Raw genomic sequence first — 71839 nt, forward strand, 5'->3', positions numbered from 1 at the left:
GAGAATTGAACTTTGGAAATCTCAGCATGGGCGCGTGCGTGCACTTGACGCGTCCGCATGGATTGAGAAGCTAGAAGTCGAAGCCAAGAGCCAAGCCACGAGCCGGCTTGCGTAGCGGCTAGGCCATGATCTTAATGGGCGCGCACGCGTACATTGCGCGTGCGCGCCGATGTTCGAATATGATTTTTTTAAGAGCCACGTGACTTGGGCGTGGAGGCAGTTGGGAATCCCATTTTGGAAAAGTGCCCTGGCGGGAAAAGCATTAAAAGACCAAAGGAACAAGGGTTAAGGGACTTTTTAGCTCATTTTCTAGATTCTAGATATTTTGGAAGATAGTTAGTTACACTTGTGGAGAAGGAGAGAGATCTCAAGCTCTCATTAGGGTTCATCTTCATCTAATTTCTGAATTTTCATTCACTCTTTGGTGAGATTCCTTGCAACTCTCAATTCATTTTGTTCATGTCATAGATCTTCTTCTCCAATCTCCATTAGTATTTGTAATTGCTCAATTCTCATAGATCTTAGATTCAATCTTGTAATTGTGGATTTAATCAATTTCCTTAGAATCTTGTTTCCATTGTTGCTCTTTGCTCATTGTTGTTAGTTCCTTGTGTTGAAATACTTTTAATTCTACTCTCTTCTCAATTTTACTATGACTTTCACTCTTGCTCACCAAATGTTTGATGAAATGCCAACCCTAGTTATGGAGTAAAAGCTTCTTACTTGGCATAGGGTTTGGGCCATTAGAAGAAGTTGAATAGTTGTGTCAATTGTTGAATTAGAATTAGGGATTGCTAATTGACTTGGAGCACACTAAAGCTAGATTTCCATAAGGTAAAGCTAGGACTTGTGACTCAAGTTGATTACTCTCATTTGACTTTCCTCTATGCCTAGGGGTTAACTAAATGAAGCAAGGCCTAATTGTTGTCATCATTGAAAGAACTATAAGGATAGAATCTCTAATGCCAACCCTAAGCCAAGTCTTTTAAGGATTGATTGTTTGTTTTCTATTTTGCTAAAACCTTCAAGGAATCATAACAAGGCTTTCTAATCAATAAGATGCACACTCTAGCAATCCCAAGGGAGGACGACTCGGGAGACTAGTACTCTCGGTTATAGATTGTAGGATTGTTTGGTGCGAAGTTTAAGTGTCGATTAGACTATACTCACGATCATATTCATCATTGAATTCTAAATCGACATGCTAAATTTCGTTTATCAAGGAGGCGGACCAATTCTTCATAAATGAGTATGATGTGATAATTAATGAATGAAAAATATACAGATCGGTGGGTAAAGCAAAGGAGAGGATAGAGGGTTCTGAGATTGCTCAATATGCTAGACTCCGTGATTACGCAAATGAGATACTGAAGACTAACCCGGGGTCCACAGTGAGGATACACACTAATCTACAACCTGATTCAAAACCTCTATTTCTCAAAATTTATGTATGTTTTGATGCTTGTAAAAAGGGTTTTCTTGGAGGATGAAAACTATTTATAAGATTAGATGAGACTTTTCTCAAAGGGTACTTTGGGGACCCGCTGCTTACAACCATAGGACAAGACGCAAATAACCACATATATTCTATTGTTTATGCCATTGTTGAATCCGAGAATAAAGCCAGGTGGAAATGATTTTTAGAGATATTGGAAAAGGACCTTAGAGATTTCAGGGCAAACGGGTTTAACTTCATCTCAAATATGCAAAAGATACTTAATATATTTAAGGATTTTAGTGAGTTAATATATTTTGGATATTGATATAGATTCTACGTATTTTAGCATGAGTAGTGAGTCATGTTAGTGACATGATCTGTTAACGATTAGGGAACCTGTTAGTGATTAGTGATTAGTGAATGTTGCTCTTGAATTAGTTTGTTAGTGATTATTTTGAGTTGGGAACCCTGTTAGTGATTAGTGATTAGTGAATGTTGTTCAAGAATTGGTTTGTTAGTGATTATTTTGGGTTGGTTTGTTAGTGAATGTTGTTCTGTTCTTAAATTAGTTTGTTTGTGCTTATTTTGATCTATTAGTGATTAGTGATTAGCAAACATTGTTTTTGAGTTACTTACATAGTGGTTATTTTCATTTGTTGGTTTTTGGTGAGGTAAGTTAGTATGGATAGATCATTCATATAAAACTAAAAGCAAATAATATTATTACATGGTATAATTAATTGAGTCATTTAAAACTGTACTATTTTAAATTTTTAGAGTTAATTTGCGTAAGTGAAAACGGTTCTTGAAAGGAATGTGTTGAGATAGTCATAGCAACAATGTATGAATTTTTGTGTTTGCATCAAGATCATATAATCAAATGAATAATCAGGAATTCTCAAGCGGTTAATGCTTCTTTTATGACACTCACCAATAATTTGATTTATCAACTTTGGATTCACCTTTTATAATTGTACACTTAATATTATTGAGTTACGCTGTTCTTGAATTATTTGGACATGTATTATTGATCTGTGTTGTTATTTATTTAGTGTTTCTAGTTTAATTAGAACGAAGTACTTGGATAATTATTATTGGTCTGTATTATTTTCAGAATTTGTAACTTTTTTTAATTGTTCTACATAGGGATAAGTACTTTTTCCGTCCCTAAAGTTTGAGGTCAAATCAATTTCGTCCCTAATTTTTTTTTGTTATTAAAATCATCCTCAATCTTTACAAGCACATTAAAATCGTTGTCCCCCCATCTACGAAAATTTTCGGTCACATTTACCTCTGAGGGTCCCTAACGCTTCATTTTCATTCCTGCGAAAGGCATTTACTATCTCATTTGTCATTACACACTTCAGAGGTGATGTTTCATGTTCAATGATGCCCTAGTAGTGGTCTGTCGCCACCGGAAGAGTATCGAAAATGCATTTGGACGTTGTTAGCAAGGGTGAGGAAGGAGGTCGGTCCGGCATTGTCATCGCTATTCAGGTATGTATGCAGCATTTGTTACGGTTTTGGTCGAGGTTGAACGTAATAATGTTTGAATAAATTCTTTTAGTTTCCTAAAAAATTGCGAGGGTTTGATTTACATTTTTTTGTCTCTTTAAGAAATGGAAAGCTTTACTCTAACTATCTACCATGGGGGTCGATTCGGATATGAAGATGGGACGTTGCGGTATATAGGGGGACAAAAGACACTCATTGAAGATGCTGAGAGTGATTGCTGGTCTGTATTTGAGGCATACGCAGAGCTAAGGTAGTTTGGGTACACAAAGGAGAATATTTCAGCTCTGTGGTATAAGGATCCAGCAAATAAATGGTTACAGAAGGCTCTGAAATTATTTGCTACGGATAAAGATGCACTTAAGATGTGTAGAATAACGAAGTTGAGGGGTCATGTTGAGGTGTTTGTGGTGCATGTGGTTGAGGATGCAGAAGAATTTCCTGAAGTTGGGTTTATTGATGTTGGAGGCCAAACAGAGGACAATCCCAGTAATCAGTTGGTGGTTTATGAGGGTGAACAAGGTCAACATGTGAAAAATGATTATGTGCAACAAGTTAATGAATGAGTTAACCTAGAAACAGATGTGGCTGCTGAAAATGAATGGGATGAGACAAATAACGATGATGACAACGATGATGAGGAGTTTATTCCATCTGATCTTGAGGTTGATAGTGCAGACGATGTTCATTTTACAGATAGTGAAGAAGAATATGATGATGAGAGTGGGTTTGAGGAAGATACAAGTGCCAAGGATAGTGAGAGGGTTGATAAAGGTAAAGGGGTTATGAATGATGATTTTAGTGATAAGGAAGGCTTCAATAGCGATGAAGTGGATTTGGAGTATGAGATTGGTGTTGGTTCAGATGATGAGGAAGGACAAGGGGAAGATAACTATGAGGGGAGGAGCTATCCAATTCATAAGGATGTTAAAGGCATGACTAGTTACAAGTGGGAGGTGAGAACAGTTTTTGCTTCAAGAGAGGAATTTAAAGACACTGTGACGTCGTATATAGTACAAACAAGAAGGGGACTCAGGTATGCCAAGCTTGACTTGGTTAGAGTGAGGCTGTTTGTCAACCTAGTTGTCCTTTTTGGTTATATGCTGCTAAGATGAGAGAGGAAGCAACTTGCCAGCTTTGGTCTATGAACCTTAAGCATACCTGTGGCCAATCGCATAGGGTTGGAATAATGTATACTTCGTGGCTGAGTAGAGCTTTTAAGAAGAAGGTGGAACATAATCCGAAGGTTAATATCAATGAATTGGTGAACAAGACACAAAGGAAGTGGAATCTGACAGTTACAACCTCAAGGGAAGCTAGGTCAAAGCAAGCTGCGTTAGATGACATATAGAGAGAGTACAAAAAGTAGTACAAAAGGATTGTTGATTACTGCTCGAAGTTGCTACGTGCTAATCCAGGATCATCAGTGATGCTCAAGGTACAGAGGTTCCCTGATTTTGAGATTGAGCAGCAACACCCATCCTTGAACAACTTCTACATATTTCAAAGAGTTTATGTATGCCTAGAGGCTTGCAAAAAAAAGCTTTGTGCATTGTAGGAAGTTCATTGGGCTAGATGGCTGCTTTCTGAAGACACCTCAAGAGCTTGGAAAAAACTTTAAGAATTTTTAGAGACTACTTAAGTTGTTAGCTTGTTAATGTAGAGTTAAGTTGATCATACTCTATGTTTGTGAGAATTCATTTTGGTTGCAACTTGTTACATACTCTTTATGCTTAATGTTGTGTAAAAGTGAATAGAGTTATTGTTGTTTTGTTCTAAGTCTAACTGTCATCTGGTTTAATGAATGGTTTAAGCTTATTACCCTTGGTTTGTTAATGAATAAAGTCACATAGTTGTGTTTTGATGTATCTGCTTGTGGTTTCATTCTGAAGTTGAGCAAGTACTGCATACTACATATTATGCATTATTAATCCAGTTCATAGTTTACCATTTATGTTGACACAATTCTTCAGTCATAATTCCAGGCAACCAGATCTAGTTTCATTACCAATTTTTTGTGAAATTACAAACACACACCATCACTTACATACACATAAACTAACCTACAAAAACTAATTTCATTAACACAAATTCTATCCAGCCACAGCAGCAGATTTTAATTACATAAAGTAGATTTCGACGCCTTAGTACAAACTAACTAAAATTGCCCTATTTTCTACCCTACTTTCATCAATCCATTTTAGAGCCAACAAACAAGATAAACCCTGCTTGTGATTCAACGAAACCTGCAGCAAAAAAGAAAAAAAAAAAACAGCCAACCCACCTAACCATGCCCAACACTGCAGCAACCTTCAACTTTCACTCAGATGCCTTCACGTTTGCTTTCAGGGCTACAACTTCCCTCTTCAACCTTGAAACATGCAGATCTTCGCTTTCAGCTTCTGGGTCTGCCTAACAGAAAAACGTACACTCATCTTTAACCTACATGATCCCACTATAGTCAGTACCCAGAAACAAAACGTTGGGATCATTTGAGAACAATAATACATGTATGCACCTCATAGTAAACGCAGCCCCAAAATCGGCAACATGGATTTTCTTTCGTCCCCGAAACTCGCAACACCGATCTCTCTCCATGTCCATAAAGAAGCCCCCTCTTTTGCGCAGACCCCCTGGTCCGAGATGACCTTGAGCTCTCTGACGCCATGGCTGCACTGGAACCCAAACCATAGCACACGCTTTCTGATTCTGGTTTGGGGGTGAGGTTTTTGATTAAAAAATACTTAATTTTCTTAATCATTAAATGGTTCAACTATCGGTAACAACCTCAGGGGTAAATGTGTTCGAAAATTTTCGTAGATGGGGGGAGGACAATTTTAATGTGTTTGTAAAGATTGAGGATGATTTTAATAACAAAAAAAGATTAGGGACGAAATTGATTTTGACCCTAGACCTTATGGACGAAAAAAGTACTTATCCCTTCTACATATTTGTATTAGTTCAAATTAAAAAAGTAATAATGACTTTATTGTTGGTAATGCCATTTGTTGTTAGGGATTAATACCTGTCCTAGCAAAAATGTATCCAGGGGTCAACCACAGATTTTGTGTCATACATATATGACAAAATTATAGAAAGAAGTGGAATGACTTACAAATAAAAATGTGTATGTGAGCATGTGCCAAGGCTACTATGACCCAAGATTTTGATGCTGCCATGGAAAGGTTTAAAAAAATCAATGCTCGGATTTGGAAATACTTAAACAAGATAAAACCCAAGCAATAAAGTAGAGCTCATTTCAGTGAATATCCAAAGGTGGACAACTACACGAATAATAATTGCGAGGTGTTTAATGGTAAGGTTAAGATGAGAGAAAAACCCATCATCACCATGCTTGAAGAAGTTAGATGCTAACTCATGAGAATTATAGGACGAAATAAAAAAGCACTAATTGGATACAACGGAAGGTTAACCCTACACAACAGAGTAGACTTGAGAGGAAGAAGAGAGAAAGCAATAAATGGAGGCCTCTCCTAACTGGAGACGATGCTGAAAATGTGTACGAAGTACAGTATTTACCTGTAAAAGTAAGTGTGGATTTAGACAAGGAAACATGTAGTTGTAGAATGTGGTAATTGACCAGCTTACTTTGCATGCATGTATGTGCTGCCTTAGTTTATCCGAACAGAAGACCTGAAGAGTTTGTCTATAATTGACTAACAATGGGTGCATACAATGCAATCTATCAATATTCAATACTTTTAGTTCCAAGCCAAAAGTTTTGGGAGAAGGTAGACATCTTACCTATTCTGTCACCTCGTTATAAAAAATCTATTGGGAGACCTACCCTCAAGAGACACAAGAGAAATGATGGTCCTACTAAGGTCCTGTATATTCCCTTTGATTCCTTTTATCTTTCATCTTGAATTTCATCCATCGTTAGATCAACATATTTGGATACAAATTATATTCTGACATTGAGACAGATGAAAGGGAACAGAAAAGTATTCATTATTGTAGTTGACTTTGATGATGTTGATGTGTATTGTATTATTTCAAAAGTAGCGGTTTGTTCCTGATTTTCTGACCTGTTGATCATTCTTAAAATTTGTAATGACAAAATTATCTACAAACAAACCAGAGATTTTCTTCATACATATGAAGACACTGAAGTTGCCAAGTGGATATTTGTAATGAGTACCTCTAAAAAACTTTATGCAGGAAAGGTAATAAGTCAAGACTAATTAACAGTTAAAAGATTTCAAAGTTTTCATAATTTCATTCCACCCAGCATACTGACACATTGTAGTAACCCATAGAGAAAAAAAGGGTTGTTCCATCATTCTTCCTTTCTGGCTGGCGGAGCTACCATAGCTGTCGGAAGATTGGAAGTCGAGAACTTTTGATTAAGATTTAGTTAGAGCATGTTTAGTTTACATCCAAAATTTATTTTGGATGCCAAAGATCAGTTACTTTTCCACCCTCCTTTATTTGTTGCTTTTAGTTTTAGTTCATTTGAAACTTTTTGTCTTATATTTGGGATATGGTGGTTCCTAACAAGTAATTTTTTGTGCTTCGATGGATACGAGGTTGCTGTTTTGGCATTGCAAACATGATTTTGATGAGTTTCTTTATCCTGTGTAAATAAGACGGGTTTTGAAACATTAAAAATGCAAATAGCTAAATAGGCTAAATCATAATGAAATGAGTATAGTTATCAAATTAAGAGTTAAGACTATTGTACTTGAGCAGTGATCATTATGTAATTTGATAAACCTTTACTTCTAGATTTATTCTGTTCTGTATATGCACGTGTGTGTTGAAACAATGACTTATGTGTTTACAAATATGTGCTGGTTAATAGAATGAAAGAAATATTATACTATTTCCTTCTTCTTCAAGTTCTGCTGCAGCATTTAATAACCCCTCATCTATTTGTATTTTATCCTAGTGTATGGTTTAACTAATTCTACAATACTTTTATTGTAGGATATATCATTTTTTACTCTGAAACAATTGGAGATTTGACATATTGTAAACAAATGTGAAGAGTTGTTGAAAATGATCTTAATTTCATATTGTGCAATTTCTTCAGGCTGAATTAGTTGTGGAAGATCATCCCACATGTTAAAAGACTTAAATTAGTTTTCTCATTTTATCAGGGATAGGTTTATTAATCTACTTGGTGATTTTATCTTGGCCACTTAGTTTATGTACATTGATGATATGTACACTGAGGAAACATGTCTAAAAAAGAAGTGTATCTGTGTTTGTTTATTGTCTTTCAAATACATGAATACAGACATAAATACACAAAGAGACATATACACAAAAATATACAATTTTTTTATTATGTTTGGTAATACTAAACAAGACACACCAGTATAAACTAAATATCAATCTTATCCCTATATTATCACCAATGGAATAAGGATAAGAGTAAATTATTAAGAATAAAAGAATAAATATTTGTATCTCATCAATGTGTTTCTGTGTTTCATCTTTTTTGAAAGACACCAAATACATATATTTTATGTATGTTTGTGTATCACGATGTCTTTTAAAAATCTATATCTCAACAAATAAATAATAAATATATACAACTATATTTATGTATTAATGTCTGTGTTCCATCAAACAAACGCACCATCAAACATAATGTTCACGAATATTATGTCTTGCTCTTGATTGATTTACACAACAGAGGCTAATTAATTTTTATTTTAGAGAAGATGTCAATCTGTAAAAAAGTAATATATGTGGGTGTAATGCTAAGAAATTAGTTTTTATTAGTTAATATTAATTTATTTTAAATATTAAATTTTAAATTATAAATCTTAAATTTTTATACTTAAATTTTAAATTTTAAATTTTTTAAAAAGTGAGAATTTTTATAATTAAAAAAAATTGATTAATATTGAATAACTAAAAATTAGTTTCTTTTGTACTAAATATAAGATTTGTTTGTGAATTGGTGTATAGAAATTAAATGATATCTTAGGATAAGAAGCGTGAATTGATTGTAAGCTCATCATAATTCCTAAATGATTTTTTGAAAATATAATACAAATTTTGGTAGATATTTTCTTATGTATTTATAAAATACTACGTAGAGATTTTTCAAAAGCTTTAAAATGTGAATTTGGGAAGACTATTTTTAAGAGATAAAGCGTTAAGTTCTGCATGAAATTTAAAAGGTATATTAATTAAAAAATATTACTTTTTCGACATCTTTTGTATATTTTTATATGATTAATAGTATATTACGCAAAACTAATTTTTTTTAGGTGAAAATCCAGATGCAGTCAATTTTATAAAAAGTTGATAATTAAGAACAATTAGATAAAAATTTAATCAAATAAATTAAATCATCTTTACGTAAAATCGACTTCACGATAGTTTCGAGTTTCTTTTATTTTCGGCACCCAAAAGATAAAGATCCAATTTTCACAATTAAATTATTTTGGTAGAATCTAAGGTCAGCCCACACGGCTCAAGCCCATAACAGTAAAAGCTCCTCACCCAATTATAAAATACTCCTAAACACCCAAACCCTAATCTGCTATCTCTGTCCGCCGAGCCCTGCGTTCACTTCACATTCGATTGAAAATGACAACCCGCTTGAAGAAGAATCGCAAGAAGCGCGGTCACGTGAGCGCTGGGCACGGTCGTATCGGAAAGCACCGCAAGCATCCTGGAGGTCGTGGTAACGCCGGTGGCATGCACCACCACCGAATCCTATTTGACAAATACCATCCCGGATACTTCGGTAAGGTAGGTATGCGCTACTTCAACAAGCATCGCAACAAGTTTTACTGTCCAACCGTCAACATTGACCAACTCTGGTCACTCGTCCCGCAAGAGGTGAAGGATAAGGCTTCCCAGGAGAAGAAGGCTCCGTTGATCGATGTCACGCAGAACGGTTACTTCAAGGTCTTGGGAAAAGGTGTGCTCCCTCACAACCAGCCTGTTGTCGTCAAGGCTAAGCTTATTTCCAAGCTCGCTGAGAAGAAGATCAAGGACAATGGCGGCGCCGTCCTTCTCACCGCATAAGTTTCTTTTTAATATTTTTTTTCGTTTTCTTGTGATCTGTTCGTTCTTTTTATCTGGGATCTGTTTTGAGACTGTTACACTGATTTCTTTGATTTAGATGTTAGTTTTAATTTTACTTACTGTTATGGATATTTTTTAGAATGCACACAGGAAAACCTGCTTGGTTCAATTCAATATAATTTTAGTTACCTTTTGGAAGGGGTTTCCTTAATTACACAATGCATAAACACTTTGCATCTCTCATCAGTTTTTAGGGTTGGGAGAGCCAAGGACATTCAAGGGTGCTTGGCCAGCAGATCCCCTAGCATGTGCTGACTCCGCTGCTACCATTGATTTCTTTATCTGTTGAACATATAACAAATAAACGAAATAATAATTGTAATAATAATAATAACAATTATTCATCTTACAGGTAAAAAATATAATTACTAGATTAAAGTGGAAGAAAAAAAAACACTTACAGCCGGTAAAAAATATAAGAGTTAAATCCCAGAGTTAATCTCTCAAATTAATAATTATTCAAATTCATTTTCGAAATTGTCCTCGATACGACACTAAAACTAGGTCATTTTATATTTATTTAGAAAAAAAAGGAAATCCAGCTTTTCCCTTTATTTTCCTCTTTCCTTCTCTTCCAAATTGTATCCAATTCACAAAATATTAAAAATTCAAATACAATAATTGAATTAAATTGGCTAAGCTTTTTGTGATGATCATGAAAAAAAAAAATAACACATACAAAATTCAGATGAATAAAACAAAATTCACTTCATCAGAAAATGGAGTTTGAAAATTAGAAACATTATAAAAGGCTGAAAAGGCAATAGAGCTTCACAGAAGAAAATCATAATTTATTTCCTCTCAGAAAAGGGTGATAATTCTTTTTATTTTTCATTATTTTTCTGCGAATTAACAAATTATTGTTTTGAATTGGGTTGAGGAAGGAAAAAAGGACCGGAAAAGAAAAGAGAAATTGGTAAAGGGTTGAGGAAGGAAAAAAGGACTCTGAGGCAAGGAGAAAAAGGAAAAGAGAAATTGGGAATAGGTTGGAGAAGAAAAAGGGGAGCTGTGAATGGAAAAAAAAAAAAAGGAAAATTGGGTAAGGGTTGAGGAAGCAAAAAAGGACTGTAGGGAAATTGGAAATGGAAAAAGAGAAGAAGGAGAAAGAAAAATAGGAAATGAAGAAAGGGAAGGAGAAGGAAAAAAGGACCTTAGGGAAATTAGAAATGGAGAAAGGGAAAGAAGAACCGAGAAAGAATAAAACAACAGTTGTTTTTAGTTTTCTCCAATAATAAGGATAGACGAAAATTATTTTAAGGACTATTGTGAGTTTTGAAGAATAATTTTGGAGATAAATTTAAATAATTATTAATTTCAAAGATTACTTTAAGGTTCGAATGTTAACTCAAAGATTATTTTGAGATTTAACTCAAAATATAATTTACTTGCAACTTGCTAAAGCATGATAAATACAAGTCTAGAATATGACATTCAAATGAATATGAATCATATATATATATATATATAAAGAGAGACCGACAAACTACATGTCTTATGTAGCTTTTAATTTTATCACCACCGAATTCAGAAAGTGTCATATTCCAAGTTTTTTCTACAAAGACGAAGACACGGAGTTAAATGTGAAATGTGCTGAAACCAAACTCGAGCAAGAAGAAATTTTCTAATCACTAACATAGATGTAAAAGTATGTCTTTTGCTTCCAAAGTTGTTGATTTTCGATGCTTAGTTAGGAGTGTACACCTTAACTTTTAGTATTTTATTATCGTACTAAAAGTTTAGACGTTATTTATCTCTGAACATTTTTATTTTATACCATCTTTATTTAATATTGAGCTTTCGTGAATACGAACCGAAACTTTAATTAAGAAGACGATAGGAGACTTTATTTTCAATCACTTAATCATAAAAGTATTTATATATAGTATTAAATACATAGACTTATTTAAAGATTCTCAAAACAAATCCTACCCCTCTAAAAAAAAAAAAAATAAACGATGAGGGGAAAATAAATTCTAACAACTCAACTCATGAACAGAATCTTCTGTACTCCTGTAACTCCGCACTAAACCTTCGCACCTATAGCTGAAAAGGGAGAAAATAAGGGGTAAAAACTGGGGAGTTCTTAGTAGGGTCAGTGTTAGAAGTTAAGTTCGTTTCATTATGTTTCCAGTCAATAACAACAATCAACAAAGTATAATCCAACTCAGTAATTAGGTTGCGTTTGTTTTTTAAAACAGGACAAGACAAGACACTGAAAATAGAATAGGACAAGACACTGAAGGAAATTTTGTGTTCTTGTATTCTATTTGGTGATAAATTAGAACAAATATGAAAATTCAATTTATTCTCATTTTTTATTTAAAAAAATGAGATAAAAAATATAATAATAAAAAATATAATCATGAAAAATTAATAAGAATAATAAAAGAAAAAAATGAAAAATAAGTTGTGTCCCTTGTTAGTGTCTCCGTGTCTTTCCTGTCAAGATGGACACAAAATACACTAATTCAGTGTTTCTGGACATATTGTCTCTATCTATGTCTCTTCTGCCAAACATGATTCTGTATTTCTGTGTCACTGTCTCAGTGTCCTATCTTTGTAAACAAACGTAGCCTTACAGAACATAGAATCCAATCACAAGAATACACAATCATAGAAAACACAATCACAAACAAATATGCGTAAAGAAGTATGATGCATGTTTAGTTCTATACAGGCCATGAGCTCATGTGTTGGTTTGTTGTCCGATTTTCGACACTGGTCATGATATAAGCATTTCGTATCGCCGTCCCAATCTTAACCAACGTCCCCTCCATGAGCGTTACGCATCGCCATCATCATCGGGGAACCTTCCTTTCGGTCTCTCCAGTGAGCGTTACGCATCGCTATCCCCACTGAGCTGTCCATATAGTATCAAGTGAGCGTTACGTATCGCCGTCCCTACTAGACACTTGGCACTAAGGCACAAATAGCACTCAACTCTGTTTTAATCTTTGCTCTCTGCTTTACTATGGCAGAGATCCCTTTAATTAATACCTTCTTTTCTATCTACTCTCCTATGGCAGACGTTCATCAAATTCTTTTAATCTTTATTCTCTACTCTCCTGTGGCAGATATTTCTTTTAGTTTCTTTTATTCTTTTATTCTTTTATTCTCTGTTATTTATTGAATTATATTTCGATTTAACTTAGCAAGCTTTGTCTGAGTTTGGCTTTCAGTGCTATAATCTCTGTAAGCAATCTCTGTCTTACAGGTGCGACCATCCCCTAGAGTGGCCGATATATCTCTGGAAAGCAAATTTCGGTGGACTTACCACCATATCTATGCTCATCTCATTTTTTTTGTTCTTTCTTTCTTTTTTTTCTATGCTTTGCCCTCCTTTGGCAGGGATTCTTTTAAATTTTTTTAATATTTGCTCTCTGCTCTCCTGTGGCAGAGGTTCTTTAATATTTTTTTTCTTTCTTTCCTTATCATTCCATAATATAATTTATCTCTGCATTATTTTCTCACCTTTCCCTAAGTGTCTTATTAAAAAAAGTTATAGAGTACTTTAATTAAGTCTGCATTTTCTAAAGCTTTTAAGACCACTCTGTTTGTTCTTCTCTGACTTATAATAATATTAATAATATCTTTATTAATTAATTTTATAATAAAATATTAACAATAATATAAATGGAGTAATTTAATGATAAATAAATAATATATATACATATTTTTCTTAAAACTTAGTTTATAAAATCTTATTTTTAAACTTTTATTAATTATTTTCTAAATCACGAATTTTTTAATATTCTATTAATCTTAATATTTTATAAAATTATATTCGAACCTTCACTTATTTTCATATTTATAAAAATAACCTGAACTTTTATAAAATACCCATTTTTACCCCATACTTTATTTATTATCCAAAATGCCCGAAAACTTATATAATTACAAATTGTATCTCGATTTTTATATACAAATACATTGTTACTTTTCAAAAATAAAATTTAAATATTAATCTTTCTCTTATACCAAAACCAAAACCCTTAGCCCTTCCCTTTTAAAATATTACTTGTATTTTTAATCCATTTTGAGTCTTTCGGTTACCGATTTTTCACAACTTTTAATTTAATCTCTCTGTCATCACACCTCGCCAATTTATACTTTATCCTTAATAATATTGCAGTCCAAAAATCATCAAAACACTCCAGCTGGCCGTTCATTCATAGTCGACCCAAAATCTCAAGCAAACAACAATAATTCAACATAAACGCAAACGATAATCAATCAAACCAACATTCATTAAACTCTACCTCCGTGTAGAAATCACAACAACGGAAACTCCATAGAAACTTTCTGAGCAAGTTGTTGAAGAGAAAAACGTCAGAAATTATCAGTGCCTCTTAGAACTTCAATTAACCGAACTCAAAGGAAAGGAGAGCTACGTCATCATTAGCTTCCACCAAACAAAAGTAACGCCAACGTGTAGATAAGAAAGGTATAAACACTTTTATCGAATTAGATTTTTTATTGGAGTTACATATCTCAAAAAATCAAGCTCAGAAATATTGGTGAGGGTCACGTGTCTATGGAGGTTTCCAATATGGTTTCACGCTCTCCCTCTCTATTTGTTCTTTTTTGGCTTCCGTGGTTTTTAATTGATCATGAAAGAAGTTTGATAATTATCTAACTTAATGATAATGATGTGTCATGCTTTATAATAATAATAATATTTATAAAAATTAATTTAAATTTTGTCTATTAAAATAGTTTTTAATCACAAATCATATTTATTGAATGTACACTTCAACAAATTTTATGGTAGGGACATGTATAAAAAAATAAAAATATGTGTAGTTCAAGTAATATTACCTGTTTAACTGTTGAAACCCTTTGAATAAGCATTGAGCTAAGAGTGAGAAATTGAAGAAAGAGTGCAATCAATGTACAATACTTGCCCATCTTTTTGGCGAGGATAAAGAAATTAGAATGAGAAAGTTAAAAGTTAAAAGCAAGGTTTTGAAAATCGGACCGGATCGATCAGTTTGACCGGTTTAACTACGAACCGACAATGTAAGCAGTCCGATCTTTCTTTAATAACTGCTGGAGAGAAAACCGTAAAAAAATCAGTGAATCGGCTAAAAACTGGCCGGTTGGATCGGACCGGTAATCGGCTGGTTCATCTAAAACAGTAAAACGGCGCCGTTTTTAATTCTTTAAAAAAAAAAAGAAACCCGACCCGGTTACCACTCGTGAACCCTCCTTCTTCCCCATTCATTCATCTCAGTCTCACACTCTCACTAACCCTAGCCCTCTGGAAGCATTCCCAAATCCCAGGCCAGTAGCCACCGCTGTCGCCGGGGTTCTCAGGTCGTCAGCGCCACCGCCGCCGCCTGGTCTCTTCCCCCATTCATTCATCTTAGTCTCACACTCTCACTAACCCTAGCCCTCTGAAGCATTCCCAAATCCCAGGCAAGTAGCCACCGCCGTCACCGGGTTCTCAGGTCGTCAGCGCCACCGCCGTCGCCTGGTCTCTTCCCCCATTCATTTATCTCAGTCTCACACTCTCACTAACCCTAGCCCTCCGAAACATTCCCAGCCCAGTAGCCTGCGGTTCTCAGGTCGTCAGCGCCACTGCCGTCCTTAGCACCGCGGCTTCGTCTTTGCTGGCCACTCACTTCGTCTTTGCTGGTCTTCGCTTTGTCAGCACCCAGGTGAGTGACTCCTCTATTTTATCTTCTCTGTTTCATCTTCTATGTTAGAAATTAGAATGTATGGTTTTGATTCCAGAACGCTTAATGTTGATGTTTTTGTGTTTTGCTGTTTTGTAATCGTTAATTTGTTACTCTGTTTTGGTGTTTTGTTAAGGCTCGAAAGTGGAAACTTACTCTATTTTGCAATATTGTTGAATGGCTGAATGCTATAGGCAAAATTGTGTTGTGTTGAATAGCTGAATGCTGTAGGCACTAGACAGAATTGTGTTGTGTTAAATGGCTGAATGATGTAGGCAGATATGGTCTTGTGTTGTGGTTAAGAATATGATGTTAATTTTCATTGTGTTTGGCTCTTACTTTAGGTTAAGAACATGGTTAATTTTCACGCTGTTAATTTTCATTGTTAATTTTCATTGTGTTATGGCTGTTATTAATTTCAGTTATGGAAAATAGTATTAATCAAGAAGCAACTGTTGATAACAATGTTTCTGTGAATAATAACATGCCTGTCGATCCTCCTATTTCGAATGATGATGCTGCTAATCCTAATTCCCATAGTGCTAACGATAGTCAGTCACAAGGTTCTTCTAACCTATGGAAAAAAATAGATTTAGCTTGGAAATATGTTGCTCTATAAACGGTGAATGGAAAACCACAATATCAATGTTTATTTTGTCTACAAGTTTTCAATGAAGGTGAAATTCACAGGATGAAGAAACATCTAGCAAAGATTACTGGAGACGTGAAAAAATGTCCTAAAGTTCCATATGATGTGAAAAAACAGATGGAAAGTTTGTTGAAAGAAATTCAGACCAACAAAAAGAAAAGAAAAGTAAGTTTTGGTGAAGAGGGTGGTGATGAGGTAGAGGATGCAATTGATGAGGCAATAGCTCAAGAAGAATAGAAACAGCAGCGTACTTCGAGTCAGCAAGGAGTTGGAGGTGATCCAAAGAAAAAAGCCAAAGTCATTCCTCCTATGTTTGTACCAAGAACAACTCCAGGAGCTCAACCAAGTATTAAAAGTGTTTTGCAAAACAAAGAGGCGATATACGAGGTTGATAAACGGTTTGCTCGGTGGCTTTTGGATTGTAAAATTCCGTTTAATGCTGTGATAACGCCATTTTTCTAGATATTATCAACTCAAGATGGGACAAGCATTTGAAGAAAGATCTTCATGCCGCAGCTTACTTCCTGAATCCTAAATTCTTTTTTAATGAAAATTATAAAGAAGCACCTGATGTCATGTGAGGTTTGCTTGATCTTGTTACCTTGTATTGCAAGTATAACAATTTGGATTCAGTTCAGGCAATGAAAGAAATACATTTATATAGAGATCGGAAGGAAAGTTTTGATAGACAAGAAGCTATTCGAGCTGCATCTGAACTTATGCTTGGTAAGAATATGGCTGAATATTTGTTTAATTAATAGTAACTTCTTTTAGGCTCCTATGTTCTTAATTGATATCTTCTAATATGTTATGGTTTTATAATTGGTAGATGAATGGTGGAGGTTATTCGGAGGCTCTGCTCAATGTTTACAAAAGATAGCTGTTCGCATTCTTAGCCAAGCATCTGCTTCTTTTGGGTGTGAGAGAAATTGGAGTCTTTTTTTACCAGATTCATACAAAAAGAAGAAATAGATTGGAGTATGATAGACTGAATGACATTGTTTATATTACCTATAATTTGCGTCTTAAATCCAGGTAATATATGTTTCATGAAATATCATATTGTTTCATTTGTAATCTTTATCATAACAAATTTGTAAATTATTAAATCTTCATATATTGTATTTAACTTTTTAGGAAGGAAAAAGAAAAAAGAAAGCAAAAGACACAATTTGATGCAATTAATTATGAAAGCATCAGTCAAGTTGACTTTTGGGTGACTGAAGAGATTGTAGAGAAAGAGCCTGATCTTCCTAGTAATGTGGATGACTTATTGCGTGAGTATAGTATATGTAGTTTCTAATGATTTATTAGAATGTTGTTAGTTTATAATATAATGATAACATGTGTATTTTATTAGGTGAAATTGATGCTGATTTATATCAAAATGGCGGTGGTAGTAGTGGTCTTTATGCTATGCTGCATCTCTTGATTCTTCTACTCAACAGGGTGGGAATGAAGGTGAAGATCATCCCACTGACGCAGATTTGCAACAAGTTGTTGCGGATTTTGATGATTGATAAACCATGATGTGAGATTTATATTTAGATATGTTTTTATTACTATTTAACTTGAGTTTGGATTTTGATAAGATCATGTGTATTTGGTTGATGATATTTTATGTAGTGTTTTAAATTTCGAAAATATTTTAAGATTTATATTAGATTATAATTATATTTTAAGATGTTTATTTATAATTTATTTATTATTCTATTTTAAAACGGTTTATTTGGTTGAACCACTAATTGAACCAATTAAATCAATAAATCAATAAACCAATACTCAGAACGGTCGGTTTGATGACCGATTCGGTTGAAAGGCATTTTTTACCATTTATTTATTTAAAAAAATAAAAGGGGAGAATTTTCTCTTTTATGTAGATGGGGATTGAAAGATCTGAAAAGTGAATGGAGGAGAAAGGAAAAGAGGAAAATGTCAAAAGTAAAAATGAAAGAGCGTATTAAAGACTAGGGTTTCATAATTGAACAAAGTAATTAATGTATTTTTTATTTATACATTTATTTTAAAATTAAATTAAGATAACTCTATTATAATTTAGAATTAAATACTAATAAATAAATATAATGATAATAGAATAACAATATTAGAACATTTAAAACTTATAATTTTAAATAAATCAAATTATATAGATAATATCAATTAAATTAAATTAAATAGTCTTGTCCTATTTATCAACTATACTACCAATTAATATATTAATATTAAATAATTAATATTATATTAAATTGTCCGAAGGGGTTTCTCCTTAATTGTGTAATACATAAACACTCTGCATCTCTCGTCAGTTTTTAGGGTTGGGAGAGCCAAGGACATTCAAGGGTGCCTTTGCCTGGCTACCCTTTGCGCCACCGGATGTTTGGCCAGCAGAGCCCCTAGCATGTGCTGACTCCGCTGCTACCATTGATTTCTTTATCTGTTGAACATATAACAAATAAACAAAATATAATTATAATAATAATAATCACAAATATTCATCTAACAGGTAAAAAATATAATTACTAGATTAAAGTGACAGAAAGAAAAAACACTTACAGCCGCTAGTCGCTCCTTGTGAATATCACTTGCAACCTGCAAAAGCACGATAAGTACAAGTCTAGAATATGACATTCAAAAGAATATATATATATATATATATATATATATATATATATATATATATATATATATATATATATATAAAAGAGATACTGACAAACTACCGGTCTTTTGTAGCTTTTAATTTCATCACCACCAAATCCAGGAAGTGTCATATTCCAAGTTTTCTCTACAAAGACGAAGATGTGGAGTTAAATGTGAAATGTGCTGAAACCAAACTCCGAGCAAGAAGAAATTTTCTAATCACTAACCTAGATGTAAAAGTATGTCTTTTGCTTCCAAAGTTGTTGACTTCCGATGCTTGGCTAGGGAGCAACCAGATTTTGTTATCTATTGAAAGGATAGAAAATCATTAGTCCAAACCATATAACTAGTATTAAGAAGAGGGAAATGAATCAAGATAAAAGAAACACGAATAAATCAAAGAACAATAAATAAATAAACAAATAAATCAACAATAACAGATAGGCTTAACTATTGAAGTTCACTGGACACAATTAAGTTAAAGGTAATTTACTCACAGACTCTAGAAAATTTTCTGCAATATCGACAAGAATGTCTGCGACATCAGGATCCAACTTCTCAGCTGGATCAACCTGCCAATAAAGTAGAAGTGTAAATAGAGGAAACAAAAGTAACACGTTCATGAAACTAGGGATTGAACAGCCAAACAGATTTATAGTAAAATTGTCAAAATTGAAGTGCCTTGTGCCATATTGCATTCCGTAATTCAAATTTTGACTTATCCACTGAACAAAATAGAGAAACATTGCAGACCTGACTGACTAGCTCATGGATGCTTCTTTTGCTGAGAACACTATTACAAGGTTCATCAGTATCCACAGTAGCTAATCTACTTTGAATTCCTGGTTGAGCAGCAGCGAATTGAGCAGACACATGAGTTGGTTTCTGATTTCCCGGGACTTGTAGCCTTGTAACCTGCTGCTGCTGAGGGACATGTGGAGCCCTTGATGGGGGAACTTGTTGCCCAAAATGCTCCTGTGATTGATTAGATGGCAAAGATGGCTGCGGCTGTGATGCTGTTGGTGTAGACTGCTGCTGCTGAGGAATGTGGGCCCTTTGCTGCAAGGACGCTGGTGGGTTCACTTGCTGTGGGTGCTGCCTATAAGAGGTTGGCAAAGGAGGCTTCCCCTGTGGTCCAGATGACAACCATGGCTGATTAAGTGACTGCATATTTTGAGGTACACTTGGAGATGGTGTTGCAGGTGTTCCCACTGATGAGGTTCTTATAAGTCCATGCCCTTGGAAGCTCTAAAGAAAACAAGACAAATTGCAAAATGACTGACCAACATTATTTTTCTGTATGTTTACATACAAAACTCAAGCATTGCAACAGAAGACATATGAAGTGAGAAATCCTCGTAAATAACATGAGTTGAAACAGCTAAAAGAGATATTCTTATTCTTAATATATAGCTATACGCACACTCACAAATCACCGTAGTACAATATCAATCAGTTGCTTATATTTTGAAACATAGCACACTCCTCAAAACCCATTGCCACTGTCTCTCCAACTAGAAAAAGCAAAAACTACCAAAACAAATAAGCGAAAATCATACAAGCATGCTCAAAGTCATAAAATTCACTTTTACAAAGCTGCAGAGGAATGTAGCGACAAAGCAAAGACTAACTTGCGAAGCAGTAGTTGGACTATTCTGTGCAGGGGGTGGTGGTCTGAGAGATGATTGAACAGGTCTCTGTTGATGTGCAGGTATCCCACCTGGCCGCATTTGTGATCCGGATCCAAGCGAACCCAACATTCCCATTCCTTGCATTGGTGGTCTCACCTAAACATTTCAAACAACTAGTGAAACAAAGAATAGGGCACATTTAGATCAACTTCTGAAATAGGGACAGGGGAAAAAAAAATCTTTTAATACAAGTAAAATGCAGGAGCACCAACTCAAGCAACTCTATATGCTCCCAGAAAAGCAAGAGCTCATTGTTTCCTAATTCTACTTTTGTGAAATTTATCCAACTAAACTCCCCAATCTATATCCAGTGACTATTTCCCATTCTAAGTTTGATTGTTTTTCTACAATGAGGTTGAATCAGTCCTTTTGAGCGTTTAACAACCAAATACATTAAACAGGGTTAATATGATACTATCTCTAATTATTGAGGACTATACTTAAGAGTTTTGATCTTGCTGGTGACTAGTGTACTCAAAGTTGTTTTATTCAACTACCAATCAATACTAACTACTAACTATCAACCAATCCTTTAACTATTCGCTTAATAACTAACAAGCTAACTATAACTAGCTATGTGCCTATAAAATCAATAGACCAACATTCATTTCACAAAGATTCTACACCAAAATTTCAGTCGGGGGGCAAAATTGGGGCCTATACCTGAGAAGATGCGTTATTGGAGGCAGATTCTCCGACACTAACTCCGGTTCGGCCCAAACCACCGAAATGCTGACCAAAGGAAGAGGAGAATGGCGGAGGGGAAGGGCTCTGGTGGTGTGCGGGTACACCGATCGCCATGCCGCCACGCGGAGCGGCAGAAACGGATGGAGAGGCGGAGGATGGCGAAGGAGGAGGAGCAGCGGCAGAGGAAGGAGGGAGTGACGAGAAGTGAGAGTGAGGCTGATGCTGCTGCGGTGGTTGCGGTTGCGGTGGCGGGTTGCGGCTGAAGGAAGGAGGAGGGTGGCGAGGTTGAAGAGGGGCTGGGGATGGTGCGAGGGGTTTGGAGGTTGTTGTTGGGATTTGTACGGAGGTAGGGTTTGGATTTGGGGGAGCTGAAGAAGAAGATGGAGGGAGAGACGAAGAAGAAGAAGAAGGAGAAGGTGAAGGTTGTGATTGTGGTGGTGGTGATGGTTGAGGAGGTTGTGGTGGCGAGGGTTCGGCAGCGGTGGGGGCGGTGGTTGTTGGTGCTGCAGTGGCCGGAGGTTCAGGATCCATGGTGGTTGATGCAGCTGCAGTTACTCGAAACTGAATTTAAGAAGAGAGACTATTGATACCCGACGAAATATGAATTATTAATTAATATTATTAATAAATGATCAAATAAACTAATTTAATTCTATTAATATTTATAAATTAAATTATTTTATTTATAGATATTAATATCTAAACTATGTTTGACATTATAGCAAGGTTCTAAAAACCGGACCGATTATCGAACTATTTTAATTATTAATTTATTGGTTTATTAATTCAATCGATTCAATTGTGGTTCAACCGGAAAAATTGTTTTATAATAAACACCTGATTCTATAAAAATTCAATGAATAAAGCAACTAGTTCTAAACACTCTTCTACCGCATTTTTTTACTTCAAAAGGGGATGATAAACAACTAATTCTATGAATAAACAAACTACAATGATATGCAATGCCAAAAATAGGCCAATGATAAAAATAACAAAGGTTTCCTTCTTAATTCTTATATACCTCAAAGAATTTTCTACAAAATAAAAATTGAACACAATACACAGCTTTAAAACAAAAACAAAACAACACTCAAAAATTAATCACCTCTTCGAAACAGCCTTAAAACAAAACAGAACAACATTCAGAGTATGAGCATTGACCAACAAAAATTGATTTCTGAAACAAAACAAAAACAGCAGAACAACATTCAGAGTTTGAACATTAATCACAAAATATTGATTTATGAAACAAAACAAAAACAGATGAACAACATTCAGAGTTTGAGCATTGATAACAAAAAATTAATTTCTGAAACAAAACAAACACAGCAAAACCAGCAGAACAACATTTAGAGTTTGAGCATTGATCACAACAAATTAATTTCTGAAACAAAACAAACAATCAACAAAACAATGAAAACAGAAAATTTTTTTCCTTCAGAAGAAGAAGAAAGAAATGAAAACATGAAGCATATAATAAATCAATGATCACCAATATCCAGCAAGAATCTCAAAGACAACAATAAATACACAACAACAATTTAGCAAATAAACAAGAACAAGACCTAAATAGAAAATCCAACAAATTAAATCACAGAAACCTAACAATTTAGCAAATTAAAACAACAGCAACCCAAAAATTTATCAGAAGAACACTAACGCAAGTGGAATCATCATCCTAATATGTTTTCTACAAAGATGCTATTTGTGCAGCTAAAATTTCCTAATTACTAAGATCCAATTATTCTAATTTCACATGCAATCAACCTACTAAGTTTCTAAAAGCTAGAAATGATAAAACCAACCCGAAATATAGTTAAAGCATTTCATCAAACATATTGAGTGCGGTAAACTTAAAATGAAATAAGAGAATTCAAAGCTTAATATCAATGTGATAGATAAGAGAACATAACTATTGTATACTTTAATTCAGTCTATAAAAAAAAAATCCAACCCACTACCAAATCAAGTAGTTACTTATTGTAATAGAAATAAGAAGTTGCAGAGTTTGAAGCAGAGTATTGGTGTTGTGTGAGTGTATTGTCTGGTGGCGGGTTTAGGGAACTCACGGCGGCGACAAAAGAGAGCAGTTCGACGGCTAGGTGGAGCGCGCGGGTTGGTCGCAGAGTTTGAAGCAGAGCAACGTGGCTTCCAGACGAACGCGAATGCGAACCCGAACGGCGAACGGCGAGTGAACGCGAACGGTGAACGCCGAGCAAACTTGAACAGCGAAGAACGCGAACGAAGACGACGGCTGAACGAAGACGCGAACGTGAACGGCAAACAAACGGCGGCGGAAGCGCGGCTGAACAGACAAAGACGACGCCGAACTCGAGGAAGCAGCTGCGATCGGTGACAGCGAACAGGGGTTGAAGACTTGGAGCACGAGGGAAGCTAGATAGACGGACGGACGGCGGTGGTGTAGCCTTACAGTGCTAGGGTTTTTTGGCTGAGTTTCTGTGAATGAAAGAAAGGGAGGGAGAAAGGGCGAAAGAAACGAAGGAGATTCAGAACCAAGAGTGAAAGTTAGCCAAATTTGGCAAAAACGACGCCGTTTCTTTTAAACCGGTCGGTTCGAATAAAACGACGACGTTTTGTTGATTTAAAAAAAAAACAAAACAGAAGCAGATTCATTCGTGAGCCAGCCCCTCACCCCCCCCTGGAGAACTCTCAAGCAAAGGAAAAAGTGGAAAATCCTAGCCCTTCATCGCCGCCGCAGTCCCCAGGTCCTCAGCGCCGCCGCTTCTTCCTCTTCCCCGTGTCCGGAACCCAGTAGCTCGGCACGTCGTCTTCACCTTCGCCTGCTTCTCGGTACGGAACCCAGGTTAGTAGCTTCTCGTCTTCATCTTCACTGAATGTTCGGTCTTCTTCTTGGTTTGAAGTTCTGAAATTGTTGTTCTTTGGTCTTCTTCTTCGGTCTTCTTCTTCAATTTTTGTTCCATTTTTCTTCAATTCTTCTTCCTCGGTCTTGGTTTGAAGTTTGGTTCTGAATGTTTTATAAATTGTAATTGCCTGTAGCTGATGGATCTGTTGCTGATGGCTGTAAGTTTTTTTTTCAAATTTACTGATGGCTTGATGGTTCTGTTAGTTTGTTAAGTTTTTTTTTTTCAAATTTACTGATGGCTTGATGGCTCTGTTAGTTTGTTACTTTGTTTTAGTGTGACTGTTTTCTAATTGCTCAATGGCTCTGATAGTGTTTTACTGGTTTACTAGTTGCTGATGGCTCCTAATTGTTTTGTTCAAATTTGCTAATGGCTTTGTTTTGTAGTTTCTGGTTTTGCTGGGTGAAGGTTTAGTGTTTTGGAATGTTTTATAATGTGCTAAAGTTTGTTATTGCTGGCTTTGTTTGTAATTGCTGGGTGAAGGTTCAGGGTTTTGTGATTATTGGTTAATGTTTTGGTTTGTTTGTTTTGTGATTATGTGCTAATGGCTTTGTTTTGTGATTATTGCTAGGTCTAGTGTGATTACTGATTAGGGATTACTTGCTGCTGTTGCAATTTCAGGTTTAGTGTGATTACTGAGTAGGGATTACTTTTTGCTATTTTGTAATGTAATAATGTTTGTTGCTGAATGATAATGCTAATTTCGCTGCTGGTTGGAGCAAAATTTGTCTGTTGGTGATAATGCTAATTTTTCTGCTGGTTGGAGCAAAATTTGTGAATCGATTAATGGAAAGGAAATCATTATTCAAATGCTGCTACTCATTGATTTTGTGCTGCTGCTGTGTTTTAATTTCTGAAGGTTTTGTTGAAATTTGGTTGTTGCTGCTAAGCATGGAAATCAAATAATTACTGAAAATTTTGTGCTAGTGCTCATTAATTTTGTGCTGCTGCTGTTTTTTCAATTTTTAAAATTTTTGTTGAAATTTTCTTGCTGTTGCAAAAAATAGAAATAAAATCATTATTGAAATTTTTTATTCTTCTTGTTCACATAGAAATGAACCCATTTACCGGTTTCCATAGCTCCAAGAACCCCACAAGAGTAAAGCACACTAACCATAGTAACCCCATCGGGTTCCACATTAGCCTTTTGCATCTCACTGAACTGAGCAAGCGCATCGCTGCATTGTTTCGCTTGACTATATCCTGAAATCATAGCACTCCATGCAACGACATCTCTACATTTCAATTGATCAAACAAGGTTCTTGCCTTGTCAACATGGCCACACTTTGCATAGATGTCAATGAGTGAAGTCATCAAAATGCTCTGTTTAGTCTCTTGTTAATGGTGGTTTTGATTGGGTTTATCCTTTGAGAGCTGCTGTTAGGTGGTATGCAATAAGTTCTTGCAGATTTTGATGATTGATAAATCTTTATGTTGGCATTTAACATTTGATATTTCTTTTTACTATTTAACTTGAGTTTGTATTTTGATAAGAACATATGAATTTGACTGAGGACATTTTATGTAGTGTTTTAAATTTGGAAAATATTTTAATATTTATATTAGACTATAATTATATTATAGGATGTTTATTTATAATTTATTTATTATTATATTCTAAAACAGTTCTTCCGGTTGAACCATCGGTTGGACCAGTAAACCAGTAAACCAGTAGCTAGAGCGGTTTGATAACCTGTCCGGTTTTCAAAACCGAATTTCCACCAGTTCAAAAATGAAAATCCATTATTCTACGACCAAAAAACAAAGTTGCATTATGCTCAACGGATTCTGCATCACTTCGCACTTCTCTATTATCTGTTCGCTGCCACCGCCTGAGCCTCTCCGCTTCTAGCTGCCAGCTGCCAATTTAGAGTGCTTCTCTTGGTTTTTTATTGTGTGTGGAGTTTTCTCTCCGCTGACGTCTCATTGTCTCCGTCGCAACCGTCGCCGCCTGATGCTTGTGTTTCTTCAATCTTCAACTTCTGCTCTGGTGCTGTGAGTCTGCGACGACGCCACTCTGCTTCGGCGTCAGCTCTCCTGCTTCCGCTCTCGCCAGTCGCCACCGCTGCTTTCGCCGTTCTGCTTCTGCTGCTTTTTCGGTGCGAATTTGTGAGTATACTCTGTTCTTCTGTGTGAATCTGTGGGCTTGATCTGGTGAAGCTTTAAAGGATGTTGGTAGATTTTGGTAGCTTGCAGTTTTTTATTGTTAATATGCTCTTGCATATTCAGTTAGAAGAAGCTTTAATGCTGTTACCTTCAATGGAGCTGGTTCTGTTGTTTTTCTTTTGTTTCTGGACCTAGGAGCCCTGTTATTGTTCCTTGTTCTTGCTTGCTATGCTCCCTTTGCTTTTGATCTTATTTATATCTGTAGGGGGAAACAATGCGGCTTTGTGATTTTTGTGCTAATTCATGTGATGTTCAACTTGATTGGATTGTTAACATTGCTGAGAAATACAAAAGGAAGAAGTGTGGGATTTTGGAATCTGAAAATCATTTTGGAACTTCCTTAGATAATGAATTGTTAATTTTACTCAATACTATGATTGTGAGTCTGGTGTGATTTCATGGACTGGGGCTTCTAACTTCATTTAGATTCTTCTGTTGGCTTATTCCAATGTTCTAGTTATGAAAACAGAAACAAAATCTGAGTAGAGTAATTCTGATGTATATATTTTATAAATGAAAGGGTTCATAACAATATGATTCTGCAATACTTTGTGACTTGCTACCCTTTTTTTACTAAAAGAAAAAAGTTATCTCTTAAATTTCTTGGACCAGAAAATTGGTTTTAATTTGATTATGATTCGATTTTATATAATCCAATCCATGCATAGCCTTCTATTGATCATTGCGTTGGTGTTCTTGCTGCCTCTGCTATAAATTGAATTTTGCAAATTGTTATTGTCTTTTGGCTGCTAATTTTTGTTGATGCTCAATTCCTATAAACCTGTACTTGCTCTAAACTATTTTTAGTTGAACTGTCGTTGTTCTTCTGCAGTTCTGCATCACTTTTTATTTGTTTTCTCTTCCTGTTAAATTCTTATTTTCCTTACAGGCTACTATTGTTGGACCTGAAATGAACTGGGGAACCTGTGGAAGATTATTTTGAAGAAGATTATTCAATGATTCGTCACCGCAAATTGCTCTCTTCCACTACAAATCTTTGCAAACTCACCCGCAATCTCTTTGTCCCTCGCTCCTCCATTTCCCCGGTACCTTTTAAGCAAAAGTTAATATCTTTTACATCTATAACCGCATTCACTTCGGTTCGGAGAATCGCAGGTTTCTGCAAAGATTTGAACTTTGTTGAGCAGCTTAGTTCAATCAGATGCTACTGCCATAATGGTGGTGGGCATAAGGAATGGACTGAGGAAATTGAGTACTTGGATGAATCGGGTAGTATACTTTACAAGGGTAAGGGTATAAGGTCCGTGGAGCCTGGGATCGATGATCATGTGATGGTGGGTGAGGTCAAGAAGCCCTTTGTAAATGCTGCGGCTGTGGCGAAAATAGTTGAGGTTGTGAAGAGGTGGAAATGGGGGCCAGAGTTGGAGACACAATTGGACAAGCTCCAGTTTGTGCCTAACATGACTCACATTGTTCAATCCTTGAAGATCATTAGTGATAGTGATGCATGTTTGAGTTTGTTTAGGTGGGCGAAGCGGGAACCTTGGTATTCATCTAGTGATGAGTGTTATGTTATCTTGTTTGATTCTCTTAACCAGCGTAGGGACTTTGATGGAATACAAATATTGTTTGATGAGATGGTTGGTGATTCTACCAGTAAGGGAGCTTCCTTGTCTGTTTCATGTAATCGGGTGATTCAATATTTGGCCAATGCTGAGAAGTTGGAGGTCTCATTTTGCTGCTTTAAGAAGATACAGGAGGCTGGTGGTGAGATTGATACCGAAACATACAATTCCCTTATTACTTTGTTTTTGGGTAAAGGTTTGCCTTATAAGGCATTTGAGATATATGAGAGCATGGAAAAGGCCAGTTGTTCATTGAATAGTTCAACTTATGAATTGATGATCCCAAATTTGGCAAAGTCAGGCCGTCTTGATGCTGCTTTCAAACTCTTCCAAGAAATGAAAGGAAGAGGTTTCCGGCCAGGCCTAAGCATCTTTTTGTCCCTTGTTGATTCAATGGGGAAGGCTGGGAGATTAGACGGTGCAAGGAAGGTTTACACAGAGATGCGAGGTTATGGGTACAAGCCACCACCTACTATATTTGTTTCTCTAATTGAATCTTATGTGAAGTCTGGAAAGTTAGAAACTGCTCTTAAGCTTTGGGATGAGATGAAGAAAACAGGGTACAGGCCTAACTTTGGGTTATACACTTTGATCATTGAATCCCATGCGAAATCAGGGAAGCTTGACATTGCTCTGTCTTCATTTTCAGACATGGAGAAAGCGGGCTTTCTGCCGACCCCATCTACTTATATTTGTCTATTGGAAATGCATGCTGCATCTGGACAAATAGATCATGCCATGAGGCTGTACAATTCAATGACAAATGCTGGTTTGAGGCCTCCTCTGAGCACTTACACTGTTCTTTTGACTCTACTTGCTAATAAGAAGCTGGTGGATGTGGCTGCCAAAATCCTACTTGAAATGAAGGCCATGGGATATTCAGTGGATGTCACAGCTAGTGATGTTTTGATGGTTTATATCAGGGAAGGTTCAGTTGATCTTGCTTTGAGGTGGCTGCGTTTCATGGGCTCATCCGGGATTAGAACCAATAATTTTATAATCAGGCAGTTGTTCGAGTCGTGCATGAAGAATGGATTATATGAATCAGCCAAGCCTCTTCTTGAAACGTATGTAAACTCAGCTGCAAAAGTTGACTTGATACTTTACACTTCCATTCTAGCTTATCTAGTTAGGTGTCAGGAAGAGCAGAATGAGAGACGCTTGATGTCTATCCTTAGTGCTACGAAGCATAAGGCGCACGTTTTTATGTGCGGACTTTTCTGTGGCCCAGACCAGAGGGGACAACCGGTGTTATCTTTTGTCAGGGAATTCTTTCAAAATATTGATTATGAATTGGAGGAAGGCGCTGCAAGGTACTTTGTGAATGTTCTTCTCAATTACCTAGTTCTAATGGGGCAGATAAACCGAGCCCGATGTGTTTGGAAGGTTGCATATGAGAACAAGCTTTTCCCAAAGGCTATAGTTTTTGATCAGCACATCGCCTGGTCCCTTGATGTTAGAAACTTGTCTGTTGGAGCAGCTCTTATAGCAGTAGTGCACACTCTTCATAGGTTTAGGAAGCGCATGCTCTATTACGGTATTGTACCAAGACGGATTAAGTTGGTGACAGGGCCCACTTTAAAGATCGTGATTGCGCAGATGTTGAGCTCTGTAGAGTCTCCATTTGAGGTCAGTAAGGTGGTTCTTAGGGCCACAGGAGATTCAGTCATGGAGTGGTTCAAGAAACCGATAGTTCAGCAGTTTCTTCTGAATGAAATTCCATCTAGGGCTGATATCCTGATGCACAGGCTCAACATACTTTTTCCCAGTTCAGCACCTGAAATTAGGTCTTTATCCCCACCTAAACCTCTCATTTCTGGCAGGGAGTATAAGCAATCTTCGTAGCCATTGGATAGTAACAGGTACTTCATTTTTAATTGCAAGTCAAAGGGTTACTGAGTTGTGCAAATGCTTCGTGTGTTTCCAATGCCATGAACAGATAGGTAGGCAATATTAAAGAAATTCGGAATAAAATTTTTCCCATGACATGCATATTAGATTTTTTCGTTTCAAGTTTTCAATTAGTTCCATTGTGATCAGTGGTGCTTGAAGTTAAATGGACAAAAGAGAATGATGACTGCATAGGACAAAAAAAGATTACATGTATTAAGTACCTAGAGAAAGTGGGAAATAACGCCTTAAAAGCTAGTTGTTAAGTGGGAAGAACTACTCTTCCTAACATGTTTTTCCTCCAAAGAGTTGAGGACTTCAATGCAATTTTCTACATGGATACAGATTTTGTTGGTGTTAACTGGAGGCGCTATTTTTTGGAAGTGTTAAACTAACTATTAATAGCTCTTCTGCTATACATGCTGAACATGTTGTTTGTTATGGTGCTGCTTCACATGCAATGTAGATGAAAAGCTTTGTTTGTACTCTTTGAAAAGTAGATTTCATTGCAATACCTATGATAATTTACTGCTGGAATAGTTCTGCTACAATAGAAGGACTTCTTTTAAGCCTTTTCAAACATATATAGGCGTCACTCTAGATTCATGGAGCTATTTAGTCATGCTTATATATACTTTCTATGACAAATAGCTCCATAAATTTCTTTCTGCAAAATGAAAATCGGAAGAGAGACATATCCTTCATTCTTTCTTCAATTAAGAGACATGATCATAACTTTCTAGGTAACATAATATTTCATCTCATATTGACTTATAAATTCCATTAATTTACACCATGAATTATGTCACTTTACTATTCTTTGGCAAAGTGCCAAGTTATTACCATAGCACAAATTCGTATCAATTAGATTTTTAACAAGTCCTTATTGCATTATTAAATGGCATCATGTAATGAGGAATTCTTTTCAATTTGCATGGCTACCATTGGGTCCATAGTTCTGTTGTTGAGGAAGTTAGAGTACCATACAGAAGAGAGCTTAGGTTGTCTCCTCAAAGTGGGGTCCTTCAAATCAATGTAATAAAGGCCATAAGTGAATTCATATCCACTCAATAATTCGAACACATCCATGAATGACCATACAAAATAGCCTCTTATGTCATGTCCATTCCTTTCAACAATCACCAAAAAAAAAATTAGAAATTGAATTAGCAAAAGCTCAATAATTTTTTATGAAAAAACAGAAAATGCTAAAAAAGAAAATGAAAGTACTACCTTTGCATATGAAGTATACTTCCAATGTATTCTTGCAAGTATTTTATCCTTGGCCAGTCTTCCAATGATGAACTTCTGTGTGTTTGTTGGCCTGTGAAGTCCAAAGAATAATGACCATAATCATATCATTCTAGGATTGGTTTGTTTGACAAAAGAATTATTGGAAGCTTTTGAGACGTTAATGTCATCTACTTGACACAATAATCAATAGAAATTTAATCATAATCATATATGTATTATGTAATTTATTTTCAATGTGTATTTTGTCTATTTTGTATTTCAATACATAATATATACCGATTGATTTGATGGCTGATTTTTTGTGATGGCTGATTTTTTGTGTATACGTAACATAGTTAAATTTCAAAAGAAGTCAATGTATTTTGTTATCAAATTATAGTGTTGGAGAGACAAGATAAAGAGAAGCAAACCATTTTCTTGAATGTAAATTGGAAATTTTCCATAAACACTCTTCAATGAGTCAAGCAACCCTTGTAAAGTCCATGGAATGATTGGAATCTAAACCGTACCAACCAACAAGTTAGTGTTAAACATCACCCATGCATAGATTAAATTATTAAAAAAATAAGATTTATTTAAGTTCCAACATTACTATTACCTCATCAGATAATGTTTCATTTGTGGTATAAGCTACATCCAAAAATAACATAAAATTAGATTTTTTTTTTTTTACTCAATTAAGTAAATAGATGATACATTAAGTAAATAGAATATGCCATAAACCTACCTGTAAGTTCCACAGCCATATCTGTTACATAATCTCTATCTTTTATACATAGGCTTTTTGGATTGCCCTTAACATAAAATGAAACATAAAAATTTATTCCTAGGAAGTCAATTGAGCCTTTCACCAAATTTGATTCACTTTTTGAGAATACTGGAAGCCTTGAACCAACCATCTTTTTCATGGTTTCAGGGTAATCCCCAAAAATAAAGGGATTCAAAAACCTACAACCATTAAAAAGCACACACAAACCAATTGAATTATATTGTAAAGAGAAATGATTATATTATAATTAATATCATACTTACCACCCATGATAGAAGTCTTGAGCCCTCTGAGTAGCAATTATATCTTCACTTGTATTTGTTAGAGGAACAAAACCAAAAGTAAGGAGATTAAACCCAATTAATCCATGTTGCTTGTCCTGCATTAATTATATCTGGTTTTACCGTAAATTACTTAAATTTATAAAGAGGAATATTCACATGATGACATCTTTATATAAAAATAATATTGTGAATTTTTAGATAGTTAATTAAATATATTTGGTCAAATATATTAAATCATCTAATAATCTACAATTCTATCTTCACGTGAAGATGTTATTATGTGAGTATCTACTATTTATAAATGTCATCATCAAAGTATATATGACATGGGATGGGAGTTCACAATTAAGGCCTAACCCGATCTTGTAATATACACAACCCAAAATTTTATTTCTTTTTTTTTTTTTAAATTTGGATTGAAAATTTTAACCTCGTGCACTTTTTGGGTTGAAATAGGTTTTTTTTTTTGTAGAATTTTACTAAACTTTATTTTATCTTTAATAATTCTTATTACAAGTAATACACTATCAATTTTAATTAATTTTAATCATATAATACTTAAATGCATGGGTAATTATTATATTTTCATAGATATTAATATGTTATACAAATCTAATATTTAAGTATTATAATGATAAAAAGAGATATAATTAATTTAAAATACTTTAAAAATAATACAAAGTTATCAATTTAAATTATTTTTTAATTTATACACTACTAGAAAAAATACTTTTAACTACTATTTATTTTATTTTTTGCTGTAATAAAAATAGCTGCTAATATATTACCGACAATTAGACATTAATCATCTTATACTTTGTCACTAAAAGGTTTTAGCGACAGTAATACTTTTTTTGATAAAAACCTTTTTAATAGCCGCAAAAATATATAATTGTCATTATAACAATAGTAATAACAAAAAATATATAACTATCACAAAATATAAATTAAATAAGACATATAGTAATTATTATTTTATTGCCATTAAAAGTAATTTTTGTTGTAATGATAATACTCACATTTTAGATTTTTTTTCATATTATATATTTTATTTATTATAAGAATATTATAATTACCTGTATAATTTGGACAGATAAAATATTCTAGTTTAATTCATTTTTTTTAAATTATTATTTTATAGAATAGTTAGTGATTATATATAAATGATAGGATTCCATAATTCATTTTTTACATATTTACATACTCTAATGTTATTATTTAATATGTATATGATTTGTTTATATATGTGTATTGTAATATACCTCTTCATTTTTATCTTATTAAATCTTATAATTTTATCACGTATAATATCTAATTTATTATGTGTTATATTAACCCAATATATAATCCAATCTGCTAATCAAATTATTTTTGGATCAGGATAGATTCTAACCATCGCCTTATGTAATATCTTTATAATTATGTTATCAAATTTAGAAAGAAGTCCAAGATAAATGTAATAAAAATGCTACGTGTATATTAAAATCAGTCACTATGTATTTGTGTATATATATATTATTAATTAATTAATTTTTAATGTGTATTTTATACTCTAACACATGTATTTTATACTAGTAATTACTTTTGGTAATTGATTGTAGTATATATCTAATATACACATAAATATAATTATCATAAAAAAAATTTTAATAATAGTAAACGTTGTTTACCTGGTACTTGTTCCTATACAATCTTGCAACTGATGCATGAGCTAACAACATATTATGTGTTGCTAAGTATGGTTCATTTGAAGAATCTCCCTTAGAGCAATTATATATAGAGGGAGGAGAACAATGTTGAGGTGGTAAGTATCCCAAATCATATCCACCTTTTACAAAAGCATTTCCTTCATTCACCGTTGTCCAATGTTTGACTCTGTCTCCAAATTCTCTAAAACACGCATCGGCATATGTTGTGAAGTCTCTTCTACAAAAATATGCACGCACAAAATTATATGTTAATAATATCATCTTTCTCTGTAGCAATATAATCATTTTCTTTAAAATTTGAATTTTAGTTCTTTCATAAATAAATTGTGGCAGTAACTTTTTTTTTCTGAATAATTTTAGTACTTTATTTTCTTATGAAATTTAGATATTTGAAGTATGGGAACAATACACAATTTTTTTGTTAACCCATCCTCCATATTCATCCTCAAGAGCTTGTGGTAGATCCCAGTGATATAATGTAACATGTGCTTGAATTCCTACAAGAGGAAGAGAAACAGACAAAAATAATTGTAATATTTGCTAACCAAAAAAATTTAGCCAAAATTAGGTAAAATTTGTCTTATTTAACATTTATTAATTGTTACAATAATTAATAAATACTAAATAAAATAAATTTTAGTTTTTTTTGTCTTCCTAATATTACCACAAAAATAAAAAATATATAATGGAAAGACTTCTCTTAGCTATTAATTAAAACATTAGCATAAATTAAAGATATGGTTTGCGCATAAACCTTGACTTATCAGTTCATTGATAAGATTGTTGTAATATTGTAATCCCTTTTGATTGATTGGGCCTCTTCCATCTGGTGGTAATTAAAATTCAGAACTCAGCAATATACCAATAAATAACAATGATATTAATATTTCTGGTATAAAATAATGAAAGGTCTTATAAAAGTTGTTTTGGTCCAATAAGTGTTAATTTTTAGAAAATAGACAATATTAATTAATTTTTTTTACTAATAATCCTATTAAATAAGCTAGAGACAAAAAATAGAAAGAAAACATGCAATTGTAGAATAAGAAAAATTAACGACGGTAATTTTATACAATCAATATAGTTTATTTAAAATCAAAATATTTCTAAATCATTTCTATATATTTTGTGCGTGATTAATTTCGGACTTATAGTCACCAAAAAAAAAAATTCGGACTTATGTTAAACTGGAGGAAGTAACATTTTGTTATGAAGTACAAAGATCCATTATTCATAGCACATTAAAATCAAATTAAGTGAATGTCTAGTACAAAAATCATATTTACTTGACATAAGTTTGAAAAAAGGTCACCACTTCTTCTCTCTAAGAGATATTTAATAATATTTTCATCTTTTCTATTTAAAAAATTTACAATTCTTGACTAAAATATACATTCATAATAATTATATATTGGTATATTTAGTGATAATTGTTTTGTTATTATTAATGTAATAATTTTCATTTATGTTTTTGGTCATTCATTTTTTATTTATGCTTAATATTTTGACAGTATAGTATAAAATATTTTAACTTGTTAGCAAAATATTTAATTTCAATTTTTGTATGTTTCATTATTATAGATAAAAATTAAAAGTAAATAAAATTTATTACATTAATAAGAAATATATATTAATATTATTATTTTTATTGTAATTTATATATATATATATATATATATATATATATATATATAATTATTGAAAGGATACTTTGGTCAAACAAACTAAAGAATAATTTATTTTACTCTTGTATAGAAGAGAGGAGGAGAATTTTTTATATACTCTAAAAACAAATAAATATTCTTAATTTAAAGTATATATTTTATAAATATAGTAAAGAAAATGTCATTTAGTTCTCTTTAAAAAACCGAAAAGAATAATACATTCTCCATATCCTAGATGGCTAGACATCATATTGATTTCAATACTAAAATATTACACTTCTCTTGCTTGCATCGTTATTGACATATAATTTTGTCACCTGGAATAAGTCTTGACCATGATATCGAAAATCTGTAGGCATCTAATCCCATTTTTTTCATGAGCTGGACATCTTCCTGCGCATGAATATTTGGATCAACAAGTATTGCTAATTAATAATTAATTGATCTAAGTATGATATATATGTCAAAGAGGAAAGATTTAATGTTCCTTCGATCATGGTATTTATAAAAAAAAAATTTAGGTTCACATAAAAAATCAATTGTCAAATTAAATATTATATATTTTTAATTAAATAATCTGTATTACAATAATCAAATTTTTTTAGTATAATGATTTTGTTATAAAATATCAAATACATAATTCTATATATTAAATAACTAATTAGTGGCTGTTTTTTATGATATGTACTCACCTTATATTTGTGATACTGATCACATGCAATGTCTCCATCACCCTTGTACATATTTGCTGTAAATTTAATTCAAAAGGGGGTAATTCATTATTGTAAGGGTAACTAAGGATTTTGTAACATGAGTTCTAGCAATTTTTGTAACTAAATTGTCAACGGCATAATTAGAAAAGTTAATAAGATTATGTTACACTAGTTACTTATGAATATTGTGTATGCAAGTCCAAACCAATCTACTAATAAAGTAAGTAAAGTCGGTTACTTATGAATATTGTCTAGTTTTTTTAATTTATTTTTTAAAAAATGTTTTCCAGAGCCAGAAAGAAAACTAGACGTATCTATGTGTGTCATTATGTGCATCAGAGCCAGAAAAATAAATGTCAAATGTCACATTTCAAATTAATCCTAACAAATTTTTCATGGGATAAATTTATTTTTAACCAAGAATATTTAGCCGTATAATTTTTTAGATTATTAGATAAATTTAATTAAAGATTAATTTGTTTTGTTTTAAAATATTAAACAAGTAACCTTATCTCTTGTTAAAATTTAAGAAAAACTCACTTCTCAATTTTTCTGTCGCTATATGTTTTAATCAAATTTATAACAAATTATTGACGAAAAAAATTTATCGTAAAAACCGTCACTAATCTAAAAATGTCAATAATTAGACTAATTTATCTAATCTTCTAAAAAAGAAATCAAAAATCATTTTTTTAAAGAATAAGTATAGAAGATCAACTTTTAATTAATAAATATTAACTAAAAAAATTTTAACCCTCATTCTTTTAAGATTTAGAGTTAAGATTTAGAATTTGAATCTTAGGATTTAAAATTTAAGATAAAAATAATTTATAAAAAAATGATTGATATTAATTGAAAAAAAAAGTTAATTCCTAGTTAAACTCTTTGTTTAAAAATACTATTTATCTATTACAAAAATTGCTAATAACGAATTTAAGATATGACTAAAAAGAAAATTGTGAGTCCATAAATTAATGAAGAGATAGAGTAGTACACCATTGCCGGCATGTGCAAAAGTATCCCATATGCTTGGCTTCCTTCCATCTTCATTTGCTGCACCTTCTACCTTTTCTCATTAAATACCATTAATCCAAATGCGAAAAGATGTATTATCAATAAAGAGATATATAATTAGAGACGAAAACGAACCTGATAAGCAGATGTTGAAGCACCAAACACAAAGTGAGGGGGATATTCATCTCTTCTCAAACCATCAACTACTAACAAAACTGATGAACCTACCAACATTAATAACAATTCAACCCCAACAAACCCCTTCTTCCACATCCTCCTTCTTCTCCTTCTTCTTATGCTTTGAGATTGTTAATTCTTTTTCAATCATATAACATGAAGCATGCAACTTGCAAGTATGTAATGTAATAAGAAAATAGTAAATATAACGCATGATTAATGTGTTAGTATAATAATGAATTCTTTTTCTTGTGGACACAATGTATATTCTTAAACTTGCTTACAAGTTAGAGAAAGAGCTAAGTTTTTATTGGTCAATCGGGGCCTATATTATATGGGTGATGCATAGGGAACGCCCCATTTAAGATCTACACACCTTTCAATACATCATGTGGTATCTTCTGCCAGGCTTTATTTACGACTCTTGACTATTGCATTGGATGAATTCATTCGGATTTGATTTGAATATATTTTTTATTTATTTTAAATATATTCAAATTTAATTCTAAATTAATGAGAAATAAATCTAATTACTCTTAATATGTTTTGTCACTGGGATTCTGGCAAGAAAAAACGGGACCGATTCCATACTCCCCTAATGTTTGGAGTTTTAAAACTCCTTTGCATTATTAATATTGTAATGTATGTTGGCGCAATATCCTAGATAATTCCATTAATAAAGTTTTTAATGTATATTAACAAAATTATTAATTAATTAATATATTTTTTTTTGTAAAACTATCAATACATTAATTATAACTTTTAAAATATATTTTTAATAAAATAACAATTATGATTATTACAGAATTTTTTATTTTGATGACTTACTATTGAAAATTTAATATATTCTATTAGTATATAAATTATTAAAATTATTAAATTCGTTTATGATTAATTAATAATTTTTATTTTTATTTATTTTAATTATTTGTTTGATATTATAACTTATCTCATAAAATTTGAAATTTTTTAAATAATAATTTAATTATTTTAATTACTAAAATAAATAATTTGTAGCGTACTTACCAATTTATACTATATTTATTTATTTCGTTTACATATGTGTATTTTTTAATTTTTATATGTCTTATTTACACATAAAAAATTATCTCATTTATAGTATAAAACGATATATATGTATTTATAAATAATTAAATATAATTTTTAAAAATAATAAAAAATATTAATAATTTAAATTAGATCAAATTTTGTAAAAATGGAATGTTTCAAGTAATAGAAAAGATAAACCGTCCATTTTAAATAATAGAAAATATGGACACGTTAACACGTCTACTGTAAAAGCACATAAGTGCAATTCAGATAATATTTCAAATTTTTAAATGACAAAATTTTTAAATTTTTTATGTACTCTCTTGAATATTAATTTTTAAATTTAAATTATATATATTTCCAATTTTGTTTGTCATATGAGAGTGTATAAAAGTTTGAAATATAATTTAAATATAGGTGATTTATTTGATGACACAGTTAATGAAGATCACGATTCTATTGGCATAGAATATAAATTTTTTTCTATTTAAGTTGGTTGTACAAAATTTGTTACAAAGTTTAATCCAATTTAAATTATTAATATTTTTTATTATTTTTAAAAATTATATTTAATTATTTATAAATACATATATCTCGTTTATACTATAAACGAGATAATTTTTTATGTGTAAATAAGATATATAAAAATTGACAAAAATATACATATGTAAACGAAATAAATAAACGTGGTGTAAATTGGTAAGTACGCTATAAATTATTTATTTTGATAATTAAAATAATTAAATTATTTATTTAAAAATTTCAAATTTTATGAGATAAATTATAATATCAAATAAATAATTAAAATAAATAAAAATAAAATTATTAATTAATTAGAATTTATAAATAAATTTAATAATTTTAATAACTTATATACCAATAGAATATATTAAATTTTCAATAGTAAGTCATAAAAAAAATTATGTAATAATCATAATTGCTATTTTATTAAAAATATATTTTAAAAATTATAATTAATGTATCGGTAGTTTTACAAAAAAAAATATATTAATTAATTAATAATTTTGTCAATATACATTAAAACCTTTATTAATGGAATTCTCTAGGATATTGCACCAACGTACATTACAATATTAATAATTTAAAAAAATTTCAAAACTCCAAACTTTAGGAGACTATTATAACATCCACCAAGAAAAGTAAATGGAAATGAAAGACTTCTGAAGTATTGTATATAGGCCACATTTCTGGTGGCTACATTTAAGGTGGTCATTGGTGACTAAATATTTACTCTTTAATTAAGAGTTGACATCTAACATTATTTATTAGCTGAGATATAAAAATGGTTAAATATAATATTGCGGCAATCTTATTATAATTAAAATATATTACATGTTATTTTTTTATTATAATTAAAATTAAAATTAATTTTTTTAAATTAAACAATTCTCACATTTTTTTTATTAATTTTATAATTAAAATATGTCACATACATGTCACTTTTTCATTGAAATTGAAATCAAATTTTTTTTTAAATTAAAAAATTCTTCCTCCATTCCTATTAATTTTACAACTAAAATATATCATATGTCAATTCTTTTTTGCAAATTAAAATCAAATCTTTTCCTCCAAAATTAAAGAGTTCTCCCCTCTTCCCCCTTCCTTTCTCTATCTCTCTCGTTCCTTTAACTACTCTATCTATATAATTATCAGTAACTAATTACAAATTTGACAATCAAAATATACAACATGACATTTTTTAATTGCATTAAAATTAAAATTAAAATATTAAATTTGAAATTAAATAGAAATCTACCTATATTATGTATCATATATTACTGTCTAATTTAATAACCAAATGTGTCACATGACACTCTTTTACTAAAATTGAGAGAAAATATTTTTTTCCAAAATTAATAAACCACCTTCCTAAATTCTCTCATCTACCTCTTTCTATTTTTCTATTTCTCTCTACCATTTTTACTCTATATATAATTTATATTTTATATTAGTAATTTGACAAATCAAAATATGTCATTCGATATTTTTTTATTATAATTAAAATAAAAATTTTTCTTTCAAAATTAACAAACCCTCACTCTTATTCTTTATCTTTATCTTTTTCTCTATTTTCTCTCGTTCTCTATTTGTTCTACTTTTCTGTTCTATAAAAAATATTAACAAAATGATATAATTCAAATAAAATATATTATTATTACTATTTTTAAATAGTAAGTATAAAAATTAATTATTTTTATTTGTGCAACAAACTTAACACCTAATTAAATATAAAAATATACACGTTAAATTATTTCAAATTTCAGCTAACAAATGTTAAAATTAATCATTAATAAAAATTTAGATTTTTTTATATAAAAATAATAACTAAAAATTTTATTATTTGATTTTTTATCTACAGAGACTTTAGTCTTTTTAATTTATCAACTTCTAATTTTTTTATTAAAATAGTTTGATTTTATAAATTTTTTATGTCAATGTATAATTTATATTACCAAAATAAAGTGGATAGTAATTTTAAAAAATTTATATTCTTCTAACATTTTTAGGAGTAAGAATACTAATTTGATAATAAAGTAAGGGGTGAGATAATAATTTCCGCCACTCCTATCTCCTCCTCCGGTCTGACGTTACAACTCCACCATTATCCTGAATCTCCTCTTGGTTCCACCGCGATTCGTCGTCCTGTTTGTTCCATCAAGTTCCGACTGAAGCTCCGCCGCATTTGTTTCTGCAACCTCCACCTTTCCTGCCAAAGAATGACGATGCTGTCCGAGGAACTTCTCTGCCTAATACCGACGGACTCGGATCTATCCCTGTTGCAGCTCCCTCTCTCCTGCTCACTCTGGTTCTCTCTCACTCAAGCTTGCTGTGGAGGTGCTTTGCTTCCGGTGATGAACGGTGGTGATATTAGCTGCGGTGCTGCTCTTTCCTTCCGTGGATTTGTGCCGCCAGGTAAGGAAATGGATATTACTTGCCACCCATTTTGGACTCTTTTTTCTTTAGGCCAATAAAAGTAGGAGTTTAGGCTAGCACATTTTTAGATCGTATAGAATTAATACATTTACTCAGTTCAATTAACACATTTATTTCAGTTTAATGGGATCATAAATACAGTCATTAAAACAACACTACTTCAAGTGTCAAACTCTCATAAAAGTCACGCACTGACTATCATAGCCACCACAGACAGCACCTTGTATATATTGAATGAAGTTTTCTATCTACATTACAGAATTGATAGCATGCTTTTATTATTATTATTAAAAATGGAATTTGATATGGCTGTATTTGAGACAAACAGATTTGCCACTACAACACCTGCCTCAGCCCTCAGCCATATTGGAGTTGCTCTTAGTCAGGTTTATGCATGTGCTCTAGTTAGTAGTTACTTCTTATTGCAGTTGTAACATACAAAAACATAACAATAAATAGGCCAATACTTTTTCAAATGAAATTGTTCTATAATTTAGTGGGCTTCTGTGCTTCGTTAATAATAAAACTGGTTTTGTTCCCAAAAAAGTAGTAGCTTTGTTAAATAATTTTTTTCAAATGAAAATAAATATCATAATATTAAAAAAAATAAAAATATATAACCATTTAAATATATATTAGATATTAGAGCCAGCTTCTGTCCATTCCTCATGTGTCATAGATTCATGGAACTATTACTTTTGTTAGGTATATACATGTACTTTATGAAAATAGGTCCGTACCAAAAATTTCTTTTACACGGATTTTTTTAAATAAATTAAATAAATATTTTATTTATAAAAATAAAAATTTTTATATATTTTTTTAAATTGCATTATATGACTTATTTTATTTACATTATAAACGAAATAAGACTGATAAAAATATGGTAGTTGTATGACGTTTACGCACGTATTGTATAGAGGCGGATTGACAGGAAGTTTAAGGTGGCTATGGTCTTTCCAAGATTTTTCAAAAAAATTAATAAATAGTAATAATTAATAATATTAAGTATTTTTTATATATAATATTAAAAAATATATAAATTACAGAATTTTATAAATTAAAGTAACTAAAAATTGCACTATGTATTGGATATTTAGATTATTGTTGCTCTTGTTAACAAATAGCTCATTTTAATAGTTAATAAAAATAGTTCTATTATACTAGTCCAATAGACAATAGCACATATTATTAATTAAAGTAGTACTAGTACATCTTTTAAATATTTTTCTTCAAACCATCAGAGGCATCAGTCCACACTTTTCTTTCTTTTAGTGGCTCCCATTTGTGCAGACTTTTGATCTTCTACTCTTCTCATTTTAATTTTTTTTCCATATCAAAACAAGACATACGAAGAAACACTATTGAAGATTTGAAGTGAATAGCGAAATATTAACCATTGAATGCACAACAAAGACTCAAAGAGGTATATCTCAATCTTTTTAAGTTAATAACAATTTCAAGTATTATTTATATTATTTATTGAAAATAATTAATTTATTTTTTTATAATAAACAGTGTTCAAAGATTGAAGTGAGAGCAAAACTTAATAGAGTTATTTTTTGGTGAAACTTGGAACAAAAAATAATCAGGTAAATCAATAACTTTATTTTTAGTTATTATATATTTGTGTTTCTAAAATTATTTGTTATTGCTCAATAGGTTTGATATTTTTTTTTAAAAAATAACATATATGCAATTGTTTTTGTTTTTGTTTTTTTTGTTAGATAGTTTAAGTTAAGTTAAAAATGTCAAAGATGAAAACAATTCACTCATTTTTCAAGAGAAAAGAGAGAATATATGATGAACAAAATTCAGCTTCACATTCTTTGAGTAATGTTCAAAATATTATTGAACGACTTAAGATACAACTTGTGACACAACTTGTTGAGCAAGATATTCAACCCCTTGCTTCTAAAATAATAAGGACTGAAATAGATCAAGTTAATATTGATACATTGATGCGTGATCTCGGAAAGCGTCCACAAATTTGAAATTATCCTATCAATCAACAAGATGAAATCCATAGAGCATATATAAAGTTTGGACCATATTAATTATTATGGATGAGTACCATCTTTTTTGTCTTAAAAGTCATTCTCGTCGTTTCAAAATTCATTGGTTTAAGAGTTTTTTTTGGGTAGAATATTTGCCAGAAGTGGATGCTGCATTTTGTCTTCCATGTTATTTATTTTTTAGAAAATCAAGTCCATTCACATCAGGAGGATTTCGCAATTGAAAAAAAAGTGAATAATGAAAAGAATTGTGCATTTTTATCTTATGTGGGTAAATCTCTTAATTCTCCTCATAATATTGTTGTTATGTCTTGTAAAGATTTGCTTAACCAATTATGTCACATTGACAAAGTATTGGCTAAGCAAAGTTCAGAACAAGTTTTAAGCAATAGATTGTGTCTTAAAGCCTCTATTAATACTGTCAGATGGTTAACGTTTTAAGCTTGTGCTTTTAGGGGACATGACGAGAGTTATGAGTCTCAGAATCAAGAAAATTTTCTTAAAATATTAAAATTATTAGCTTTTTACAATAAAGAAGTGGATGCAATTGTCTTAGAGAATGCTCCTCAAAATGAAATATACACATCACCTTCTATTCAAAAGAAAATTCTACATGTTTCTGCAAGAAATGTGCAAAATAAAATTTGCAATGAGATTGGTAATGCAAAGTTTTATTTGATTATTGATGAAGTTATAGATGAATCTAAAAGAGAACAAATGGCACTTGTTGTTAGATTTGTTGATAAGCATGGATTTGTCAAAGAAAGGCTAATAGATGTTGTTCATGTCAAAGATACTACTTCTACTACTCTAAAACAAAAGATTTGTTCTGCATTATCTCATCACAATCTCAACATTCAAAATGTTCGAGGTCAAGGGTATGACAGGGCTAGTAATATGCGTGGAGAGTGGAAAGGATTACAAGCTTTAATTATTCAAGAATGTCCTGATACATATTATGTTCATTGCTTTGCTCATCAATTACAACTAGCTCTTGTTGTTGTGGCTAAAGAAGTTGTTGATGTTCATGCTTTTTTTCAAATTTTGAGTAATATTATCAATGTTGTGTGCTCTTCTTGCAAACGCAACGATGAATTACGATCGGCTTATGCAACTGAAATTTTTCATTTAGTTGCAACTAATCAAATTGAAATAGGAAGGGGAGCTAATCAAATTGGAACATTAAAAAGATTAGGAGATACTAGGTGGAGCTCTCACTTCAATTCAATTTGTATCCTTTTACGTATGTTTGGAGCAACAACTTCAGTTCTGGAAGATTTGGCTACTAATGGATCTACATATTCTCAACATGGTGATGCTACTTATGTTCTTAAATCTTTATTATCATTTAATTTTGTTTTTATTTTGCATATGATAAAAGAAATCATGGGAATCACTGATAAACTTTGTCAAGCATTGCAACAAAAATCTCAAGACATTTTGAATGCTATGCATCTGATTTCTAGTACAAAGTCATTGATTCAACAATTAAGAGATAGTAGTTGGGGAGCACTTTTGGAGAAAGTTAGTTCTTTCTGCAATGATCATGCTATTCAGATACCTGATATGCGTGCTTCTTTTAGTGACATAATTCGGTCTTGTCGTAAAAAGGATGTTGTCATTGTTGAACACCACTACCTTGTTGACATTTTAACTAGTGTGATAGATTTTCAATTGAAAGAGCTAAATAGTAGATTTAGTGAGCAAGCAACCGAGCTCTTCATATTGAGTACATCTTTGGATCCTAAAGATGCTTTCAAGTTATTCAGTGTTTGCAACATATGCAATCTAGCAAAAAATTTCTATTCTTTAGATTTTTCTTAGCAAGAAAATATTCAATTGGATTATGAGTTATAACATTATGAACTTGATGTGGTTAAAACTTCAGATTTTCAGAATTTGTTTACTATAGCTGAATTGTGGCAAAAATTGATAGGGACAGGAAAATCAAATATATATCCTTTAATTGATAGATTAATTCATCTTGTTTTGACTCTTCCTGTGACAACAGCAACAACTGAACGGGCTTTTTCAGCTATGAAGATTATTAAAACAAGGCTTCAAAACAAGATGGAAGATGAATTTTTAGCAGATTATATGATTGTATATATTGAAAAGGAGATTGCTTCAAAATTCACTTCAGAGATGATAATTGATGATTTTAGTTCCATGAAGCATCGTCGAGCAAGTTTAAAAATACAAAAATCTTAAAGTATGTAGTTGAATATTGACTTTTATATAATATAATTACTCCTTTGATATATATGCTACAAATCATATTTTGTTAATTTTTTGTTATATTTTATATTTAATTGGCCCCCTCTTATGAAATTTATGATTCCGCCACTGGTGTTGTGTAACAAGCTTATTTTGCTTATAGTATAAATGAAATACGTGGAGAATTATTTTGTTTACATTGTAAACAAAATAAGAGCAGGAGTGCCTATATATAACAGTTTCATTCACAGCGCGTGGGGAACCTTAAACCGTTCGTTTCCTTCACTTTTCTCCCACTTTTACCCTTCTCTAATCAAATTTATGAGTTACTTGAAGGTTATGGCGTGCGCCGATCAGCACGATGCGAATACTAATAGGCTAAACGCCACGTGGCACGTTGTTGGGGCAGTCGACTTTGAAGTTGGTCTTATTCTTCGTTTAATGTTTATGTTAAACATGAAATTTGTTAGCATAGTGGGTATCTTCGTAGAAGTAGTGTGCAATAGATATTAGGGTTAGGAATATATTGTTCTAAGTGGTTTGAACGATCCGATGAGATGTTATGCATACTTTTTACATGGATTTAGTAGTTAAATATTTATTCGGTTTGTTTTCCTTTAATGTAAGTGATTAATAATTTTTTAACATCTTTAGTTATAAAAAAGGTTAATTAAAAATATTAGAAACTTAATTACGTCTGAATATGTAGAAGTTTGTATTTATTTAATATAAAAATTCCTGAATTTTATAATGAAGTTGTTATAACTTAGATTAAGTTACTAAGTTGAATGTTGTAGTCCTTATTTATTATTTTAGTAAATGTTTTTACATAATCTACCTTATGAATTATATGAAAAATGAAGGTTGTTGTTATTTTTTTAAGTGATTATGTTTATTTAGTTTAAATTACATAGACGTTTGCCAATTTAGTTACAAATTTTTTATTTAGATTTTTTTTATTTAAAGTTACTTATATAGACGGTTATTAATTTAGTTATGCATTCAATAAGTAACCAATTTTATTTAAATGATTTTACAATGTAGATTATATGTATGTTTAGTTATTTGTTAAGTTAATTTTATAATTCAATTTGAGTTGTTATGTAAACGTCTGTTGGTTGGAGAAAGTTTGTTCAAATTAATTTAAATAAATATTTTATTTAACTTATTTAAAAAAAAATCTGTGGTTAGAATTATGTAAACAGAGGTTTTTATATCTTTAAACGATGACAGACTCCAGATATGGGTTTTTTATTATTTACCAACTGGGTCGCTTACTCTTGCCTAGGAGATTTAGCCACGGACTCCCACTACCGGACGCCATTCTCCCTTACCTGAGGAAGGCTGGATTTGGTGACGCTGTACCACTAAGGGATTTCTTCTTCAATAACTCCATGATCACATTGTTTGTGGAGCACTGGCGTCCAGAGACTCACACCTTTCACATGCCGTGGGGTGAGTGCACGATCACACTCCAGGACGTCGCCTACCAGCTCGAGCTATGCGCTAACGGTGAGCCCGTCAGTGGTTGCTTTCGTGACTTCCATACTTGGTATGGCACTGGAGCTTGGAAGTTGGTTGATCATTTACTTGGTGCCAGGCCTTCTGCAGTGCAACAGCAGGGAGCGCAGAAGAGAAAGGCTTTCTCGTTGAATCTTACATAGCTTCGGGAGCGTGTCCGACAGATGCCGTCCGATACTGCCGATCCAGACACCCTCCGACAGTATACGAAGTGCTATATCATGTTGATGACTTTGAAAGGTGCCGTTCTTTGTCCTAGTGTTGTTATTTCCTTAAAGAGTCTTACTTACATCATGAAGGCCAACATAAATGTAATAATGATTACGACTACCATAGTTACAATAAGCAAATTAATGAATATGTTACAACGTGAACCATTACATGAACAACTCTAAACATGAACCATTACATATTTGATAAAGATACTACAAACATGAATCAATATAAATGCATGATCTAAGCATCATTTGTCGGCTGATTCAGACAACCTCTTCTAGTATGGCCGGTTTGCCTACAGAGAGCACACCTTTTCTCTTGGTGCTCACCTTCATCCATCTCATTACGAAACCTGATAGAAATAGGTATGTTAGATGACTTTCGGCGCATCACATCACAGGGTTAGGACGGAGCTGTATCCCATACCACTCTGGCCAGAGATTCTCATCTGGTATCGGGAGAAATTCCTTCTTGTACACCCTATACATCACCTCCTATCTATAAACCGGATGGTCGTATAAACCATATTCCACACTGGCAGTGGCACAGGCAGCAAGCGCATGACGTCATGGGAAACAAGTGATTGGAAAAGTCCATAGTCACACGTGCCAGTAGTCAATCGAACTCGAAACAATCCTTGTGACCAACCCTCGAAATGCTCTAACTTCTCAACTAGGAACACTGAAACCCATCTGTCCCAGTGGGTTACACGCATCTTCAAAATTTTGTCTCTATTTTTTTCATTAGCAGCAATGATCCACTGCAAAAACTTATTACCTTCCAATAGTTGTGCATGTGCCTCCCGTTCCTTCCTGACAAACAGCTACTACAGCCTCTCGTAGGTGCAATGCACCATAGCTGAAATTAGTAAATACTGTGTACCATTAAGCACGACATTCATGCACTTTGTGAGATTTGTTGTCATATGCCCAAACCGGCAGCCGCTGCCCAAGGAGGATGCCAACCACTATTGTCCAATCGAAGTGCAGCTTTGATCGCTTGGGATCTGTCAGAAATAACCAATAGGTCTTCTTGTGGCATAACATGTTGCCTCATATTGGTACGGAAGAAAGACCATGACTCTGTCATCTCGAACTCAACAACTGCAAACGCAACGGGAAGGATGTTTCCATTCCCGTCCTGTGCCATTCACATAAGCAAAACACCACCATATTTGCCATACAGGTACGTGCCATCGACGGATACGAACGGCTTGCAGTGCTTGAAAGCTTCCACACAAGCAGGGAAGGCCCAGAATGCCTTATCAAATATATTGCAATCACGCACCAAAAGATTACCATCATAGTACGGTACAACACTGATCTCATATACTGTTTCGGCACAACAATTCTACAGTTCTTGCAGTAACCTCGGCACCTTATTATATGACTCTTCTCAATCACTGTATATTTGCGCAATTGTCTTTTGTTTCGCCATCCACACCTTTCAATATGAGGGTTTGAAGTGATAGCTTTGCCTAACAGCACCTTGTAGGGTAGATATCCTCACAGACGGGGTTGATTATATCAATGGGAGGATTACATGGCAGATGAGACTTTCCAACTGTCAGTGGTCCTGAAACATGGTGGATGCTAAACACATGTGCGTGCCTCTCACCCTACGAACCTCCCTAAAGAAGTAGAACAACCATATTTCAAATGTACACCAACCATAAAAATGATAACTGAGAATACAGATCATGATTAAACTTGAACTTACCGATATCCGAGATTCTTTCAGAGAGCAACTCGAAGACTCAAAGGGTATCCTGCTTCGTGTTGTCAGCAATGCACATGGTACTTTAATCGATCTGACTCCAGAATTCAGTATTTCGTACTTCTGTGGATGCTGTAATTTTCCCCCTACAGTACTGCATCTCTGCTTTTGAATCTTTGGCCAACCTTAAACTCTAGACCTCCGTCTAAGTTGTAATTGTCTTTACCCATGTTGGAAAATAGATTTTTCTCTTGCATCGCGTCCATGTCCAATGTATGATAGTGACTCGGTACCAACGACAACACTGGAATTAGGTGCAGATGTGTCAGAAGATACCGGCATGATGGTTCTACTGGGGTCTCCGGCACGAACTCCTCCTCGTCATCATCTTTTGATAAATCGCTCTCGTTGCTATCCACAACATACTCCTCGTTTGAGTCCTCACCGTCAATGCCCATGTCATCCAACGGACACGCAACATGTATTGGTGGTGGCACGAGAGGTGGATCATCCTGTACAAAGTCCGACTGTCCAAAGCCACTGCCACCAATATCACCAACCTCCACAAAAAGCTCCATCACTTGTTCGGCCATGATTCTCCCATAGATGTCAAACATCAATCGTACATGCTCGTCGCCATGCAGCCAGAACAGACAAAATCCAAAAACTCTATTTTTTATCGGTGCTAGCAACCTATACCATACCTGTCCGATCTCTTTTCTCCCACTTCCAGCAATGCTACTCAATATCAAACTCTTCATCTCCGACAACGACGTAACTCGTCGTGTACGCAACAAAATGGATTCTGGAACTCAAAAATGCTCCCATTATCACCATTTATCATAAGGCAATTGGGATACACACATACAACCAAATATCCACTACTGCTAGACACTATGGCTAATTTACGAAAGAAAAAAATTTAGAAGAAGTAGTAAAATTTTTTTGAAGATTACTAAGGGTTGCACATCTTTTTATAGCAGCTGAAAATTTGTCATAACTTATTTTGTTTACACTGTAAACGAAATATACACATCTGAGCATGTTATTCTTATTTCGCTTATAGTGTAAACAAAATATGTAAAGAATTATTTCATTTACACTGTAAATGAAATATGTCATACGATGCAATTTTGAAAAAAAGTTGCAAAATATTTATTTCTGTAAATAAAATATTTATTTAATTTATTTAAAAAAAATTCCTTTTACACTGGTGGAGCTAAGTTTCAAGAGAGAAAACAGGGTGGTGTTAAAAAGCTTTCTTAAGACACATCTTAACACATAAAACCCGAAATCTTGGTGTTGTGGACAAGAATAATTATTCCTTAATACCGATTAAACAAGGGATTTTTTTAAAATAAATAAAATAGATATTTCATTTATTGAAATAGGTAATTTGTACCGTTTTTATCGATTTTTATCTTTTTACTTATCTCGTTTACAATGTAAACAAAATAAGGTTGTGCATATCTCGTTTAAACGGTAAACAAAATAAAACACATCACGGGTTATCACGTTTGCACACGTGATATGTGGGATAGAGTGGGATTCATGTATTTCATTTACAGTGTAAACGAGATATACTCAAAGTCAAATTGTTTATACTATAAACGAGATACATGCTGAGTTAATACGTTTTTACTGTAAATGAAATATAGTACAACAAAAATCAATCAGCTATAAAAAGATCTACAAACTGTTGGTATTATCTACAAACGTCTCAATCATTCTTCTCATTCGTTTCTTGGATAAATTTAGTAGAAATATCTAGTGTTAGTGGTTATTTTGTTGTGATGGTGTTTCCCAACTGTCACATGAGAAATAGCTACACTGAAGTTGTATTTGAGTGTGAAAATCCTATTCTGCTATGCACTCGGAGAGAAAATTCTTTGTCTGAGTTAAGGAGTCTGATATTGATGCACGTCGGTAGTAATAAGAGAAAAGAGATTCGAAGAGTTAGTTATCGGATGCTAACATCGATGAAAAATGGAGTATTGTGGCTTCGTCTATTTTGGTTCGATGGCGATAAGCATGTGCGGCTCATGTTTGATATCCACGGGAGAATCATAATGGAACAAGTGATGAAACTTTCCATAGAGGTCAACGATGTAGGCGATGGTAGTTCTGGCAGCTCAAATTTTGTCCAAGATGACCAACATTTTGCACTATCTCCTGCATTGTGCTAGTCTGGAGGTGCCCATAGACGTGGATGGTGAGAAGTCCAACGAAAAGTATGTTGCCAATAACAACGAGGATGGTTTCCTCCATGATGATGAGGATGAGGACTTTGTACCAGAGACTTCGGTAGGTAGATCAGTTTTGTATGTTCTGCCTGCCCCGCAACCGATTCCGGAGTTATCAGCTGTACCCAGCCACTATCACACATTGGATCTATATGTGATGTACGAGGTAACTCCATGTCTCCCACTATGCTTCATCTCTCAACCAATCCAGGCACAAGGCCTGTAGGGCTAGGTCGTCGTACGGCATCTACAGAAACTGCATTAGTAAAGTGTAATATGACCATCAGGTTCAGTTCATTATATAGGATATTTAACTATTTAGAGACAACTAAATAAAACTGAATCACATACTTTATGCAACTGCAATCGATCTAACGCACTACGCCATCAGAAGACTCTCTATTCGTACTGGTCCCTACTCTGTTGAGCCATACCTATCAACCTATTCACATATGGAAAAATCACATTCTCTTCCTTTATGTAATAAAAGGATGAATTACATAAATAGAAAACACAAAAATCGTAATTGAAAATAGTTATCTCACGGCATGAGGAAATGTCAGGATCTGTCTCTCGAATGGACACCACTGAGAAAACCTATGGTACAGGGGCGGAGCTACATTGTAGCAAAGGGGGGCAATGGCCCCCCTAATTTTAATTTTTTACATGTAAATTATATGTAAATTTCAGTTTAGCCCCCCTTAAAATTTTATTTTAGTCTTATTTTATTATATAAATATTGTTGGCCCCCCTTTAATCTTTAATCTAGCTCCGCCCCCTGCTATGGTATATCCACAAAACTAGGAGAGGAGTGCATCCAGCTATGTCGGTGGTATCTCGATGTGCTGCATGGCATAAAGAGTAGTACATCCATGCAAGCACAACAGATCCCCAAGACATACCGCAGTACCTCTGGAAGTCCTCCAATAGTAGAAGCTATCTGATATGCACCTGATTTTTTGACTTCTTGGTCATCAGATAACCATCGATCAACAACAGGATATAACACCTCATGTATTGTCGGAGGGTGGCTGCATCGGCAGTAGCTGGGATATGTCAGACCCAATCCCGAAGCCATGTCATCTTGATGAAAAATGATTCCTTCCTCTGCGCACCATACTACTAAGTATGAGGAGGTATGGCACCTAAGAGCTCCTCCACCCACTCCTAGGTCAGGTGCTGATACCACATTTGAAAGTCACGCAAGCACCCACTGGCTCTCTGTGCGTACGAAACCCAAGGTGGTACGCAACGTCTTGCAATGTGATCGTGTACTCATCCCAAGGCAGGTGAAAAGTGTGGGTCTTCGGACACCAGAGCTTCACGAATGCAGTAATAAGAGAGTTGTCAAAGATAAAATCCCTGAGTTGCATCGTGTCGTCAAAGCCAGCCTCCCTCAAGTAAGAGAGAATGGCATCTGAAGGTGCAAGAGTATGGCTCACTCGCCTAAAAAATAGTAGACGTGATCTCTGCTAAAAGATAAAAATATTTCAATAACAAATTTATTTCAATTGTAAAAAATTTTATTTTGAAATCAAAATATATAAATTAATGATAAACAATTATTTCACATTTCAAAATAATTAATTATAAAATCTAATATTTAAAAAATTTATCAAACATCAATGCAACATATTCAAAATTAAAATTAAAAATATAAAATTTGATTTAAATACATGCAAAAATGAAATAAATATTTAATAAATTAATTAAATTAAATTTAAATTAATTAATTAACATTTACTAATTTCTACATTCCACAACCTAACAAATTTTAATAACATGATAATCTAATCTACATGTATAACAACACTGAATATATAAAAGTATCCTAACTATAATTACATGTTTAATTACTTAAAAGAGGAAAACAGCAACACTAATCTCACAAAACGATCGCTCTCACAATGTGCCAACTCATGTTCAGGTATTTGATGTCTCCGTCTCGTGCATCCGCGTGAGCCATGAAGTTCGAGTATCTCACAAATATCAAGAGATATGTCCAAGAAAGAGAGAAATTAAGGTAATGGACAAGAAAAATAACAAAAGAGACGTTGTGAACGAGTTCCTTATATAGGCGCATCTAAGCCTTATCTCGTTTACGATATAAATGAAATAAGGTTATGTATATCTCATTTACACTGTAAACAAGATAAAACACATTTCACAACACGTGTGCAAACTTGATACAGTAAACAAGATATACACAACTTTATCGTGTTTCATTGTAAATGAGATAAATAAAAAGATGAAAATCGATAAAAACGCTATAAATTACCTATTTCAATAAATAAAATATTTAATTTATTTATTTAAAAAAATTCATTAAACAAGTATAATACATTATAAGCTTAATAAACTGATAAAGTCTAACAAAAAAGTAATTAAAAGGAAGAAAAAATAATGGTAGCTATTCCAATGAAGATTTTATAATTGTTATTATGTGAAGAGATTTTATTTTGACCATTGGATGATAAATTATAGGATTTGAGTTTTATATATTATAAAAGTGTTACCTTTATTTAAGATGTGACTAAACAAATAAGTAATACTTTTTAAACAAAGATCATTGTAAAAAGATGTTTTTAACATCTTTATTGAAATATTTGCCAAAAATAATAACTTGATACGTCATCAATTCATGACATTAAAGACGGAAAACATCTATATGATCACATAAAAAAGATGTTATAAATGGAAAAGAGAAATACAAAAGGAACATACAGTTCTTTAACTCACTAATTAAAAATACTACTTACTTAAGCATCCAAATATTTTACAGATTGTCCTCCTAATCTAATACAAACTCAATGTGGATTAAGATCTCTGTTACTCATAAATTCGAAAAATCTACTTCAGATACAAACATATAATTTTTCATTTTCAGTTCTACTTCAAGGTGTGAAATTTTTAAACTTTCGAATAACCGAGTTTGAATATAAAATTGATCTTTGCTTTTTTTTATTCCTTATTAAAAAATAAAAATTTCATAAAAAAATAAAACAATATCAAATTTTCAAAATAATTTTAATTATATTAAAAAATTATATCATATTAGGATAAAGTATTCTTTTTGTCCCTGAAATTTTTTAAAAGTTTTAAAAATACTCTTAAGTTTTAATTTGTTTTAATTTTATTCTTGATGTTTTAAATATGCTTCAATTATATCCTTTTTGTTAATTTTTTGATAGTCAACCAATAGTCAACTTTTTGTTTTCAATTTTAACCCATAATCCTAAAGTGTTTGGCAATTGACACACTGCCTAATTCATCCTCTCCTTTTCTTTCCAATCTCATTTCATTCCAACAGACCAACACCCCCACTTTTCTTTCCAACCATCGCTCATTCTCTCATCCATCTCTCTCGCTGCAACCACCGGCACCACCACCACCACCAATCTCTATCTTCGTCTCTCACTCTCTTTTCTCTCATGCCAACTATCATTCTCCCTTACTTCTCATTGTCTCACCAACCACCATGCACATTTTATCAATTCACACATTTGGCTCAATTGCAGAATGAAGTGCCAAAACTACAGCAATAACAACGAGTTGAAAACACCAAAATTGAATATAAAAGAGTGATATTGACAAATTAATAACAAAATCATTTAGGCAATTAAACCCTAATTGTAGATCTGAACAAGAAATTAAATCTCATCGTTTTCATTGGGTTGTTTCTGAAACCAGTTAATGTTCAAGATTTGGACATGGGCAGAGAGAGAGGGAGAGTTAAGGCTGTCAGAGAGGGAAGCCATAGCGCACATAACGGCGGACCTCGAGGCACAGTGAAACGTGGACGGCGAAGCTCTGAGCGTGGTGAATCGCGAGCGGCGAAGCTCCAAACGCAGTTAATCGTGGATGGTGGAGCATGAGATTGAGGCACCGTGAATGGTGGATGATGTGTGAGACTTGAGTGTGTGAGACTGGGAGAAGAGAAACGTGTGAATGATCGGTATTCAGGCCCTGTCTTTTGCTACTTTATGATCATGAAAATGGAGATGGATGAGTGGTGAGGGAGAAGGATGAATGATGTTGGAGACGAAGATGGAGATTGGTGGTGGTGGTTGGTGGTCATAGTTGGTGGTGGCGCCGTGGCGCCGGTGGTTACAGCGAGAGAGATGGATGAGAGGATGAGCGATGGTTGGGAAGAAAAGTGGAGGTGTTGGTCTGTTGGAATGGAATGAAATTGGGAAGAAAAGGGAGAGGATGGGAGGATGGATTAGGTAGTGTGCCAACTGCCAAATACTGTTAGAATTAGGGGTGAAAATTGAAAACAAAAAGTTGACTATTGGTTGACTATCAAAAATTAACAAAAAGGATATAATTAAAACAATTTTAAAACATCAAGGATAAAATTGAAATAAATTAAAACTTAAGAGTATTTTTAAAATTTTTCGAAAACTTCAAAGACAAAAAGTATACTTTACCCCATCATATTATTATATCTCATTGCAAATGAGTTAGTTTAGCATAGCACATGTTCTTAAGATGAACAATATACTTAAATATAACAGAAAAAAAAAAGCAAAAAATGCATGGTCATAATAATAGACACGCAATTAAAGCACATAATACAAAAATTCTAAAAAAAAGTTAAAAAGATTTACAAATTTAAATTTGTGATCATATTACTATACACTTCAAAAGTTTATAATTGGTAGACCAATTAAATGGTTGATGATTTGGAGACTTAGTAGCAATATAAAAGTTGTAAAACAAGAAATCCAAAGGAAAATTTTTTGTAAATTTACCACAAAAAATACTACTTCACGACACCTAGAGATTGAAGTTTGCAAAATTAAAAGACGAAAACTCGTTCTCTATTAATGAAGAAAAATGTTGAAAATCCTAATTAAACTCCTTAAAGTCAAATCACATTCATACATAAACATGTAAATGTATGATTTATTTTATTAAAATATTTTGAAGAATATTATTATTTAAAAAAAATATAAAAATTTGTAGTAGAAATAAACAATAATCTCTGAACAATTATTTATTGAAAAAAATTCATGAGTCAACTAATTTAAATTGAAATTTTTCATCATCCATATCCAAACAATTGTTTTAGATAAAAAAATTATTTAGATATATTACACTTAAATAAAAAAATTTCATTATGCATTTGTTTTATGGAAAATAATTTCTTTATTTTAAATTCAATATTTTTGTTATTGAGTTACTATTTCATACCTACTAAATTTAATAATTATTGATTCTAGCAATTTAAATTTATTTTAATGTCTTCTCCACAATCTCAAAAATACGAACGCTTCAACTTAAAAACTACGGGTTGGGAGTACTCATCACGAAAAGTCATGAAATTAAAAAATAAAAAAATAAAAAAAATCAATTTAACATTCAAAGAATGAAAATATCGACTTTTGATCCTAGAAACATAATATGAAAACTTTGATTTAGAAAATGTCTAACTCCCAAGCCCATAAATCGTAGGGGGTAACCTACGATTGATAGAAGTTATGGTTAGAGTTTGGACTTTTTAAGAAAAGTAAGCAAAATAAAAAGCTCCACCTTAAAGGATGAGATGCTTAGGTTAAAATTTGATCGAAAAACATTTTTCGAAAGAAAGATATACCAAATTTGAGAGGTTTATTCTAGAATATTTCTACAAATTCAATACTAAGAATCAGGTTTAAGTATATGAAAAATTCTAAGAAATGGGTTTAATGATTAAATATTCTCTCGAATTCCAAAAAAATATTACAAAGAGGACATTAATTCTTTATAACTCATTCTAATATTTATTAACTCAACATTATGAATTTAATTGCTACATTATAACCACCATTTTATTGTTAAAAAAATATTATAACATTAACTACCAAGAGCATCATATGATACTATAACAAAGCATCAAGCAGCTTAATTATGTTAAAAAATACTCATTGTCTTAGATCAACTAAATCTAAAAGATATCTCATAACCTTAGAATGACATAAGGAGAGAAGCTCACATCATCACAATCTCATAACATATGCACTATTCTAAATACGTGCACTCAAATATAATCTTTATCTTAGTTTTTCTTGTGATTTATGATAACTTGAGCGTCGGAATCCTTGTAAATATACTCTCTACCATTAAAAATGATAAATTTAAAATATTCGAAATAGGAAAATAATGACAATATCGTGTCTTCAACCTACTCTCTATAATTTTATTCACATCATTCTTAAATTCGGAAGGACAAAATTAGTTCTGAAAATTTGGATATGCTATGTCATACATATATAAAATGTAAATGCTTCAAAACATTCATTATCCAAATATTATAGGAAATATATATACAATCTCATGTTGATTATACTAATTAACTTTCCATAATTCCATTAATTGTCATTTAATTATTCTTTGGCATGCTACACCAAGTACCACCAAATCATGATCATAGTACAAACTCATATCACTTAGATTTTAACTAGTCTTTATACATTATTAAATGGATTTTTGTAATAAGGAGTTCTTTTCAATTTGCATGGCCACCATTGGGTCCATAGTTCTGTTGTTGAGGAAGTTAGAGTACCAAACAGAAGAGAACTTAGGTTGTCTCCTCAAAGTGGGGTCCTTCAAATCAATGTAATAAAGGCCATAAGTGAATTCATATCCACTCAATAATTCAAACACATCCATGAACGACCATACAAAATAGCCTCTTATGTCATGTCCATTCCTTTCAACAATCACAAAAATAAAAGATTAAAAATTGAATTAGCAAAGGTTCAATAAACTTTTATGAAAAAACAGAAAACTGCTAAAAATAAAAATGGAACTACTACCTTAGCATATGAAGTATACTTCCAATGTATTCTTGTAAGTAATTTATCCTTGGCCAGTCTTCCAGTGATGAATTTCTATGTTTTTGTTGGCCTGTGAAGTCCATAGAATAATTACCATAATCATATCATTCTAGGATTGGTTTCTTTGACAAAAGAATGATTGGAAGCTTTTGAGTTTTGAGATCTTAGGTTGCGTTTGTTTACAAAGACATGATATTGAGATAGGAATACAGAGACATAAAATTATGTTTGACAGAGGAGATATGGACAGAGATAATGTATTCAGAGACACTGAATTAGTGTATTTTGTGTTCATCCTGACAGGAAAGACACAGAGAAACTAACAAGGAACACAACTTATTTTTTATTTTTTCTTTTATTATTCTTGTTAATTTTTCATAATTATATTTTTTATTATTATATTTTTTATCTCAAATTTTTAAATAAAAAAATGAGAATAAATTAAATTTTCATAATTTGTTTCAGTTTATCACCAAATAAAATACAAAAATATAAAATTTTGTATTTCTGTCTATCAGAATCTTATCCTATTTTTTTCTCAATGTCTTGTCGTATCATGTTCTTAGAAACCAACGAAGCTTTAATGTCATCGGAACACAATAATCAATAGAAATTTAATCTAGTCCGTCTTGATTATTTTAAAAAAACATAAATTATTCTTAAAGAGAAGTCAACGTCATTTGCATAAATAGACGAGTGTAATGATGAATTTCATCAATTTTCAAAAGATTAAACCAATTTAATTTGTTCTCAAACGAGACAAGACAAGAGAAGCAAACCATTTTCGTGAATGTAAATTGGAAAATTTCCATAGATATTCTTCAATGAGTCAAGCAACCCTTGCAAAGTCCATGGAGTAATTGGAATCTGAACCGTACCAGCCAATCAATTAGTTAGTATAAAACATCACCCATTCATAAAGATTAAAAGATAAAATTTACAGTAAAGTATATTTTTTTATCGAAATTTATCAAAAAATTTTAAAATAATTTTAAAATTTATTTTGTTTTAATTTTATTTTAAAAAATTTTTATTTATACTTCTGACAGTTAAATTATCAAAAAATTTAAAACCAATCCACCAACAATAATGTTTGATATTTATTTGTGTTAAAAATTGTCTTTGTGAAGCTATTGCTAAATTAATCATAATTTTTAAAAAAAATTAACTGTGAGATATGTATTTGATGTAAATAAAATTTTTAAAATAAAATAAAATTTAAAAATATTTTAATACTTTTGACAAGGATAAAAAAGTTAAATGCTGCTATTACCTCATCAGTAGATGCTTCGTTTGAGGTATAAACTACATTAAAAAAAGAATATAATTAGAAGTTTTTATTTCTCAAACTTAAATAGGTGATAGCTTTAGTGTCAAGTAAATAAAGATAAGAAAAATAATAGATGAACAAATTATTTTTATAATTAAGTTTAACTAATCTTTTTTGTCTCTCTTTTTTCTTCTTCTTTTTCTTGAACTAAAATTACTGATAATCTTTAAATTATTAAACTAACTTGGTTGAACTTAATTATCAAAATAATTTGATCATCTAGCATCATCCAATAAGATATAATATAAACCTACCTATAAATTCCGCCGCTATATCTGCAGCATAGTCTCTTTCCTTTATATATAAGCTTCTAGGATTGTCCTTAACATAAAATGAAAAGTAAAAATTTATTCCTAGAAAATCAATGGAACCTTTCACCAAATTTGATTCACTTTTTGTGAATATTGGGAGCCTTGAGCCAACATTCTTTTTCATGGTTTCAGGGTAATCTCCAAAAGTAAATGGATTCAAAAACCTACAATCATAAAACACATACAAATCCAATTGAATTATGTAAACAGAAATATAGTTATAATTAATATCTTAATTACTTACCACCCATGATAGAAGTCTTGAGCCCTCTGAACAGCAGTTATATCTTCACTAGAATTTGTCAGAGGAACAAAACCATAAGTAATAAGATTAAACCCAATAAATCCATGTTGCTTGAACTGCATGAAACATAGGTTGCTTAATAGTAAATTTATAAATAGATTTCATATATGAATTATAAGATTTCATACTTTATTTTATTACATTCTTACATAATCTAGGGTTCTTATTTTAAAATTTATATGATTTTCTTTTATATAGGATTGTAACATACCTCTTAAGTTTTATCTTACTTGAAAAATTTTATAATGTTATCACTTATAATATCTAATTCAATTATGTATTATAGAAAATTCAAATTAATCTGATATATGCTATGACATGTTTTAAGGACAAATTATTAAAAATACAATTTTATATTTTTTATACAAATTCTTTTAATTAATAATTTATATACTCTTAAAATACATGTTAGCTAAATTGTTAAATTATTTTCGGATTAGATTCTCGAATTTGATCTAACCAGAGCCTTATGTGTAACATCTTCACAATTATGTTACCAAATTTAGAAGGAAGATCAATATGAATGAAATAGTAGACATTAAAGTAGTATTTGAAAGAGAGACTGAGAGACAGAGATTAAAAATTAATCTCAGTATTATGTTTGGTGTAAATTGAGAGATAGAGATTGAAATAGGAATGAAAGTCTAATTTAATTTGCACAAAAAATAAAGTTGAAATTAATTAATTGAAACGGGATATTTTAAATATAAAATATTATGTTTGTTAGTCTACGGACTGGTATTAAAATTTCAGTCTTTATCTCCAAAAATTTCAGTCTCATGTGTTCTCACTTTTTGGTGGTACTAAAATACTAAAATTTTAGAAATAAAGACTGAAATTTTAATACCAGTGCATAGACTAACAAACATGATACTGAATTTCAATCTTCCAGTACCAGAAAACAAATGCTACCTAATTACCTGATACTTGTTTCTATACAATGTTGCAGCAGATGCATGAGCTAATAACATATTATGTGTTACCAAATATGGCTCAGTTGAAGAATTCCCCTTAGAGCAATTAAATATAGAAGAAGGAGAACAATGTTGAGGTGGTAAGAATCCTATATCATAACCACCTTCTGCAAAAGCATTTCCCTCATTCATTGTGGTCCAATGTTTGACTCTGTCTCCAAACTCTCTAAAGCACACATCTGCATATGCTGTGAAGTCTTTTCTACAAAAATATGAATGTACACAAATTTGGACGTATAAACATAAAATTTGATTAGTTTAACAAATTTACTTCAAACATGACTAACCTTGTCGGTAATATAATTTTTTGTGTGTAATTTTTATTTAGTACTTTATTTTCTAAGATGATCATGCATGCAATTAGATATTTGAAGTATGGGAACCATACACAATTTTTTTATTAACCCATCCTCCATATTCATCCTCAAGAGCTTGTGGTAGGTCCCAGTGATGTAATGTAACGTGTGCTTGAATTCCTACAAGAGGAAGAGAAACAGACAAAAATAAATAATGGAAGGACTTCTCTTAGTTATTAGTTAAAACATTATTATAAACTAAAGATATAGATTGCACATAACCTTGACTTATAAGTTCATTGATAAGATTGTTGTAATATTGTAGTCCCTTTTGATTGATTGGACCTTTTCCATCTGGTGGTAATTAAAAAAAAATTCAAAATTCAAAACTCACAACAAATACTGATATTATTAAAATAAAAACGATAATATCCATTTTTAATATTTTTTTGTATAAAATGATTAAACATCTATTTATAAACTTTGTTTTATTCCAAAAGAAATATTTATTTAAAAAATTATACAATAATATTAAATAAATTTGTATACTAATAGTCCTATTAAATAAATAGTAGTATAAGATATGTATTTTAATACAAAATACATATTTTAAAAAAATAATATAAAAAATAATGTCATTTAATTATCTTTAAAAAAAATAAATATTTTTTCCACCTTCTAGACATCATTTATTTCAATACTAGAATATTAAACTTCACTTAATTAGCTTGCATCGTTATCAGGTAATATATAATTCGATCACCTGGAATAAGTCTTGACCATGATATCGAAAATCTATAGGCATCTAATCCCATTTTGGTCATGAGCTGTACATCTTCCTGCATGAATATTTGGATCAACAAGTACTTATAATTAATAATTATTCGATATAAGATATGATATATTTGTCAAAGATGAAAGATTTAATTTCCTTGGGCCGAGTCATGGTATATAATTAAATATATATACTCACCTTATATTTGTGATATTGATCGCATCCAGTGTCTCCATTACCCTTGTACATATTTGCTGTAAACTTAAATTGGAAAGAGGTTAATTCATGTTGTAAAGTAAGTAAGGATTTTGTAACATGAGTTCTAGCAACTTTTCTGTTACTTGTTAAATTTTACACTAGTCACTTATGAATGTACTTAAACTTCCTATAACTTATTTAATTTGTTGGTTCCTACCATTTCTCTTGAGAGAAGCCTAAATAGAGGTGAAAAAAGGTCAGGCGGCTTGCCAGGGACCTGTAGCCTGATCTGTGTTTGGTCTGATCTGGCCTGGTCTGTTATAAAATAGGCACAGATTCAGCCTTTTTTAAAAGCCTTATTATGTTAATAGGTAAGACCCAGATTAACTAATTAGTTTTATTGGCCTGTCAAGTCTGTCTAGGCTTGTTAATACATAATTATATATATAAATAATTTTTATTATTAATAAAATTATGAAATATTTAAAATTTATTATATTTAATTATAAATAGTTTTGTATATTTTAAATACTTTAAAATTTAAATTTTTTTATAAATATTAAATATGAAATATTACACTTAAATAGTTTTATTAAAAAAATACTTTTTTTTAACTAATATTCTTATTTTTGTAAAAAAAAATTATCAGGCCTTTTAACAGGTTTCAGGCGAAGCCAAGTCAGGCTTAGTACTTTAAAAAAAGTCTATAATAAATTACAGGCTAGACTCAAGTCAATTGACTACATGACAGACCAAATCTGTTAAGAATAAAGTCTGACCTGGTCTAACCTGACCTATTTTCATCCCTAAGCCTGAGTTATAATTTGTTGAATTGAATACTTAGAAGGATTTGAATTTCAGTTAGCAAACAAAAAAGAGTATGATAATGCAAAACAATCGTATTAAGCGTACACAAAAAATCAGCTGAAATTATTGCGAATGACTGGAGAAAGAACTTAGATCAATCCAACCATGAGAGAGCCATGAGTAGGTAGAAATAAACTTGATGGTATTTATCAAGAGATATGTACCAGAAAAGAAAGAAATTTCTTGTTCAACATGAAGTCACACTATAAGAAAAACAGTTTATTGCTATATTTTAAAACGTGTCGAAAAATGAAAAAAAAACTTAATAACAATAGCTTCTTGTCATATTTTTTAAACTATTGACATGCTTTTAAAAGTGTCTCGATTACTCTATTGTCATATTTTCATCAATCTATTGACATGTTTATTTTTTGTTATATTTTTATCTATTGTTACATTTAAAAGCGCGATCGTATGTATAATTTGTAGTTACGCTTTTAAAGCGTGTTAAAAAATGGACATACAACCAAATTTTTAGAAATTTGTTTATTGGTTTGGTTTTTGTTATGCTCTAAAAGTGTGGCCAAATTTCTAATTAATCGTTTTTTTCATAAAAGCGTAGCTATTGATTCTTTTCTATCACGTTTTTAAAACATTTTTTTTCTTGTAGTGCCATGACCGAATCATTATTGTTCTGGTTTTTCATGATAGTATATTTTTTAATTTCTAAGTTTATGTTTGTCATGGTGTGTGAACTACTTCTCTTCGTTTGAGGTGGAATATTTTATTACCAACTATTAAATTAAAACAATGTGCGTGCATCAGATAGATTCGGAAAAAAAACAAATGTCAAACTCCAAATTAAGCGTAATAACTTTTTCATAGAATAAATTTATTTTTAACGAAAAAATTAATTACATAATCTTTTAGAACATAAGATAAATTAGTTTCTTATTTATAAAAAATTTAAATAATTTAATCTCTCAATCATTTTACTTTTAAAAAATTAAATTAAAGATTGATTTGTCTTGAAAAATATTAGCGATTAAAATATTAATTTTATTTAAAACTAATTTATCTAATATTCTAAATAAAAATCAAAGACTTTTCTATACTTTATTACACTCTGAACCTCAAAAAGGGAAGAATCACTAGCTACCACTTTTTAATTTTTATATGGATCAAAGGGGTGTGCTTTACCGGGTTATGGGAACCGCGGGGGTAAACAAGGATGTGGTGTCAGATGTTGAAGAAATCGGACTGTGCGACAAAGGTTTTGCAAAACCGAGGGTCTAATTTGGTGCAACGAAAACGGATGGTCCGTTTTGTTGCATGGTGGCCACGCGTCGAGCAATTGTATTTCCCCAAACGGTGCCCCACAGACCAAAATGATGGATGCATTAAGGAGTCTCACCCACCATCCGAGTTATTTCATTCAGCTTTCATTTTCAACCTCAAAACTCCATAGTTGTGTTTCCTTTTTCTGCTGCTGGTGGGTTTGCATGGTGAAGAAGATAAGAAAATGCCAAAAAAAATAAATCTAAAGATGTTGATTGCTCTGAACTTCATATAATGCACTATCTTAGTCATTCTGATTATGTAAGTTTATTTTAATTTTTTTTATTTTTATTATTATAATTATTATTGTTGAAACTTAGTTGTTGTTATTATTATTGTTAAGATCTGAACTTAGAATTAGGTATAGAATGGTTAGGACTATTTTTAATATTTTTCGTTAAATTTTTCACGATTTCTGGATAAAAATAATTATTGTTAGTGTGTTAGTTATTATTATTGTTAGTGTGTTAATGGTATAAACATTGTTGGACTATGTTGCAGTTTAAAAGAAAACCGCAATAGTTTTTTTTAATTTTTTTAATATTTTTTATTATAATTATTATAATGTTGGAAGAAGGAAAAATATGAAAATATGTAGAAAATAAATTAAAAAATGTTAACCGAATTGTTATTAATTTTTGGATAGAAAGTTTTTTTTGAAAAATTTTATAAATATTTAATTATTTATAATTATTAGAACATTAAATATTATTGTGGCCTTGCACACAGAATAAATAAATAAAAACCGAATGGTTATTATTAATTTTTAAAAGTGTGTTACTTTATTCGTAGTTAATTGTAATTATGATTCTTAGAAAGTTAATTATTATTGTTATTAGAAAATAAATTTAAGAAGAAAATGACAGAAATTATTAATATTTTTTGAAATTTAGAAATTATGTATGTAATTTTACCTAACTTATAGTTATAGTTAATAAATAATTGATATTACAAATAATAGTAATGTTAAGATTTGATTAGGAAATTCTTTTCCATGTCGCAAATAAATAAATAAACAACATCTCAAGTTTACTATTTTTCTTAAGATTTGATTAAGAATGTATATATATGTATGTATTATGAATCTATTTATATCTACTCATTAGTTAATGTTATTAATAATGAGTTGACTGAAGCACTAATTATTTGTTTTAGTCGAATTAAGTTAAAAAATTTATGACATAGGTTTCAAGTAATATTTGTTATTGAGTTAGTTGTGCAGATTTTGTTAATGAGTGGCTGTAGCTTAAAAAATCTTGTCCTCTAGTAGTAAGTAATATAATAATAGTAGTTAATGAGTTGACTAATAATTTATTATGTTTCTTGCAGAAATTAAGAATGTTGACCTGTGATAATCCAGTTCCGTCGGATCGGTACAACGATCGAGTGGAGGAGCATTTACGAGTTATTGGATTTTATCATGCATCTCAAATTGGTGTCGTACAAAATCAGAAAGCACTCGTGAATGCTCTAATCGAACGCTGGCACCCTGATACACATACGTTTCACCTTCCAATTGGTGAATGTGCCGTAAGTCTTGAAGATGTTGCTCTAATTCTTGGTCTTCCGACGGATGGTCTTCCAGTTACTGGGATGACAATGAGTAGTTTCCCAGCATTAGAGGCGGAGTGTTTGCATCAGTTTGGAGTTGCACCGCGTAAGTCAGACTGTAGAGGATGCTGCATAAAACTAACTTGGCTGCGGGATCTAAAAGAAAATATTCAGTTGACTGATGAAATAAGTATACAGAGGTATGTGAAGTGTCACATTATGTTGCTGATCGGGACGATCTTGTTTGGGGATAAATCTAGGGCAGGTGTGCACTGGAAGTATCTACCCTTGCTTCGTGATTTTGCCAATATTGGACAGTATAGTTGGGGATCAGCATGCCTAGCACACCTCTACAGGGCATTATGCAGGGCATCTCGTTATAACTGTAAGGAAATGGATGGTCCAATAACACTTCTGTTCGGTTGGGCTTGAATCCGAATGCCATACCTATCGCCGCTTCCTAGGGAACCCCACAATTTTCCACTAGCCAACAAGTAATATTACGTTACAATCTACCTGTAACTTTATATTTAAAATCCAGTTTAGCTAATTGAATATATGATATTAGGTGGCGTAATTGGGAGCGTGGGGACAGACGATATAGATATCTTAATCTAGCTCACTTTAGGAAGGCCTTTGATGACCTCCAAGAAGGCCAGGTGTGTTCTAATTAAAAAATTCTTAGTTTTGGTTTTGGTGTCCTGAGACATAATTATGAAGCTCTCTTGCATTGTTGTTGTTATTGATATTCTGGGTTGTAATCAGTAGTTTCTTTTTTCTTTATTCCCGGTTTGTGTGGGTTGCATATGTTGTGGATCGCGTGGATCCGAACATCATTCCTGCTGAAATCTATATGCAGTCGGTTGTGTGGACCGCTACTGTTCCGTTGGTGTCATTTGAATGTATCGAGTGGCATGCTACCGATAGGTTTAGGCGACAGTTCGGTTTCGTACAGGGAGTACCTCCTGAAGAGCGGAGTCTGGACAAGGCCCATGGAGAAGTCTTGACTGGTCCTAAGAATCTTAACTGGGCCACAACACCGAATCATTCAAGTTGGGTTATGTATTGGACAAACAGGTATAACTACGTTCTTTCTGAGCTTCCCATGAATTCACCGCATCCATTGGAAACTTACATGTTGTGGTACCGGTCAAAATATGGGGACCGGTTGAACTTGTCGAATCTTGTGGGTCAAGACAATGATGAGGATAATCAGGACATGGATGAGGGTAATGAGGGTATGGATGAGGATAATGAGGGCATGGATGATAACAATGAGGAACTGGATCCACAGTTGCCGCAAACATCTATTCCGATTCCACTTCCACAAGAACAACCTCAATTCTCAAGCCAGCACGTACCTCAGACACAGTTCACCCCGTCATTTCCAATGCATCAACAATATTGGGGTATGTTGTAAGATCCAAAACTCTTGAAAAGTCTTATTATGATCAAGTCTCAAATCATATGGTTATTTATAGCCTTAATTTCATAAATTATTTTATTAAAAGGTAATTAAGGCAAGTTTTGATTTATTGGACTTGAGATGAGTTATGATTATTATCCAATTTTATAATTATTGGATTATTTTCTATATTTGAATTATAAAGTTGGTAGTTGTGAAATAATAAGGATTTTATATGTTTTGGACTAAGTAACTAATATTTTAAATATTAGTACTGCTATTTTAGAAAATAAAGAAATTAAGTATATTATTTCTAATTTTAAATTTTGACATTTTATTGAAAATAATTTGTAAAATTAATGAGCAAATAGTATTTTCTATATACAATTAGTGTTGGGTTTAATTTGGGTTTCAATTACTACATATTTCCAATTTTTTTGAAATTACCAAAGTACCCTTAACCTTAATTTTTGAAATGAAACCCTAACCCTAAAAATCCTAACCCGACCCGGTTTTCCTATAGCTACTGCAGCCTTCCCTTCCAACAGCAGCGGCAATACACGCACGGTTTCCTTTCTCCTTTTCCATGAAAGGAAGGAAACAGAAGCAGAAAGTGAAATTGAGGGAGAAGGAAGAAGGGGTCGCCGGCGTGAAGGGGGAAGGGAAGGGAGTTCACCGCGCCGCCATCGTCCTCAGCCGCCTCACTGCGAGCTGTGCTTCGCAGCCCACACCCACACGGTTTTCTTCACCATGAAAGAAAAGAAGCTGAAAGGGGGACCTGAGAGAGTGAGGAATAGGCAAGAGAGCGAGAGGGTCGCGCCGCCACAGTCGTCCAGGGAGCATGCCGGGAAGGAGGAGCTGCTGCGTTGCCCAGAACCGCGTTCAACTCACTGCTGTTCAGGCTCCAGTTTGTCATCACCCCCGTGCAGTTGCCGCCGCGAAATAGCCTTGCATCCGCCGCCGTCTTCGCGGGACTTGGGTGGCCGCGGTCGCTCCTCGCCGTGGAGCCCATGTTGTCGCCGTTCAGCCATCACCAGAGCAGAGACGCGCGAGGGAGATGGACGCCGCCAGGAGGGTCGCGTCACTGCCGCTGCCTGTGCCGCCGTCGTCATCGCCGGACTTCTTGAGCGCCGCCGTCAGAAAGGGTTCTGGTCGTCTTTAATGGAGTTAGCCGGGACTGTTCTAAGGCTTTGCCGCTCATCCCGATCCTGCTCTGTTTTGGTTAATGCTGTTGCTATTGTTCTGGCCGCTGGAAAACCTCGCTGCCACCACCTCTGCTGCGGAAACAGCCACTGAGTCTTCTATGATGGTAAGCTCTAACTCTGCTTCAGCTTCTTTATCCGTTAATTTCTCCATGGGCCATGAGAGTTGTTGCTAAGGCTGGTTCTGTCAGGAGTTTACCGCGAGTTGCTGTCGCTCTGGTCACCGGCTGTGACGTTGGTGTTACCGGAACCGCCACTGGTGCAGCCGCTACTTGGTTCCCTCGAGTACGGTAAGCGTTTTGTTTGGAAGAGTCCTTTAATCGCTGCTTTATTATCATACGCTGACGTTTTGCGGCATTAATTGCTATGAGATTGAGTTTCGGTTATTGTATGTTGCGATTAGAGTTGTTGAGACTGTTGCGAAAGTGGCTTGGAGCTGAGGTTTTGGTTGCCGTCAGTTCGATTTGAGGCGGAAAAGACTTGATGAGTTATTTCGGTTATGGAATTGCGTTTTGAGATAGGGGCACTTTCCAAAAACTATGTTTTATGTATTGGAATTATTACATATGGATACTGATGTGAGATATTGTGTATGTGGTGATTCTATCTGCCTTATGTATTATTTGATTGACTCGAATGTTTATGGATGTTGGTTTGGCTGAATTGTTGTGCGGCTTTGTGAAATGTAATGTTTTGAAGCTAATTCTTGAAAGATTTGAAATCTGAGTTTAATCCGTTGAGGATTGATTTGGTTTGAGTTGATTATTTTGATGATGTGAAAAGTCGAATGCATTTTTGAATTCAGCCTGGTTTACTTTAATTGACTTAGTTTTGGACAAATGATTTATTGCTGAACCGATTCTTTAAAGCTTTGGAAATGAGTTAAATCGATTGATATTGAGTTGATTTTGAAATGGTATCCTTGAGATACGCCACTGAGGCGATCGTTGGATTTAGCTTGCTTTGAATTGATTTCTGGTTTTGTGTTGTTGAAAAGGAATGAGGAACGGTTTAGTTGGGACCCGAACCGGGTGGCAAAAGTCCAAGTTTTAGGGGAGGTGCAATCGAAATTTCTACAAAAATCCTAGTCTTGTTTGAAAAGTTATTTAAAAAGGGTTGGATTTGAGAAATTGTATTATTTGATTTGTTAAGAGAATATTTATATTTTCAAGCTTAATTTATTTAATGAACTTTATGCGTTGAGTTCGGCTTATTTAGAAATGAACTATTTGTACCGTTTGAATCACTAATGGAAAGAATGATGCTCAAATATTGATTTCAATACAAAAAGGGGTTTTTAGTTATTTTAAAGGAATCTAGACTTTTGATTGAGTAATTAAGTTTGAGGCATTTTGGAAGAGTTAGAAAAATGGGTTCCAAAAAGAAACCTGAAAGTGGTTTGATTCAAATGAACCGGTTCCATTTCAAATGAGTTGATTTTTGGACCGGGTTGGAACTTGTGATTTTGTATGGCTCGATTTCATAATAAATTCAGTTTTATTTACTTGAACCGAGAATCTATGATTTTAAGAGTTTCAATGAATTTTAAGGAATTGATACAGGTTGACCTTCCCTAAAAACTTGGGACTCTGCCGAGAAACTTTTGTTATAAAATCCCCTTATTGGATGAATGATTTTTAATGTTTCAAAAATGAATCTTTAACTTGCCATGGTTATGGAAGTTGTGGAAAGAGGATGCCGAAAGTGGCATTGTTTTTAAAAGGGGAACTTACTTTGAGAAAAATGGCTTATGAGCCTGACGAATGGATTTTTGACGGTTTAGAATTTCACTAATGAATTCTCGTTGCAAGTATAGTTTCTAAACCAATCACTAATCCTTTCATACAAAAAAATTGTTTGTCACAAGTAACAAACCCCTAAAATTAATAAACCGAAGTATTCAAACCTCGGGTCGTTCTCCCTAGGAATTGTAATGAAGTGTCTTGTTATTGGTTGTGAATTATATTAGGGGTTTTTTAAGCTTTTGGACAAGAAGTATAAATGGCAAAGAAAATAAACTAACAACTAACAAAGCTCTTGGCAAGATATGAGAACTAGAAGTCCTATCCTAGTTATCCTCCTCAATTGTGATGACAAATTGTCCATTGCTCCCACTTAGTTAACCTCTAACCATGGAGGAAAGTCAAGTGGATGAATCAATTTGATTCCTCAAATCCTAATCAACTCCTAAAGGAAAGACTAGCTTTAGAGGCATTCAAATCAATTAGCAATCTCTCCAATTATCAATCAACAAAGGAATTAGATAACTCAAGAGTTACTAATTACTTTACCTAGGCCAAGAGGAACAAAATCTACACTAAAACTAAAAGAGACATTTCAACAAACACATAGAGTGCAATAAAAGTAAACATTATTAAATGCAAGAATTAAAGGAGTCTATAACTACAAAAACAAGAGATCAACAATGGAAGAGCAAAGAAGACACATTTATTATGAATTACCTCTTATTGAATTGGAAGAATGTAGAAAGAACAATACTAGATCTACAACAAAATGTAAGAACAACATAAAGGAAATTACAACAAAAGAATAGAAGAAGATGAATGTAGCAACAAAGAATTGAAAGGTAGAAGTAGAAGAAAGCAAAGATTAAAACCTAGATCTAAGAACTAATCCTAATCCTAATCCTAATTCTAGAGAGAAGTGAGAGCTTCTCTCTCTAGAAACTACTTCTAAAACTAAACTAAAACTAATTGGTAACTAACATATGTTTCCCTCTTCAATCCTTGGCTTAAATAGCATCAGAAATGAGTTGGATTGGGCCCACAAGGCTTCTAAAATCGCTGGCCACGTTTTGCTTTAAGTGAACCAGGTGGCAGCAACGGCGCATGCGCGTACTTTGCGCGTGCGCGCCACCATACGTGTAGCAACTATGGCAAATCTTATATCGTTTCGAAGCCCCGGATGTTAGCTTTCCAACCCAACTGGAACCGCATCATTTGGACCTCTGTAGCTCAAGTTATGGTCGTTTAAGTGCGAAGAGGTCGGCTTGACAGCTTTTTGGTTCTTTCATTTCTTCATGAGTTCTCCAACTTTTCATGCTTTCTTTCTTCATTCCCTTGATCCAATCTTTGCCTCCTAAACCTTAAATCACT

At 32.6% G+C, this 71839-nt stretch overlaps 6 protein-coding genes across 17 annotated transcripts in view; 3 read left to right on the top strand and 3 right to left on the bottom strand.

Moving 5' to 3' along the window:
- Window positions 1-9416: 9416 nt before the first annotated feature.
- On the top strand, window positions 9417-10175 carry LOC112750377 (large ribosomal subunit protein uL15x). Its single transcript, XM_025799086.3, has one exon. The coding sequence runs from the start codon at window positions 9521-9523 to the stop codon at window positions 9962-9964; it is 444 nt and encodes a 147-aa protein (XP_025654871.1). The 5' UTR covers window positions 9417-9520; the 3' UTR covers window positions 9965-10175.
- An 8302-nt stretch (window positions 10176-18477) lies between these two features.
- LOC112750408 (transcription initiation factor TFIID subunit 12) lies at window positions 18478-23926 on the bottom strand. Of its 6 annotated transcripts, none has more exons than XM_072219887.1 (10): window positions 23439-23901; window positions 22475-22546; window positions 21346-21930; window positions 20623-20778; window positions 19745-20239; window positions 19489-19563; window positions 19219-19297; window positions 19072-19136; window positions 18905-18940; window positions 18478-18785 (listed from the first exon to the last, which is right to left on the bottom strand). In XM_072219887.1, exons 3-10 carry the CDS (start codon window positions 21898-21900, stop codon window positions 18654-18656), a joined length of 1593 nt encoding a protein of 530 aa, XP_072075988.1. In that variant the 5' UTR covers window positions 21901-21930; window positions 22475-22546; window positions 23439-23901; the 3' UTR covers window positions 18478-18653. The 6 variants fall into 6 exon arrangements, with proteins under 6 accessions (XP_072075988.1, XP_072075999.1, XP_025654904.1 ...); XM_072219898.1 differs by having other exon boundaries at window positions 19065-19136; XM_025799119.3 differs by lacking the exon at window positions 22475-22546 and having other exon boundaries at window positions 23439-23926.
- Window positions 23927-23960: 34 nt separating this feature from the next.
- Window positions 23961-30255, top strand: LOC112750383 (pentatricopeptide repeat-containing protein At1g79490, mitochondrial). 5 transcript variants are annotated; one of them, XM_072219876.1, is made up of 4 exons: window positions 23982-24193; window positions 24388-24411; window positions 25879-26361; window positions 27308-30255. In XM_072219876.1, exon 4 carries the CDS (start codon window positions 27375-27377, stop codon window positions 29847-29849), a length of 2475 nt encoding a protein of 824 aa, XP_072075977.1. In that variant the 5' UTR covers window positions 23982-24193; window positions 24388-24411; window positions 25879-26361; window positions 27308-27374; the 3' UTR covers window positions 29850-30255. The 5 variants fall into 5 exon arrangements, with proteins under 5 accessions (XP_025654894.1, XP_025654879.1, XP_072075977.1 ...); XM_025799100.3 differs by lacking the exon at window positions 24388-24411 and adding an exon at window positions 25304-25639 and having other exon boundaries at window positions 23991-24193; XM_025799094.3 differs by lacking the exon at window positions 24388-24411 and having other exon boundaries at window positions 23981-24193.
- Window positions 30256-30620: 365 nt separating this feature from the next.
- On the bottom strand, window positions 30621-37685 carry LOC112750401 (beta-glucosidase 11). 2 transcript variants are annotated; one of them, XM_025799115.3, is made up of 13 exons: window positions 37437-37685; window positions 37284-37353; window positions 36267-36322; window positions 35892-35967; window positions 34665-34736; window positions 34320-34407; window positions 33872-34127; window positions 32181-32296; window positions 31876-32096; window positions 31747-31778; window positions 31559-31646; window positions 31128-31218; window positions 30621-31023 (listed from the first exon to the last, which is right to left on the bottom strand). In XM_025799115.3, exons 1-13 carry the CDS (start codon window positions 37572-37574, stop codon window positions 30789-30791), a joined length of 1539 nt encoding a protein of 512 aa, XP_025654900.1. In that variant the 5' UTR covers window positions 37575-37685; the 3' UTR covers window positions 30621-30788. The 2 variants fall into 2 exon arrangements, with proteins under 2 accessions (XP_025654900.1, XP_072076005.1); XM_072219904.1 differs by having other exon boundaries at window positions 37282-37349; window positions 37437-37572.
- Window positions 37686-41266: 3581 nt separating this feature from the next.
- Window positions 41267-45410, top strand: LOC112727781 (uncharacterized). The gene is made up of 4 exons (XM_025777684.1): window positions 41267-41462; window positions 41812-41869; window positions 43954-45268; window positions 45387-45410. The coding sequence occupies exons 1-4, from the start codon at window positions 41267-41269 to the stop codon at window positions 45408-45410; spliced, it is 1593 nt and encodes a 530-aa protein (XP_025633469.1).
- A 12293-nt stretch (window positions 45411-57703) lies between these two features.
- LOC112750415 (beta-glucosidase 11-like) overlaps window positions 57704-71839 on the bottom strand; it is a 23248-nt gene continuing 9112 nt past the window's right edge. Inside the window, exons 3-13 of one of the 2 annotated variants that reach the window (XM_025799129.2) lie at window positions 62421-62476; window positions 62211-62286; window positions 61730-61801; window positions 61540-61627; window positions 61098-61353; window positions 60118-60233; window positions 59817-60037; window positions 59506-59537; window positions 59012-59099; window positions 58212-58302; window positions 57704-58105 (exon numbers count right to left, since the gene is read on the bottom strand). In XM_025799129.2, the coding sequence (XP_025654914.1) occupies window positions 57871-58105; window positions 58212-58302; window positions 59012-59099; window positions 59506-59537; window positions 59817-60037; window positions 60118-60233; window positions 61098-61353; window positions 61540-61627; window positions 61730-61801; window positions 62211-62286; window positions 62421-62476 (1331 nt within the window). In that variant the 3' untranslated portion in view covers window positions 57704-57870. Of the gene's footprint in view, window positions 58106-58211; window positions 58303-59011; window positions 59100-59505; window positions 59538-59816; window positions 60038-60117; window positions 60234-61097; window positions 61354-61539; window positions 61628-61729; window positions 61802-62210; window positions 62287-62420; window positions 62484-71839 lie in introns of both variants that reach the window. The other variant, XM_072219913.1, reaches the window with a different exon arrangement.

The sequence above is a fragment of the Arachis hypogaea genome, chromosome 2 (genome assembly GCF_003086295.3).
Source record: "Arachis hypogaea cultivar Tifrunner chromosome 2, arahy.Tifrunner.gnm2.J5K5, whole genome shotgun sequence".
Lineage (NCBI taxonomy): Eukaryota > Viridiplantae > Streptophyta > Magnoliopsida > Fabales > Fabaceae > Arachis > Arachis hypogaea.

Excerpts from the sequence above, each read along its gene's own strand:
- LOC112727781 (XM_025777684.1), top strand. The coding sequence starts at position 41,267 with ATGACGATGCTGTCCGAGGAACTTCTCTGCCTAATACCGACGGACTCG. Across the intron at positions 41,870-43,953 it reads TTGGAGTTGCTCTTAGTCAG|GGGACATGACGAGAGTTATG; the intron begins GTTTATGCATGT and ends TTGTGCTTTTAG. Across the intron at positions 45,269-45,386 it reads ATGCTTTCAAGTTATTCAGT|ATTTTCAGAATTTGTTTACT; the intron begins GTTTGCAACATA and ends TTAAAACTTCAG.
- LOC112750383 (XM_025799109.3), top strand. The coding sequence starts at position 27,375 with ATGATTCGTCACCGCAAATTGCTCTCTTCCACTACAAATCTTTGCAAA.
- LOC112750401 (XM_025799115.3), bottom strand. The coding sequence starts at position 37,574 with ATGTGGAAGAAGGGGTTTGTTGGGGTTGAATTGTTATTAATGTTGGTA. Across the intron at positions 34,408-34,664 it reads CAATGAACTGATAAGTCAAG|GAATTCAAGCACATGTTACA; the intron begins GTTTATGCGCAA and ends TTCCTCTTGTAG. Across the intron at positions 31,779-31,875 it reads TATGGCTGTGGAACTTACAG|CTTATACCACAAATGAAACA; the intron begins GTAGGTTTATGG and ends TTTTGGATGTAG.
- LOC112750408 (XM_025799119.3), bottom strand. The coding sequence starts at position 21,900 with ATGGATCCTGAACCTCCGGCCACTGCAGCACCAACAACCACCGCCCCC. Across the intron at positions 19,298-19,488 it reads CAGAAAATTTTCTAGAGTCT|ATAACAAAATCTGGTTGCTC; the intron begins GTGAGTAAATTA and ends TCCTTTCAATAG. Across the intron at positions 18,786-18,904 it reads ACAAGGAGCGACTAGCGGCT|ATAAAGAAATCAATGGTAGC; the intron begins GTAAGTGTTTTT and ends TATGTTCAACAG.
- LOC112750377 (XM_025799086.3), top strand. The coding sequence starts at position 9,521 with ATGACAACCCGCTTGAAGAAGAATCGCAAGAAGCGCGGTCACGTGAGC.